The 69583-nt window shown below is 38.1% G+C and overlaps 2 protein-coding genes across 5 annotated transcripts; both read left to right on the forward strand.

Moving 5' to 3' along the window:
* Positions 1-26672: 26672 nt before the first annotated feature.
* LOC144057914 (uncharacterized) lies at positions 26673-35933 on the forward strand. Its single transcript, XM_077575925.1, is given in 10 exon segments — positions 26673-27263; positions 28826-28934; positions 29029-29333; positions 31521-31768; positions 32986-33110; positions 33466-33653; positions 33837-33945; positions 34190-34357; positions 34458-34599; positions 35402-35933. Coding segments are annotated over 10 exon segments (2028 nt in total). The 5' UTR covers positions 26673-26760; the 3' UTR covers positions 35533-35933.
* A 477-nt stretch (positions 35934-36410) lies between these two features.
* Positions 36411-57829, forward strand: hace1 (HECT domain and ankyrin repeat containing E3 ubiquitin protein ligase 1). Of its 4 annotated transcripts, none has more exons than XM_077576037.1 (25): positions 36411-36718; positions 37585-37639; positions 37865-37954; positions 39023-39127; positions 39519-39594; positions 39743-39874; positions 40994-41076; positions 41698-41794; positions 41891-41992; positions 42071-42177; positions 42297-42447; positions 43159-43221; positions 46225-46526; positions 48294-48362; positions 48511-48598; positions 50806-50917; positions 51166-51263; positions 51418-51505; positions 51606-51755; positions 51990-52186; positions 53216-53347; positions 55451-55549; positions 55887-55957; positions 56041-56154; positions 56750-57829. In XM_077576037.1, exons 1-25 carry the CDS (start codon positions 36628-36630, stop codon positions 56850-56852), a joined length of 2775 nt encoding a protein of 924 aa, XP_077432163.1. In that variant the 5' UTR covers positions 36411-36627; the 3' UTR covers positions 56853-57829. The 4 variants fall into 4 exon arrangements, with proteins under 4 accessions (XP_077432163.1, XP_077432165.1, XP_077432164.1 ...); XM_077576038.1 differs by having other exon boundaries at positions 36710-36774; XM_077576040.1 differs by lacking the exon at positions 36411-36718 and adding an exon at positions 37270-37436.
* The last annotated feature ends 11754 nt before the right edge of the window (positions 57830-69583 follow it).

Here is a 69583-nt window from a genome sequence, read left to right on the forward strand (position 1 = left end):
TTTCTTCTCTCTTTTATTCACACAAAGCAACAGAGTGAGGGACTACTCATTACTCCACCGAAAGGTGGAAAGCTATGCCCATTTGCAATAGTTATATCACCAAATTTTTGTGATGAAATCGTTGATATCCATAGTGATAAAAACTTTCACAAAAAGAAGAGTCTTCTTTTTGTGAAAGTTTTTTTTAAATTTTATAAAAATGAAGCAAAACTGACAAATACTCAGATATTGTTCATTTTTGTCAGGGGTGGGGCACCACAAAGCATTTATGCTTAGGGCACCAAAATGGCTAACATTTGTCTGTCATCTTCTGTGAGTTGCTGTAAAAACTAATTGTTGAAAGTTTTGTATCCATAGATCTTTATTTGTTTGTTTTGAACAGTAACACCTTTAAAACAACAACAACCACAAAACTAATTCCTCAACAAAAAACAGAATGGGCCAAAGTCGAACCCATTCTATTGTTGGTATGGATCCAGATAAAGGTGTGTGTTTTTCCACTTAACATTTTTCTTTTACATTGAGTAATGCATGACTGGCATGTCAAACGATGACTCGTACGCTAGCCGGACTTTTGACTTTGACAGACAGCATTCTTTTTTCCAACATCGATTTTTTTTCATCTGGCTTTCCTTTTTGCGGGGTTTCAACTTATTTGACCCCATCTGAATTGATTCTTGCCTGTTCTTTTTTCCTAGACCGAACGCTAGCCGCACAGTTCGCTTACTTGCTAGCTGGCGGCTAGGTAAATAGCTAACAGGCTATTGACATTGATCTTTCCATCTCGCTGAGAACGTTGCTGAGTTGGAAGGACTTATTTTTTAATCTGTACCAATTCAGTGTGGTTAAGCGTCTGATGGACACTGTCATATGTAATATGCCGTAACTCGAAGGTACTGCACATTTGGCTCAAAGGATACAGTGGGAGAAGATATGTGGACAACTTCAACTTTCTTTAATAAACTGGACCTTTTCAAACCAGACCGTCTCCGCCCAAATCTTACAGAATCTCGTCTGTTATCAACATTGAATTAGCTATCAGTACAGCCACCGCATTACAGCAGGTCGGTGCCATCCTTTAATAACCAGCTCCCCCAATTCTGCGCCTTCCTACATCCTGGTCATAACCTCAAACAGGCCTCCACACAATATTATTTCAAGCCCTAGGAAGAGGCGGTCCTGTCTCGTACAAGTTCCCATAACATCTGGTTTTGATAAGCGCAGATTTGGCACGATCATTAATTTGGCAATGCTAAATGTGCCTCCAAAACAAAACTTTTATTATAAATGAGTTAGTTGTTGACAATAAACTAGAATTTTTTTTTATTTTATTTTTTTACCAACAAATACATCAGAGTCTTGTTACTGATGCACCTGTTGTTCTTACTGAGGCCTGTCCACTTAACCTGTAATTTTACATCTTCCACAAGGGGATGATTAAGAGGGAGACTGCATCACTGATGAAGGAAACACTTAATTCAAATGAGGTTTCTTTTAACACACACATCCTTTGAATACCATGCCTTTTTTTTAGTGGCCCGCTGATCCTGTTTCACAGTTTACAGACCACCCGGGCATTCCATCTCTTTTATGAGCGAATTTTGAGTGTTATAAATCAGATCAACCACCTGCAACCAGGTTTTAATAAGTGGGGATTTTAATTTCCGCATAAATAATACATCTGACAAAATGTCCAGATAGTTTTTAAACCTAAGCTGCATGGACTTCGAACAGCACGTGACACAAACTGCCTACCCACAAGTCTGAGCCTCATTATTATCTATGGCCAATCAATGAGTGCGCCCTCTGCTGTTGACCTCTGTCCGCTAATGTGCGTTTCTTAACATCACCACTTTTAACCCTCAGGGGCCTTCTGATATGGCTGCAGATTATTATTTTTATTCTTTCTTTCTTTCTTTCTTTCTTTTCATCTTTTACGGTGCATCCCTGCTGGTGTTTTACCTGTATCTGTGATTTTATTGTTGACAATTTTAACACCAAACTAAAGTAAAAACTTGACCCAATATTCTCCCCATATTTGAAACGCTACAAGTAAGCTACAAGACGTTGTGCAGTCGTGTTGCTCTTTTGCTGAAAAGAAACTTGCTCTGAAAAGTGAAAATATCATTTGCGCAAAGTTAGAGGCACTGTGGTTGTCGGGTCTCGTCACAATAAAAGTGTCTTGACAGCTGAAATGTCTAGTGACTTTTATTTTTGAGGTGCTGCGGGAAGCGTGTCACGACGTGACGGACGTGTCTTCCTTCCCTAAGGTTTAGCATTTTAGCAAAGAATCCATTTCCTTAGCCTCCAAGTCATTGGGTTTGACAACTTTGACAAGAGTGACATTAATCAAAATAACAGTAGAGATTTGCTGAAAAACGGCCGCCAAGAAGAGCGATTTGTTGACAATTTGTTCCATCAAGAACCATTTACATCGCGACTCCACAAGCACCATACCAGCGATAAAGAAAAGATACCGGTGTAAGTCATAGCAACACGCTCGCCTAGTGTAAGTAATAGCGCCAACAATTGTATTTCTCTTATTTTACGAGTGCTAAAGACGTGAAAAGTGTTGAAAGAAATATCCAGTCTCGGCAAATCACACTGATGAGGCGATGGTCTGTCGGGAGCACCGAACTAATTAAAGTGAGAAAAGGTGAGTAGACATATAACATTTGTATGTGAATGATGCAAGCCTACAGTTGGGCAGTTTTCTTGCGTAAATCCATCATTAAACACGTCACATTAAAATTATAAACTGAAGATATATCACCATAGTCTCTTAATTAAAAGTGTACAAAAGTTTTTCAGAGCGATCAAGTAGAAGCTGATGATTATGACAATGATTTTGGCCATGATAGCATTACACTGTAAATTTCATGGCATTGCCGATTTCTTTTATATATTATTGATTATTTAGCCCGCAACAATCATAAAAAAAAAAAAGCCCATGAAATCCTCTAGGGACTGGCTAGGACTGTCTGCAAATTACCTATAGATGGCATATGTGCCACAAATCACCATATATCTAGTATTTATTATTATTATTATTATTATTATTATTATTATTATTATTATTATTATTATTATTATTATTATTATTATTATTATTATTATCTCTTTGACTGCCAGACGTTTTCAGAAAAGGGATGCCGTGGGTGCCAGCCAATTTAAGCATTTTGACTGATCTTTCAAGGTCCACAGAAAATTTTGTGTTTGGACTATGGAAACACACATACTACCAAATGAATGATTGGACTCTCATCTTTCATCAGAAAAAAACACCTTTTTTTTCCCATGAATGATGCCACAAACACCTAAACAGTGCTTTACTTCTGTAAAACACTACCACCAACAATGAAAAAGTGTTTTTTGACAGCAAAATACGTTTATTTACATTCAACAGTGTAACAATTTGACAAAACAATTTGGCAAACTATTTACAAATGTGTGCAACCGTGGTACTATTTACAATTATGTGGATGTTTCAAATACAGTTTTTCTTTTTCTAACACTGCCCTGCGTGCAAGGGGACGCAGCAGGATTTGCACAACAGATTAGTTTCACTGCGATTGCAGACGCTACACTTTTTTGCTGGCTTTTTTTTCCGGGGAATAGCAACTATATACTGCAGTGTGTGTTTGGCTATGTTGCCATCAAGTCTACTCTCAGGATCATAATACGGTGACGTTACGGTGGTGTTACGTCTGGCTTCCTCATGTCCTTCAGTTCCTATACCGGGTGGTCCATCCATCTTATCCACTCCATTCATGGTGGCATCGTAGTCTATAACCAGTGTCTTCTCCGTGATCAGACTGTACCCACTCCTCCAATGAATAGGCATTGGACTCGGGGCACTCTTCGTCGTCCGATTGAACGTCTGTCTATGCAGAAGTGCTCGGTTGTGCTCCGCGCTTTCCGGCGTTATCATCGCTAGCCGGTGAGGCTTTATGATGTGATCATAGCCGTCGCGTCAACGCTTCCAACTTCGGCGTCAACCTCGGAGTCACCATCATCATCATCGTCGTCATCAAAGTGCTCTTTAGCACTGGTTGATGCTTCTCTTCTTTGAAAAAAACGATCAAGCGTGAGCTGCTTGCCACCGGTCGCCATATTCGCTTTCTCAGCCATTGTCCCCTCAACACTCTAGCTCCGCCTCACGTCTTTTACTACTGACGCCTACCCGATCTTGTCCAAAGAGAGTCATCGCTGCCATCTAGGGGCCAAAAATAGTCATTATGCTAACTAGATCTGCTTGATACTTTCAGCACAGCTGGCCAAGGCTTTCCTCCACCCGTTTCCCCAAAAAAAAAAAAAATTTGGTGAACGTCTTTTAACGTCTTTGTCGCTCCTCCGTAGGATTTTACTAAACATTATTTAACGTTTTTGGCAGTCATAGAGTTAATATTATTATTATTATATGTCATTATGGAGCGAGGCATTTGTGTGACATAAATACTCACAAAAATAAATGAAAACAGGCTAGACATAATTTTAATTATTTGTATAAAAATATAATAATAATAATGATATTAAAAAAATAAAAATAATTTGATTTAAAAAAAGTTATTTTTAAGTAGTGAAAATAGTTACTTTACCTGGTAACGAGTTACTTTTATTATGAAGTAATTCAATGACCAACTCAGTTATTTTTTTAAGCAAGAAACTATAACTAATTACTTTTTTAAAGTAACGTTCCCAACACTGGTCTTTGGTCACCCAAAAAGGTGTACAATTTTGTGTTGATACAGTATATTGTTCAACTTTCACATTGCGGCACCCACTGGAATCCAAAAGGTTGCACAAATTGACAACTTTTTTTGTGTGTGAAATGTGCCACTAAGGTGAATGATGAATTATAGCACCTCCCTCACAAAAATGAACAAAGACTGTATGAATTAGAAGACAAATGAACTTTTTTAACCAAAAATGATGAGCGATAAAAGAGAAAGTCATCAACATATTTGATACCCTTCAATTTACATAACAGATTTGTTTCTTTTTTTCCCTCTTTTTTTTATGTGCGTGAGTATGTGCATGTGCGGGTGTGTGTGTGCATATGTGCGTGCGAGTGTGTACTCATTAATTCACCTTAAAACCTATTAAAAATCCCATACCGTTCACCTAAACCGAATACTTCAGAATCCAGCTAGAGTCGTGAAGTTGTCAGGAGACCCGAGGAAGGATCAAAGAAAAGAAAGGAAAGTGAAATCCAGCACCGACCAAACTTCACCTACTACCCACCGGGTTACCAACCAGAATCTTTCACCAACTGATTTCAAACTGTATGAAGAATATTGAAACCCTCAAAATACTGTTGTGTGTGTTTAAAAAAAAAAATAATCCTATAGCATTGTGGAAACAGATCATTGAAGATGGCAGACATTATTTCCACTGACAGGACACTGCTGTAGTCCTGGTATTCATTTGAAGCTCTGTGTTCACTGTGGAAGAATGCAAGGAATCACTTAGCATTGACTTTCTGCAGCGATACCTGTCCTTCATAATTACCAACTATGTACAATTCCCTTACAGCAGACCAAGGCAAAGAGAGCAGCGATAGCATGACAATGCACAATTTCAAGGCCTTCAAATAGAAGCAATGTCACAAAGAGTTATGAGTGTCTCTCACGATTATATTGATAGGCATAAAGTCGTCCCTTAGTAGTCATTTTCAATCTTTTTCAGATACACACGGGATAAATAATGAATGCCATAAAACTGATTGAGGACCTCTTCTACCTTCTCCATGCTATTCTCTATCAAAAGAGTCTGGCAGTGGCAAGAAAGACAAGCTGGTGGTGAAGAAGGGGAAAGGATGGGAAAGAATTCCAGACAAATTGAAAAAAGCTGCTGCATCTGGTCATGATTCTCAGGGAAGGGCTTTTCTTTTATTGATCTGATCTGATATTATATGTCTCCCGAAGGTCAAATAAGCATATTTACCCACTGACTCAAACACAATCAGTTTCCGTGATGCAGGTCAACTTGTTGACTTTAAGGCAATAAGGTTAACATGTTAATACTATTGACGCCCTCTATGATATGTTCAAAAAGGTAAACGCTCTCTTTAAATCCGTAACTTTATTGGTGAATGATCAAAGTTATATACCACATACATTTTGGGCACACAAGCATTTATTTTTAAGTAGACATCAACTATTGTTAAATTCAAACTGATCCGACTGGCTGGACTTTATCATCTTCAGTCTTTTAATCATTACTATGTCTGACACTTCCGGAGTATAGTGTAGTGGTAGAGTATCTGGCCTGCAACTGGAAGGTTGTGGGTTCAATCCCCGTCCAGGTCATACCCTGCTTGACACTCAGCATTAAGGGTTGGAATTTGGGGGTTAGATCACCAAATGATTCCTGAGAAGTTCGCCCTGCTTAGGTTGGTGTGACAATGATTGGTACTTTAACTTTACAGGTCATTCATAATTGGGGTGAATGAAGTAATTTACAGGATGACAATAATCATCATTTATCATATATGTGGACACCAGTCAGAGGTTTTTATCCTCACCAAGCTTTGCATACTGTATATACTGCAACATGTCATTGTGCCAGATGCGCTCTTTCAACAGTGCTAAAAATTTATGAGGAAATTAGAACTGTCAATTTAATGTGAGTGCAAATGATGAAAACTTTATTCAATTAATCTTCAGCAGCTTTTCTCATTGTTTTGCAGGATTTTTCCACTTGCTGTCAATTGAAGATGACATCACCTGTGCTAAGGAAATAGGTAACGACCAATTACGGCTCAACTGTTTTCTGGCTTTGGTCAGCAAAATGTGCCATGATTGGTCATTACCTACTTTCTCAGCACAGGTGATGTCATCTTCAGTCGACAGCAAGTAGGAAAATTAGTTTTTAAAGGTACTATTTGTTCATGAAAAATAATGAAGTTATCACATTAATTATAGACAAAATATTATCTTCTTAATAACTGTGCATTAAACCTTTATAATCCATTCATTTGCAGAAAGACTTTTTTTTGTCAGGTTCTCAGAAACACTATGGGGATGCTGATTCCCAATAAGGAGGAAATTTTTCTAAATCCTCCCATAGGTATATTATTTTCTTTCAACTTGAGCAAAAGGTGGTGACACACTTGTCATGATTTAGCATTCCATAACTTCTGAGGAAGCAGTTTTGCCAATCTGATGACATTTCTTTTGGAAAACATGAATACCACGGAATAAATGAAGGGCCTTCACAAACAGACATTTGACTAAATATGTAGTAGGCAAATCTTGCACCCTATAATAACAAAATAAGGGAGTAACTGGATACTGTAACTTTCCCATCCTGACAACATTTTTGGGAATATCCATAATCACTCTACTAAGTTATTCCTCAAAGTGATGTCACGCGTGATTCAAGAAAGCCATGTGGTGACTGGCTTTTTACCAGTAGGGATTTTATTTTGATAATTTGACGAAAAATGAGATGGTAATTCGTTTCACAAAGCTCTTCTGTTTTCACTTGTTTCTAAATCTTCATCTTTTGATCTGAAATAGACAACTGCTGTTTCAATACTTTTACTTTATTTTAGGGGTGGCAAAATTAATGCGCTAATTTTGAGTTAATTTAAAGTTCATTTAATGCCACAATTTTTTTAAATGCGCGATTAATGTACTGCCTGTACTGGCGGAATTCCATTTGCAACTCAGCAGAAACGTCCACGTCAAAATTTAGCAGTAATAAATTAAATAATATCACATGTATTTGTGGAGACTGGGGTCAAGTTGTAATTTACAATTTAAAAAATGTGCAGAATTTCACAACTTACTTCATGTTAAAGATTAGATAGCTCTTAACATGAAAAGAAAAATGCACTGAGCTGTCACCAATGTCATACAAATGCAATTATGCCATCTAGTGGCAGAAATATGACCTCAACACAAATCAATATCACACTCTTTATTTATTTTTTTTACAGTACAGTACATATTTTAAATTTGAACTCAGTTTTGTAAAACATTAGAAAATTACTGTATCAATGACTAAAAGATGCAACCATATTTCTATTAGTTTAACATCCTCCCGCTGCCCCCTTTTATTTTAACAAGAGTATGGGAATTTAGAAAAATATTTTATTGTACATTTATAACAGATATAAAATGTTTGATTATCGTGAGTTAACTATTGAAGTCATGTGGTTAATTACGATTAAAAAAAAATGTGATCGCCTGACACCCCTACTTTATTTCCATCCATTAATCATTCCTATAATGGTCTCATTACAAATAACGTGTACTTTTGTATTATCACTGTCTATATACACATTTTTCATTTATGTTTCATTAGAAAATGTAGTGAGCTGAGGGTGTATTAAAGCGATACAAGACTTATAACTTATTTTCCAGTATTGGATTAGGCATTGTGTACAAAGTCAAAGTGCAAATATCTCTGGCATCATATTCCCTGAATTTTCTTTTAACCGATTAAGTATCAAAATAAGAGCATACCGCGGTGAACGTCATTATCGTGGTCACGTGATCGTGATGACGTATCCCGTGCGTAGACGAAAGCCGCCTTCGTTCATTTCAATGGGAGTTTGCTGACGAAAAAGGCCGTCTTCTATCCCAATTACTGCGCCAATTCTGATCAGAGTAAAATCCTCAGCACGTCAGGTTTCATGTCATTCCGTGTGGCCTTGGGGCGGAGGGGGGTGGCCTCTCCTAATGTGGTGGGCAAAAGTGTGCTTAGCACACAACATGTAGCTTGGCCTAGCAGAGTAAAAGTCACCTGGATGTTTGTAGTCCAGGTTGGGGACCGTCCACAAATTACATTTCCATAGTGAACAATGTCAATGGTGACTTGACTGGTAATTTGAGCCTTTGTAACATGCAACTTACAGACGGTTCCCAACTTCAACTCGCTATGAGCCGACCGGCTGGATACCATTCTTTGGCGAGTCCTCCGTGGCTATACTTCTTTTGAAGAAGTGCTTATTTGCTATAGAGCGTAATTCCACCTTTGATGTCCAATGGCGCAATAATTCCTCGTGAGTGGCTTTGTTGTCATATATATATATATATATATATATATATATATATATATATATATATATATATATATGTATATATGCGTTTGTGCGTTTTACGCACGCGACATGTCACAATGATCATGTGACTGTCCAAAATGGGCGATACTGTACTTAATGCAAAAATGTACATAAAAAGTGCTATAAAATCATAATCGCTCAACATTTTTTCAGGGAAGAGTTGAAATTAACCATTTCACAGAATAGCTGGTTAGTTTTTCATAAGTCTTGTCTTCCTTTAAGCACTGATGGTAAAACCCATCAGCATGGGGTGATGTCAGCTCACACAGGAAGGGGAGGGGGAGGGATTTCTATCAAAGACTGGAGTTGAGATGCTGCTACTCTGCACGTAGACCACAAGGGAAGGGGATGGGGAGGAGAAAAGGGGATATCAGCCTGGGCTCTGGTTGGCAGAGCTACGGTGGGGTGAAGGCTCGCGTCGTCTGTTGGCTAACAGCTAACGCAGCAGATCATGCCATAGGGGAGCATGAATAGTCATTTCCTAAAGTGCTTATCCTCATTAGGGTTGCGGGTGAGCTTGAGCCCATCCCAGCTGACTTGGGGGGCGGGGACGGGGGGGTACAGTTTGGCCTGCAAGTGCCATCTTATCAAAAGGCACATATAGGCAGACAACCATTCACACCTATGGGAAATTTTGCCTCTTCAATAACATTAATGTGAATATTTTGGGAATTTGGGAGGAAGTTGGGGATCCCAGAGAAAACCTATACACGCAAGGGGGGAGCAGGCAAACCCGGAACTTCAGAACTTTGACACACGCATGCTAACAATTCATCCACTCCACCGTGTTGTCCATTGTGCAATCTATTGAATGTATACAATATTTTTGTCCTCTTCACATGAAGCTGGGTGGAAATTCAGGTTATGATGAGAAAAAGTGAGGGTGGTGTAGGAAAAACATTTTTTTCTAGTAATGGACAAAGCTTCACAGTAAAGTGCAAATATGGATTTGTTGTTGATTCAGAAGTGGAAAGTTCAGCCCCCCCCCCCCCCCCCTCAGTATTTACTGTAACTTAAAGCATACTTGGCAAAATTTTACTTCAGAGCACAATTAGACTTTGTTTTAGCTGCATTGAGACTTAATAAGGACTCAGAGACAAGAATTTACTTTTGTGTTCTGGAAATCTGCTCCATGATATTCAAATTAGCATTTACACATTTTTCACAGTCACTTCAAGTGAAATGGCACCGCTCCTCATGTGACAAGAATTCTTTCATTGTTTTTATAAGCCAACTTCTTCAATTTAAATATCAAAGACCACAACCAGACCAAATTGAATTAAGCCCATGTCTGTTGGCCTTAAATGACTGCTGGTGGAAGGGTGGTCACTGGTTAGAGGAATAATGCAGTAAGCTATGAGAGAGGAGGCAGAAATTCTGTGTTAGGTAAATGACATTACTACAGGAAGGACACAAGAAGACCTGAAACAAAAAGTCCAAAAACACAGACCGTGACAAGTGACTTGGCCATTGAATAATATTTAAGTGGCTTCTCTCTGCATCACATTTCTCCTGTATTTCTCAGTGTTTTTTTTTGTTTTTTTTGGCAGTTACCACTTGGATATAAATTTAAAATGCATTGTTTGACCACTATTTCTATACAGACACCTAGAGAGCTGCACCAGATACATCACGTGATCTGAAAAAAGCGCTGGCTTGTTCCAGGCCTTTATTTTGTCCAAATTTGTGGTCTGCATCCGAGTAGTGATCATCAGAGGACACATGCCGGAGACCTTTTTGAATTGGATGGTCTAGGCCTGATTGCATCACATTCACATCCCCACTCTAAAAGAGTGACCTTAAGGGAGGAGAAATAAAGAAAAGATATTATTGTGCCAACGGTTATCGCCTTCCACCCCTGATGGTGCATCCGTGTGTGATAGGATACCCTTTTATGCTCTTGTGCACCACTGATCATATTGTGTTGATAAAAACATTCTTCAGGGGCATTAAAAATATATTGATACCGGTCTTGACTTAAAGCTCTGTATTTTTTTCTGGTCTGTCCTTTAACAAAGGATACAACTATTATTACTACAACAAACTACCACTTGTCTCACTAATCAAAACAATAATACGACCTTTAACTCATTCACTGCCATTGATTATTAATTAATTTGAACTATTTCAATTAGTTTCACATTTTTTTCCACTTTTGTTAAAAAGAGTATGAAAACCTAGGGAAAAAAATGTATTGTACATTTAGAACAGATATAACATTTGTGATTAATCTTGAGTTTGAATAATTAACTAATTAAACAAAAAAGAAAATATTATTAAAAAATTTGAGGCGTCAGACGATCACATTTTTTAATTTTAATTAATCGCATGACTTCAATAGTTAACTCATGACTAATCACATTTTATATCTGTTCTAAATGTACAATACATTTTTTTCTAGGTTTTCATACACTTGTTAACAAAAGTGGGGGAAAAAAATGTGAAACTAATAGAAATAGTTCAAATGAATTTTTTACGTCTTTAGCCGTCAATGGCAGTGAATGAGTTAATAATGTCAGCAACATTAACACCTGCACATAAAACAATATTTACTGGACCAATGAAAACAAACATACAAAAAAAAAACTCCAAGACAACATGACCCAGAAGTTTTCAACCTTGACATAATTTAGCCCTCAGTGAGAACTAATTGGTGAAGCCTGCCTCAGAGTGTACCTAGTTTTAGTCGTAAAGCAATACATGTGTGCTCTATACTGATTGAATCTTCTGACTTTTGATTAGAGCTTTAAAAACTCAGTTTGCCATTGAATGTAATTAATCCTTCCTATTTCTACTTTGAGAGGTAAATTTATGGATTAAAAAACAAAACGAAAACAACAACAAAAAATCTTGTAAATCTCCCCTCCATTCGTCTCACCTCCCAAGGCTTCACCACCCCTTAAAACAACAGATCTATGTGGTAGGCTTAATCGCAATCAGGTGCAGGTTATTTCTTCAGGCTGTTCTCTTTTCATTTCCTCCTAACAACTGTATTCCTGTCTCCATTTTTAGGAGTCCAACATTCAGTACTTAGTTTTGTTTTTCAATCGGATAGAAGTACTGTATAATTTGAAAATACTCTTTCAATTGAACAGACAGAAGTCCTGAAGTGCTATTGGTGGAAGTAGCTCTGCGGTGCCAGTGTATCCTGTAAAGCAGAGGTCCCCAACCCTGGTCCTCAGGGACCGGTATCCAGCCTGTTTTCCATGCCTCCCACAGCCAACACAGGTGGAGATCGTTATCAGCCTTCTCCAGAGATTGCTGATTAGCTGATGATATGAATCACCTGTGTTGGCTGTGGGAGGCATGGAAAACAGGCTGGATACCGGTCCCTGAGGACCAGGGTTGGGGACCTCTGCTGTGAAGGATTTGACTGCACATGAGAGGACAGTTCAAGAAGATAAAGGAATCAATAAAGGGCCGTGTGTAGCAATAAGAAAGTGACCCAGCACCAAATGACTAAATCCAATAGCTGTGGTCTTGGGGAGACAATTTGTGACTCAACATTGCAGTTTTTTGCATTCAGTATTACGGAAGTGTGGACAGGCTTGTGGAGTAACGGAATACATGTACCGCCGTTATGTAATCAGATTACCGAAAAAAAAATGTAACTGTCAGTTACAGGGGAAAAACATGTAATTACAGATTACAGGTACATTTATTAAAAATGGGGATTACTTTGAGGGATTACAATTTCTACGACGAGAGAGAGTGCGAAAGAGGGCGAGAGAGAGACAGAGCAAGAGAGAGAGAGAAGGACAGAGCGACAGAGAGAGAGAGAGCCCGTGCACGCCCGCGCGAGTGGGATCGTTGTTACATGTTGGGGAGGTGGGAACGAACGAAGTGACTAGTGGTGTCCTCCACACGCGGGCAGTTTGAAAAAGCTTCATGGACGGAGATGAAGAAATAGCGACAGGTATTCACTGGAACTTACTCGGAGCGAAAGTTTGAGCTAAGTGTCCAGCGGCATGCTACACGCTGTAGCTTCTTGTCTTCATGAGCATACTCAATATTAGAGTAATCCAGTTACATTACTTTAATATTATGGTACTTGGATGACGTTACCAACTACATTTTTTTAGCAGGTAACTTGTAACTGTAACAGTTTACATTTTAAAAGTAACCCTCCCAACCCTGAGCGTGGAATTGCCAACTGTTTTGACTTCAAATGTAATGATAAAGTCTTTTGAACACACTGCAAAGTCGTCACACCTATGTTTGAATGAACGTTGGGTTCAGCAACAGTGCAGCCATTTCAAGGCGAGCACATCGACAGGGCACCTGGACCGTCACTGAGGGAACGAGAGGGGCTGTCGAAGAGCCAACAAAAAGGCGGTGATGATAGGATTAAGTATGCGTCGTATGATAATGTATGTACATGCATACGTATGCGTCCTCTTTGTGAAGGATTTGTGCTTAATTAAGAGTTTTAATTCTAAAATGTGCATAAAGGCAGAAAAATGTATGATGTGGAAAAACCTTTAAAAAATATATTATTTTTATTATTTATTTTTATTTATTTATTAATTTAATTATTTAAGTGTTTTTTTTTTAAATGTATTATTTATTTTATTTTGTCTCTGTGGTTAGGTGGCAGTATACTGTACCTCTAAGCAGCAGCTTTAGGAGACAAATGAGATACTGGCAGAAATGATCCAACTTCCAAGTAAAAGGTGACACGGGAGTCGATTTCCCGTCCCAGTCCTGGAAAATAGTAAAAATAAATAAAAAAAACAATCTTGTCCGTTCCACTCCCGGTGAAAACGACTCTGTCCTGCTCCCATTCAGAATTACTCCCACTCCTATACCATTCCCATTACGGAGGTCAACTTAAAAAAATAAAAACAGCGTATGGAAAGAAAAATACAAATGGCTGCGTAAGTATTTATCTGTCCAAGGTTTTTTCCCGAATGGATATTGAATTAATCTCGCTCCCGTCTGCTCCCGTGAAGTTTTTATCCTGTCCCGTCCCAATCCCGTGATTAAAGTTAAAGTTCACTACCATCTGTCGGGAATTCCTGGACCCACGGGATTCCCGAAAAAAAAGTCAGCCTACTTGGTCATATCAAAGAGGGGCTTCAACTGTATGTCAACGTGTAACTTGATCAAAAATACATTTTGGGTTGGAATAGCATTTGTTTTGTTTTTAACATCTCTATAAAGACACGCATATGAATGAAGATTTCTTTCTGAGTTATTTTTAATATATTTGTGTATATTAAAGGTCTAGCTACAGGGGTGGCCAAATTCGGTCCTCGAGAGCCACTATCCAGCCTGTTTTCCATGTCTCCCTCCTTCAGCGCAGCTGAATCTAATGATCAGCTCATTAGCAAGCTTTGCAGAAGCCTGATAACGATCCTGATCTTGATTCGGTGTGTTAATGGAGCGAAACATGGAATACAGGCTGGATGGTGGCTCTCGACGACCGAACTTTGCCACCCCTGGTCTAGCATATCCTGTGCCGTGAAAGCCTGAGCAATGTACAGTGTAATTTTTGCACGGGTTCTGTCATAATACAGCCTTGTTATGGTCAGGTGTCTGATAAGCCTTCAAAGCCACAAACATGATGATAAGCAGGAATTGATGGCATGCATATCTCATCTGCTCTTCTTTACCTGCAACAACATGTCCTGAGCCAACAGACGCTTAAATGTGTTATTTTGGGAGTGACTGCTATTTGTATGTTATTGAAGATTGCTACAAAAGCCTGTATAAAAGTGGTATTCAAATATTTCCAGCACTTGTAGGAACCCTGTCATTTTGAAAACAGAATGATCCGCAATCTTTTTAAAATTTGGCAGAATATTAAAATGCGTTCAATTATATGCATGCTATGTTGTTGCTATGTTAGAAGTTGAAAGGGACCCCTTTTGTGCCACTTCCTCTTTATCAGCCGTCATCAGTACATACACTCAAGTCTGTACAACGCTGCCTTCAAAACAACTTCTCTTGTGCCTTGCAGCAGATTGTGTTGCCTGCCTTGTAGAAGTCAGCTCAATGTGATCATTAAGAGCACAACAAGTTGATAGAGGCTAAAGATGTCTATCTGTAGCGATGAGCCCTCTGATAAAGCTGTCACTGACTCTTACGTAGCGTCTTTGACGCTGTTTTTGAATTTGAAACTCATCTCCTGTTGCACAACCGTCACCCACTTAAGCTACAAAGCCTCAGTACTGTATTGTAGATTCCAGCTTCTCTGGTGTCACGCATATTAGATGAATGGAAGCCTCGCTCGTCTCGATCTTAGCCTGACCACCATTAAATGAAAGCATACGTATTGTACTGCTCTGCATTAAATACAATTATTTCTATTTGAGCTCTTTAAGTCACCACAAAACAAAGAATTGCATTTTGTGCAATTTAATTTGGAGTCTTGAGGAACTCAAGAGTCTAGCATATGTAAAAGGTTTATTGTAGACAACAATGGGAAGGGAACTGAATAATTATCAGAATGGCATGGTGATGGAAAAGGGCTTTAAATATTCACGGAGCCTTTTGTCACTAATTGATGTGGAAGGCGGTCTCCAAGTAGCCACTTTACTAGAGATCTTCTTGCATTTCCTTATAAACGTACTTTGTACGGGTTGATCTCCTGCACGGACTCCAGCGAATCCATTTATGCAGTCTGTGCACCTCAAAGAAATAGAACATCAGATTAAAAATAATAAAATTACACAGAGACGGGAAAGTCAGGTCAAGAAAGTAAAAACCCTGCCAGAGTTTGGCTTTAGCCACAGGTGCTTTTCGTAATGACCTCGTTTACCTGCTGGTTGAGTACAAGTACCTGTAGCTATGGCACAGTTTTTACTTTCTGGACCTGGATTTCCCACACAACTATTTCATTCAATTTGGAAGAATAATAGATGACTACAATTCAGCAAACATTCTTTACTACATTATATAGTTATGTTGAATTTGGTCAGTGCTATTATGTTAAATCTACTCAACTTTACTGTTGAATTTATTGATTTTTATGTTGGATTTACAAAACGTCATAGCATTGAATTTACCTGACATCCAAGTGACTTGTTGTAGACTCGCTAATAGCGGAAGCGGACACTTTCCCGCATACCTCCATATGCAATAAGATGGTCATGTTTACTTACTGGCTCTCAATAAAGGAATGAATGTCTATACTATATTGTGGTTTGTTCTCTAATCTCTGAGGGAAAACCCCTTTTCAAAAAAATATTTAAAAAACAGAAGAAAAAAAATCTGAAAAACAGAAACATAATTATTTTATAAAACAGGGGGAAATTACTCAGAAAAAAATAATAATTCAGAAAAACAAAGGAAAAATATATTTTTTTCAAACAGATTTTTATTTATTTTTTTAAACCAGGGGAAAAAATCTATAAAACAGAAAAAAAAATACACAAAAAAAAACAGGGGAAAAAATCAATAAAACAGGAAAAAAAAATACTCTAAAAAACAAAGCTTCCCCCAAAAATTAGTCAGAAAAACAGGACTAGTGAATGCAATACGCTTCCGTAGGTTCCATATAAAGGAAGTATGTAACAACTGTGCTCTATTCCATTGGATTCTTAATTTTTATTTTTATAAATGCCAGTTCTGTTGTAAATCACTAACAGACAGGCGGAACTGCAGCTACGGTTAACTTATGACGCTACCAGAAGCGACCTTTTGGTCGGAGACCAGACAGTTAAATGACAAACACCGGCGATGCAGTTCATCCAGAACTGAAAACACAAAAAAGAACAACAGCTAAGCTGTTAGATAAGGCTGTGAAGGAAGAAAAATCTCTTTCTCTCTTCGGCTTAGTAGCTTGGCACGACAACAGACACAATGTCTTGGAAACTGTTTGTAATTTCCTTTTTGCTGAACAATTGCTGATCAAAACACAAGGCTGAGAGCAGACACAGATCAGTGCAAAGTTGTGGTGATTATGAAAATATAAATGATTAGCATTGTTATGTTTCGTTGTTAAACTGTCTGTTTTACATACATACAGAAATAAAAGAAACACAACGTTACAGACATCTATTTACAACGTGTATTGCTTTCAGCACTAGTGGTACTCTCACAGGTGGTTATGTTGCCCATGATAGGCATTAACACAAACATTACCTTAAAACATCACTTAATGACAACATCCTCCTTTTCATCCTCAGCGTGGTCAACTCAGATCTGTGCTCTGTGAGGAATGTAGGGCCGTACATCCTGGACTGTTTGCCGGCCAGTCACAGGTTTTGTTTTCTTAATGTTAGTTACATGCTTCAATTTCTCCTACAGTCTTCTCCCATTGGCATTCTTGTGTCACAAAATGTCAAAGAAAAATGCAAAAACACACACACACACACACGTAATCCTTTGATGCTGGCTGAAATTAGACCTACTTACGGCTCACGTGATACAGTATGCTGGCGGTAAGTACCCTGTTGTCATCAGTGCAGCTTTTCTCGTCCCAGTTATCCTTTTGGGAAAAGTGAAAGAAAGAAAAATAATAAACTTTCTTCTTTTGGCTTCTTGCTGAGCTCAATTACTGAGCGATCCAACTGATGAGTAAGATTTGAAACTCCAAAAAGCGTTTCAACAGTTTTCTTTTCCAATATTGTTTGAGCTACAAATTGTAGAACACACGAGGCATTCGCACTTCAGGGTACCGTTGTACTTGGCAGATCTTTTGAGGTCAAGGTTAGTGGTGCTTGGGATGCCTTTGACAGATTTGTAACAAACTGTTTGTATTTGTGAACATAGCCTCCCCTTGTTTCCCATGATCACATCTGCGCCTTGATTTCATTACTTCTGGCACGGGAAAAAGACAATGTAGGCCAGATGGCGTGTATGTGTGCCTGTAAAAATAAAAATAAAAGTGCTTGAATTTATTAGAAGCAGTACGTATGCCTGTTGGCAGACTACAGAAAATATTGAGAAATGTAGTACATAAATTGTGCCGCATCACAATCATGTACACAAACAATTCTTCCATATTCAGTTAAACACAAATCGTAATCATTCTTTATTTTGGCCCCAAAAAAATATGGAACTATTTGAATCACTTGCTATTTTTTGTTGTCTGACATGCTTCCTGTCTGTCTTCGCCACCTGTGTAAAACGTGTGTTATAGAGAGGTCCTAATTGAGGGACCAGACAAAGCATGCGCTAGGTGGACATGTTGGATTACTGATGAAGTATCAAAAAGGCTTTTTTTCCCTCCAACTCGGCGACGCTGTGTTAGAAGACTATCTTTGTCTTCCGTGTGTTCGTTGTTGTTCGGGTAGAGAGAATGTTGATTTTCTGAATACAGACTGGAGATCGGTGAACAGGTCCTTCGAAGGATTTATTTTACAGAATATTCTGGACACAAGCAAGTTTACAGACAAATGGCTGCAGTTCCTCTCGCAAGTGTGTCTTTTCAGCGGACTCCTATCATTGTTATACTATCTTGAAAAGTATTACGACCCCCAAGCCCCTTTCTCCCCCCCAACCACCAGCCAAGCCAGACTTTTACAGCATTCAATACACATTGACAGATGGCCTTTTGATGTGGAAATATAGTAGGTCTCAGACCCGACGTCACCGAGCATAAGATAAGACTTACAAAGAAATCATATTAACACATTTGCTTCAACCCCAGACAAATGGTCTATTGTTGTGGAAATAGAGGAAGCTCCCCCAAACATCATTTCAACACTTAACCAGCTCTACTGAGGAAATTAAAACAGTTATGACTAAATCTAAACAGTTACTGTATAACTAAATCTAAACAGTTATGACTAAACTAAAACAGTTATAACTAAATCTGGGCAGAAGACTCTCAACAGCTGCTACGTGGAATTACCTCCTCACTTGCCGGTGAGTGCTTTCACATCTGATCATACAACGGCTTTACAAGTTTGTACAATCCGGATTTATTTCCCCTTTATATGTGGTCAAAATGCTACAGAAGTCTTGCAGTGTTTTTAGTTACGTTTAGCAACTTAGCTGCTGCCGCGGCCGCCGTCATTTGTACTGTAAAGGGTCTTCTTTGTTGTGTTGGTCAGTTATTAAATTCAGCTGTGTAATATCTATTAAACCGTAGCAGCACAAATGAACGGAACAGATTATTTCCCCCACATTTTGCGTGTGATAACAGTTAGCATCTGCTGATTCAGCCATGTACAAAGTGCACCATTGGCTGCATTGGTTCCTCTTTTGGCAGCCTGGAGCAGGCTCAATCTTTTTTTTTTTGGCCTCTTTTCGTTGTGGCGGCTAGTCCACAACAGCATTCATTGTTTAAGTGTGGCGTTTGCCGTTTACTCAAAATGGCATTGGTGTTTTCTATGCTGCCAAAATGGCTTCGCTAACGCCCATTTTGGGACATGTGACGTCAACGCCAGGATCTCTATTGATGATAGTGCAGGAATATTAAATTACTCCTCCCTGTTTAATGTAAAGGAGTGGGTTGTCTTGTTCCCGCCTGCATGTTAGCCTATCACCACTTGAGATCCGTCTGGCCTCCTTCTCACTTGCGCTTTATTGTCAATGTCCGCCATCTTTCTGGTCACTGCGCCTCCCTTCGCTCAATGCCATCAGTAAAGGGACCGTAACTCAGTGTTTTTATCGCTGTAATCTTATCACGTGCATCATTGTTTTCATACTTTCAGGGGGGATCTTGCACAGGGCGCCATTCAAGATCAGGCGGCACCCAGTCCACAACGGCGAGAGCTCACCGGATGCCGTCAGAGCCATAACATTTTCCAGGGCTTTCCAATTCCAATTCACTTTCTTGGGAGCCATACTGTGGGGGAATTTAAAGTAAAAACAAAGATACCTGAAAGATTTTGTGTGCATAGCGAATAACGTTTACACTGTGTAAGAGAATACACAACTGAGAGTTCCACATGGAACAGAATAGTTTGTGAATCGGGGCAATATTTGTCCAAAGATTTTGTCCATAAGATATTAGTGAATTGAAGATCCACCAAGAGGTCCTACTAAAATACTCTGTTTCCCCACTTAATTCACTCGAGCAGTGGAGCATCTGAAGCTGGCTTGTACAACAACCAGCTGACTTCAGTTGAGTGGTGCAGTATAGACAAATAAACATTCCCACTCATCTATGGATCATTTGCGGTCTTCATTAACCTTAACTGTTTTGGAATCTAGAAGAAGGCCAGAGTACCCATGTTAACTCCACACAAGGATCATGTTAAATCTGCCTGCGATTCTGGTACGATACACTGTTCAGAGAATGGCTGGATAATGTTAATTCTTTCAATCAGCTTTTTTGCTTTCTTCTTTTCTTTTTTACATTTATATGTTAAATTTTAACTTACGTTTTAAATTGATCTATAAATGGAGAGGACCTTTTGAAGTTGATAGTGATTCTGTTTCAGTCAAGTTTCCATCAGAACTTCACCAGCTGCACAAATGGAAACAGTCATGGACAACACTGACACCCCGTGGAAAGAAAGACAAGCAGGGAAAGATTCTCTCACAAATTTCAGAAGCTATGTTATTTGTTTTTGTTTTTTGTTTCTTTCTTACTTTCTTTCTTTCTTTCTTTTTAGCTTTTGCAGTGCATCCCTGTTGGTATTTTACCTGTATCTGTGATTTTACAAGCGTGTAGCTTCAGCAGCCCTGAGATTTTTGGCAAGCTACAGTGGTATGACAAGTATTTGCCCTCTTTTCAATTTCTTTCTCTCTTTTTTTTTTGCTTAGTTTCCCCACTTAAAATATTTAAGATCATCAACCAAATATAAATACAAGACATAAGTAACCCGAGTAAACATAAAATGTACATATATACTGTATATATATATATATATATATATATATATATATATATATATATATATATATATATATATATATATATACACATATATATATATATACGTACGTACGTACGCACGCACGCACGCACACACACGCGCACACACGCTCACTGGATGGGGAGATTGGCTATCCCGAGTGTTTTCCACTTGAGAATAACCTTATACACGGTAAAATGGTGGAAAGTAAACTGTTTGAAAATGGCCGTTTAAACCATTTCCAGACTGATGTTTTGCAACAATTTATGTCGGATGCTCAGTCAAAAGTGCTGCACTAGCGAAGTGCAAAAATATACTTTAGAGAGGTAATGGCACTTATTTATCATTTAATCAAGTCATTTTTATTAGAAGTATCTTAGTTACTATTTACTTTATGAACAATAAGATTTTATGTACAAACTGTCTGCATTTGGGCATAATTGTTACGGGTATGCTGTGTTTTTTTATATGCAGTTGTGTACACTTATGCTAAGGAGCAGGTTTTTTTCTCACAATTTGTATATATTTTTAAGAATTTAAATTGTAAATGTAATTGTATATTATTAATATTCTGTTACAGCAGAACGTCGTGTTGATGAGACCTGTACTGAGAATGGAGAAATAAACCATTTGAGTGGACTTTTCAGCTTTTGTCCACTAGGTGGTGGTAAAAGCTTTGCTGTAATGGGTAGAAATATGATCAGTGGGTTTTTTTTCAAGGAATTAAGATATGCAGAGAAAAAGGAATGGAATTTTGTATATTTAATGAACATCCTGTCACCACCAAAATGGGACACAAGCACAGTATCTCACCATCTTCAGCACCATAAAAACAACCTTGAGACGGATTTGTCTTGTGTCAGACCAGTGGTAGGATGATAAGTTTTATTGCTTGTTAGAAAGTGCTACATATCTCACAGTACCTCAGCAAATCTTATATTTTAGCTCAGCGAGTATCTAAGGAATGACACCACAAGTGGGTTTTGATTTTTCTATGGCCTCCTAATGTGCTTTTACAATGCTACCAAAAAAGTGTACCACTCATGGCAAAGAGAAAAATGGGATTTTGTCCATAGAACTGGAAATAAAATTGATTGTGTCTCTTTCCTGGCCTCGCTGTTTTTTTTGCTGCGTATTTTCTGTATTTATCTACAGTTGAGTATTGCGTAGAAATTGCCACAAAATATCACTTGATGGCACTTAAAGCAACTAATGATTGGGGTGAGGGCTGTGTTGATGCTAACATGTTGGTTGTCCTGGTTACATTCGATCTTGTAGCTGTGGAAGAACACCAAGTGGTCTTTAACCTCTCAGCAAAGTCATCGAAGGATGCTGTGATTCAACACTCAATGCAATCAACATGAACTCCTACTCAGCATGACTGCTGCTCCCTTGGTTTAAAGATAGGCTGCCAAAAATTACTGTATTTTTATTAAATGACAAGGAGGAAAGAAGGAAGGAACACAGGTGAAGTATGGACAGCAATTATCTTGAGCATATTTAGGGCCAGCGCAGCTGATATGTTGCAAGAATTTTGTCTCTTTTTGACGAATGATTACTGAAGGGCCTACAAATGCGAGAAAACTCATGAAACTTTGCACATTGGGGCCTGATGAAAAATGATATTTTGAAATTGTCGTATTAAAAAAAAACGGCTCTGTAGCACCCCCATAGAGGTTCAACGAAGCCCTTTGTCATAAAGTCGGAAGGCACTTGCAACTCCCCAAAACGTCAAAGAAATTACCAGGAGCCATATGATAACTTCAACAGGAAGTGGACTATGATTTTTATTTGAATGCAAAATTGTGACACATTTTTGTACATTTAGAGGGATTGTGCTTTTGCCCCCTTGTCCAAGTGGATTCATCCGATTGACTTCAAACATGGTCAGTGTCATCTCTCGACATGGGACATTAAAAGTCTTGAAGAAAAAAACCTTTCATTTCAGCATTTCCTTGACCACAAAAGAGGAAATGCTTAATAACTCTCCTGTACATATACCCGCCTCCAAAAATCCCAAACTTCACATATACTTCACGTATAATAAGAGTCACAACTTGAAGACAATGATATTTGTTTGCACATATAGCAGGTTAGCAACACTTAGTGGTGACAAAAAATACCATCTTTTATTACATTTGTACTGTGACGGGTGCATTGACCAGAGCAATGTGAATTTTTGTCAGAAAAGTCTCAAGACACGTTCTCTCGTAAACATTGTGACTTTTAAGCAGAGGACGTGGCCATTGCTGCGGAACAAATTCTGAGGACAAACCTGACAGCAAAAACTGAAATTTGGCACACGGGATTGTTAGATCAAACTCATATTTTCTCCAAAAAGTGTTAAGAACTTCTTGATGCTAAAACACGAAGTTTGTGAGTTTTCGCCAGAAGCTGTTGCTGTGGCAACACGCTGTTGGCCAAGAAGAGCAATGATGTTTTTGTTGACCTTGATGTTATTTTGAAGAAAAAAAATACTGTTTATTTGTTTGACATGTAGTAAAAACAAAAAGTATTGCTGTCGAAGATGAATTTTTACTTGAATTGCATCTTTTCACAAAACCCTCGATTTCTCCGTTTATTTTTATTTATTTTTTCCAAAAAAGGATTTTCGGTTCAACTTGCCTCTCTTCTACTGCTGATTACTCAAGAATGACAAATGCTAGAGACAAACTACAGCAAAGATGAGGGTTTAAGGCAGCTTTCTTTCGGTAGGTCCCATGTTTATATACCCGTTGAACACAATATTCTGTAGGCCGTCAAAAATTGACTTTGTTGAATTTGTTAAAATCCTGTAAAATGTCTGACACTGAGGGGATGGCAGTGCTGCAAATGACTGGCATTCAATCAGTTAAATGTTATTAGAGATTGTAGGTTGTTTAAATGCATTGCTGTTGTGTACAGAAGCACAATATTGTGTTTTTTTTTTTTTACAATATTGTGACCTTTTTTTTATATCACCAACCTCCCCCAAACATCACCTCATATCGTGATGTTTGGATTTCGTTACATCCCTATTCATAATTGCACTGAACATCCGTTGACAAATTGTCTCTCTCATCGCAGTAAAGCCATGCCATCCAATTTTGTAGGGAAGAGAATCACCGGATCGGTGTTGTAAGTCCCGCTTCTGGGCTCTGGCATGGCCGCATGTGGTGGCTTCGAATTGCTTCGGTAATGTAGCAAACAATTTCTCGCCATCTCTGCGAGATAGCATCGGGGGCTCGACTGTCACGACATAATTTGAATTCCATGCATCCTCATCTATTTCAAAATCCATACCGTCGCGTGTCAGGCCTCTCAACATCCCGCTCCAAAGCAGGAGTACAGTGAACAGGCTAGGAGAGCCGATGAGAAAGGTCAGTAATTAGAACAAATTTCACCCCACTTAGGTGGGTGTGACGATCAGTGGTACCTTAACCTTAATTGTCCAAAGAATAAACAGCTCTAAATTCCAGGGCACACCAATGTAACATCCAAGGTTTAGGGCTGCCATTTTCAAATGGCAGACCGAGTATAGGTCACAAATGGATCCAGAGTAAAAAAATAAATAAATAAACTACTATATGCTCGCCATCACGTGGCATTTCCTCACACATCACAAGCACATCCTCACGAGTATCATGGGTGTGGAAGCATTATCCCAGTGGACTTTCACCAAGTGGCAGGGTTCAACCTGGACTGGTCCCCATTCACAGCAATCTATAGAGCAACTTATTTCTTTTTCAATTATTGGTATTATTGATTCACTAAAGGAAAGGTAGATGCCGGGTCCTTTGGCTCCACTCTCTGCCCACCCCTGGTTTAGCAAACAACTGGGCCAGTACTTCACTAGCGCCAGACAGCGTTGAATAGATTTTATTTTCTTAATAAATGCAGTAAAACAAAATCACCATATACGAACTGCATCTTATGTTTACTTGGGCTTTCTTTGTCTGATATAAAAATTTTCGTGGGAAAATTATACAAAAAATAATGAATTTGAGAGTTACAGTATAAATATATACATTCTCAACTTTTTAAGTAAGAATGAACTGTAGACGAGGCACTTCATTCGGTTCATTTACCTCCAATTTACAATGTGATGTGAGCCAATTGGTGAGTCGTTTCAAAAGTTTTGCTTCAACAAGCTATAGTATTTGCATATATATGTATATATATATATATATATATATATATATATATATGTGTGTATATATATATATATATATATATATATATATATATATATATATATATGTGTGTGTGTGTGTGTATATATATATATATATATATATATATATATATATATATATATATATACTGTATATATATGTATATATAGCTATAAATATATATATATATATATATATATAAAAAGCTTTTTTATTTGAACTTCATTACAACCCATTAACCCATTATTGTAACCTATGCGAGTGTACTTCCACTTTACATTTGCAGCTATTTATACTGTACGTACAGCACTGTGACCAGGGTGGGAACATCCTCTAAATAGTTGGTGTTGGGTGTCTGGTGATATATGAGGACTGTGAGGAGATAATTCCAAAGCTCTCTTCATGTTGTCAAACATATTGTATCTGTGCATAAACATACTAATTCCAGAATTCTAACATGTTCCTTTAACCTCAATATAAATAGCTCAAAATCTGCAATACCTCCACCCCCTCCTTTTTTTTCCTCCATGGTATTAACCCCTGCCTGAAAAAAGAGGTCAGACCCAGCAAGAATATCCCTGCAACAGTGTCCTGCCATATGCTGATATGCTGAGAGAATGTGGAATGCGTTCTCTGTCCTCCTTTTTTTTTTTTTTTTGCTCCAGATCTATTACCTCCTGTCATTTTCTCCATGCAGAAAAAAAAATCTGTCACCTTCACCAGGTACACTACAAAGACATCTATTATTCATTCGACATGTTTCTACACCCCTAAAAATATAGAACAAGGGGGGAAAGCCTTTACATTGCACATTCAGGGGGAAACGCTGCTATTTTGTATTATGCTATTTAGTTGTTTTATCCTTAATCTACCACAAATTTGACTGACATTAACAGGCTACAGGAAAACTGCAGAACTAAGAACTGCTGCATTACCCACAGCAAATGCAATGAGACAGCTTTTTGTTGTGTGTGCATGAGATTAACTCAAAAGTAGGGTTGCAAAATTGTGAGAAAAGTAAAAACTAACAAAGTTCCATTTTGCTATGTCCACGGATATTTTTTGAATGTACATTTCAATTAAGCTATAGTGTTGCATACATGCTGAAAGATGTACTGTAAAGAGCTAAGAAGAAGAAAATACATCTACACTGTAACAAAATCACTGTAAAAATGAGGATTGATATTTACGTGAAAAAAGTAACGTTTTTTTTCACTCGGAAATTTTAATTTTAAGTAAATCTTACAACTGAGTTTTGAGTACATCTTATTAGTTAAAAAAAAAGAAGAAAAAAAAGCTATTCACACACACACATATATAAGTGGACTTTTGGTTTGCTGAGTCACATTGTATTGAAGGTTGAAACTCAGTTGAATAAAATATGGTAAATGCTCAGTTTATTTCAAGATATGTATGCAGTATGTATTCCCATTTTGTTTCCAATTTGAAAAGAAAAGTAATTGTCATTTAGTTATGTCATTTAAGACGAATGTGTGGACGAATATAGGTCCAGATATAATATTTGCCGTTTTTTCTTTTGTTAAGTAAGCTTATCATATCTAAACGTGTGTATATCATAACTTTCTTTTATTGTTTTAGCATTGAACCAATTTCCGGTTTTGCCGCGACCAAACTCCGCTGTTTTGACACCGGCAGGTGTCGACTGTGAGTTTATCTGCCTTATGGAGAGAGACTTTTACTCTCGCTTGTCTGGCTCTGCGGGAACCTTGACGTTGACGGTGCAATGTGTTGATAGTTTTTAATCACTTTTGAAAAGATGGAGCTTGCGGACTTTGAAGCCATGAACTTGACGGATCCCGCAGAGAGCGCGTACCCCATATGTGACAAATGGAGAGATGGCCCGGAGAGTTCGGTGTTCCACCTCGCCAACATCTTCCTTTTCCTCGGCTTCATGGGTGGCAGCAGCATTTACGGACTCTTCTATGTGTTCACCTTCCTGACTCTGGGCTTCTTCTGTGCCACTCTCTGGGCTTGGACAGACTCGTGCACCACTGACGCGTTCCTGTGGTGCCTCGCGCTCTTCGCTGTGTGTTTGGCTCAAGTTCTCCATCTTGCCTACAGAATCAGGAGCGTCTCATTCGAAAGGGACTTCCAGGAGCTTTACACCTGCGTGTTTAAGAAGATCGGAGTATCTCTCGCACAATTTGGAAAAATCGTTAGTTGCTCTGACGGGGTTATCCACACCATAGAGAAGGACCACTTTTTCGCCATTGAAGGGAAGACCGCCATCGATAAACTATCGCTGCTCATGTCCGGCAGGTGATAACATTCACTTTTGATATAACAATTCCACATGTTTGAAAACTACTTGTTTACAAGCAATTCTTGTTGCTTTTGAGAGCAAACCAACCATGAACACTTTGTTTTTTTTGGCATTCGATAAAATAACTTATTTATATAAATAAGTTTATAATATATATATTCATATAATTGATTTAATACAATTTTACTTATGGCTATATTAATGTATTGCATTTTTTTCACCCAGATAAGGCAATAGAGAATAGATTTTCATTTGCAATGTTGATCTGGCAGTAGACAGCAGAGTAAAACAAATTAAAGTAAAAGCAAATGCAAATACATATACAACACACTTTACAGTGTGATAGAACTTTTTACATTGCTTAAAAAATAATAATGTCAGAACATGGTTAAATAATGTATTTTCATGTCCTTATTGACCTTTAATATGAAAATATCATTTTGTTAACAATTTGATTATTTCACATTTCGTTACTCAATCATGTCACCATTTCATTTTCATATACTATTTAGATTGCAACTACTGTACCAGACTAATAACATTACAAACGTACTGCAACTGACCTGGTTACTCAAGAGTCAAATTAACACAGGTGATGCACAGTGTATAAGCTGTTGCTCTGCCTGTGCATATCAATGTCACGCTACTCTTTTTTCTTTTTGACTTGAAATTAAGAGTCAGTAATTAATTAGTTTGAATATAATGATATTGAAGGTGAATTTTCACCCAAGTTATGGGACCCACTAGAGTCTAGGGCGCCCTTTGCATCCGCCAATCTTGCCTAAATGGCAAGCCAATCCTGATCATAGCACACTGTCCACGTTTTCAAACTGTTGTGTTTTTTTCTTTTTCCCCTCTATGCGCCCCCACTAGTCTAAACACGACATCCTTATTAATATTTTGCTTTTGTGGAATATGAATGAAGGGGTTGGCCACTTTGCCACATGCTGTCAACCGAAAATGGCATCCCAGTTGCTCAGGTAACGTCCAATCACGGCTCACCTGTTTTCTGTTTTGGTCATGTGACGTTCGCTAACTGAGTCGTGAATTTTATACATGCCAATTGGACAAATTGGAGCAAATTCAACAAACTCTTACATATCCTGTATGTACTTTGCTTGTAATAACTGTTATTGTAAAAAATGCAATAAAAAATGCATGTGTTTTTACCATGCAAACTTCTCGAGTCAAGTCTTAGTAGCCTACAATATTTGTTATATTTGGCTATCTCTATGGTTAACTTGACATTAAAGAATAAGCCGTACAAGAAGTGCGCCAAATAACGGCCATTGCAATTGTAGTGGTTCACATAGTAGATTTCCATGCAGATGATGTGGTCAATTCTCTTTCAGAATTGTTTCACGATCAACTTCTGCTCAGTCGAGGGCTATAGGCTGGGTTTGAGGCTCACCCTACAGGTGCTGTGATTAACTTTTGCATCCCCTGAGATGCTGAAAGAATAGACATCAAATACATCACAAAAAGGGCTGTAATTACATTTGTTTAATATGTTGTCTAAAAATATGTATTTATCTGAAGTCAATGTTTTGCCCTACAGAATTCGAGTGACTGTTAACGGCGAGTTCCTGCACTACATCTACCCATTCCAATTTCTGGATTCACCCGAATGGGACTCTCTCAGGCCATCAGAAGAAGGAGTTTTCCAGGTCACCTCCCATTCATATGCACAGGCAAAATCAGATAAGTTGTAATGAGCTTATAATGTCATCGCTGTCGCTCACTGTATTTTTCTGTCTTCAGGTCTCCTTATCAGCTGATAACCCATGTACATATGTGGCATGGAGGAGGAAGAAACTCTATCTTCTTTTTGCTAAACACCGCTACATAGCCAGGATCTTTGCCCTGGTTGTGAGGAATGACATTGCAGAGAAGCTGTACTCCCTTAACGACAGCGCGTTCAACTGCTCTGGGCATCGCTATGATCTCCGCTTACCAAGTTACTGTCACATGCCGGGGACTGAATTAGAAAAAACAGATGTCCCAGTGCAGATTGAAATGTCTGCTTGACCACACAAACACAGCTTCTTCCATCATCGATATTTTCTGTGATGTTTCACATAATGGCATCAAAATGGGATTTCTCACTTTCGTTTTGATGCTGACATTCTTACAGATCCAGGGTCACTCTTTTTGACAAGCAACTTGAGAAACAGCTGACATTGACCCATATCAATAACAAAACACGAGTTTATCATTTCAACAAAATCTTGCCATCTACAATCATCTGGATGAAACGCACAACTTATTACTGAAGGTGATGCATTGCAAACAACAAGTGGATGGATGTAAATGTATTATGTATCTCCTTGGTTTTTCTTGTATAGGTTAAATGTTACATTAAACAAAATGTATGCTATGTAAAAAGTGCTACTGCAAATGGCTGTTCATTATATATTCCATACATGTTGAGTAATTTTGGCACAAGTCTTTATTTGCTTTAGCTAAACATCTTAAACTTAATATTGCAGCCAAGGGTTATGGTGTATTGGTTTTGTTATTGTTATTTATGTGTTGATTATTTAATAAATAAAAAAAATGCTTATCCATTCTCTAGGTTTATGCTTTTGGGGGATTGCCTACATGTCGCCTCTTGTACAGACATTCAGAGTATCTCGCACCTTTCTTTTTTTATGCATTTTATTATCAATCTTTTAAATGATTGTAAATACAGTAACTAAAAAATATATTTGTGAATTAATTTGGTATAATGGAGCCAGCCGTACAGTGTATGCATCTTAAAATACACAGCAGGCCTACATATGAAAATTTTGTTTTCAACGTGCTTGTCTTTTCATTCCAAATAATTAAATTGCCTGACAAATATATTACATCATCAATCATCATAGAGTCATCTAATACAAACCCTTTCATTTTCAGTGAGTTCTCAGCGTTTTACAATTTGGAATAGAAGTAATGCATTTCAAATTCAATTTACAGTTGTATACCCAAAGTTGAGAGCTAATTAGGCTTCTCTGAGAAATAAGAACTGTATCTGAAATAATTGATATTTAACAATATTAACATATCGTAATATAGTATACTACACTGTATAATACAGTATATTATGTCATAATGAGAGACGTTGTTTATTAATAGAGAACAATCTAACGGTGTATCAAGTTTTTCATCGATACTAAATTAATGGATGGCTGTTCAAATGCATTGTGGCTCCCCCTGTCGAAATTCGCAGGCACTGCAATTGCGCTCCTTGTCCATTTTTAGTCTCTGCCTGTCAACCCCGTGGAATGTGCGACGTACATCATCCAGCCCCCCATCCCCAACACACACACACACACACACACACACACACACGCCCCCACCCACCTCCCCCTACCACTCTCCCACCAGAGTGTTCTGCAAATGCTCTCTGCAGCTCACTCTTCTTTTGACGTAGTCTTTCAAAGAAGTCTTCCCTCCATCTTCGCTCCTCACAAATAACCCGTTGGCTGTCGCTGAATCGGTAAGTAACAAACACATCATTTATATTCTCAGCACAAATTCAGAAAGTTTAGGTGTGACAAATTCCACGATGGAAACTGAGCATGTGCGTGTCTATTTTTAAAAGCACCCCGTCCAGTGCTGGCCAAGATCATGCACAGCATCTGATAGAGATAACGCCAGAAATGTTTTGTTGTCCATCTTCGGGAAATATATAAAATGTATATGGGATCATGTGTTCAATAAATATTTTTCATCATAGACTGACAAAAATAATCCAACTCTAATATTCCATATGATAATTGAGTTTAACTAAATGAAATAACATCCGGGTACATTTTAAACCATACGTCGGTAATTTTAAATGTGAATGATGTGTATGCAGTATACAGTGTAAAACTTAGTTTTTGTGCTGGGTTGATATTTTCATAAACATTTTTATTAACGTTTCACAGTGTGAAAATACTTTTTCAAGTCCCCCTTGCAATTGAATTTTACAGTTTTGCTTTTCGGATTCATGCTGGTGTCATTTCAGAAACATGATCAGTTCACTGGACTTTGCACTGAAGAAAACACACAAATTGACACCAGTTCATCTAGAACAAAACAACTGCAATTAAAATGCATACATTGTCAACTTTAATTTCTCTGCATACTTGACATCCCAGAACACACACACCTTATAAAAGTTTTTTTTTTTTTTTATAAAGAAATCCATTGTGGCAATCCTCAATGCTTCAACCCTGAGTAATTTTTCACTCCCACTGGGATCTGTTTTTAACCTCTACTCCAAGGTGACCCTGCAGCAGGATGTCCTCTACCCCTGGGCCGTCCTCACCCCTCCTCTTCACAAGTCTTCCCCCATTCCACTCAGCCACCCCCGTATTCTCATCTGTGGAGCCCAATGCCACCACGTGCCAGGAATGGGAGAACGCCCACCATCTTCTCTTCCACCTGGGGAATATGTCTCTGCTGCTGGGCCTGCTCATCCCCACCACGCTTGGTCTGCACATGATCCTACTTCGCCTTCTCCTAGCGACAGGTCTGTAGTGCGCCGTGGCATTCTCAAAGCTGGAAGCTGCCATTGTTTTATTTTTTGCAAGAGCTCAATAAAAATGATGTCCCTTATGTAAGGTTCCAACAAATGAGAGATAAAGGAAGAATATAATGGTGGCTGGAACATGTATTTACAACATGTTTATCTTCCACTTGGAATCAGACAAGAGACAGGAAGCAGCAAGATTCATGGGAAAGGCGGCTGTAAATGGTCATTTATTTAGAGTCTATTCAAAGAGCCATGTCTGAGAGGGACTGAAAAGGGGAAAGGGCTCAAGTAAGAGAAATAGAACAGAAGAAATATGGGATAGCTGGATTTTAGAGCCACAGTGTATAGATGTAAATATATTATGTCCTCAGAATCCAAACTTTTTCCTTTGAGGACCACATACAGTATACATATACATATATATATATATATATATATATATATATATGTTTTTTTGTTTTTTTTAACAAGACTAACAGTTTGGGATTTTTCATGATTTTGGGGAGGCCCACACCCCTGTATCCCGCCAGAATAAATCCGCCCCAGCCCTGAGCCAATCTCCACATTCAGAATCAAAGGAAGAGTAATCGGTAATAAAATAACTATTTTTAAAGCGGTGTTTACTTGAGGATTTTTAGTTAATCACTAATACAGTATGATATGTTCACAAATCAGACCTTTACAGACACAGTGTAACATGGAAGACAATATTTATGGGTCTGAAACTGAAATATCAGACTTCATTAATTAAATCACAAAGAGAAATATTTCTATTTTAGTTTTAAATAGTTTCTTTGCATATCAAGAAAAGCAGGCTTTGTTAAAGTTATTTTTTGTATATGCTGAGAGCCGCTAGAAAATAGACGGTAGGCCGCAAATGGCCCCCGGGCCGTGGTTTGGACACCACTGCCTTAGAGAGCTAGTGTATATTATTTAGCGCCATCTAGTGGTGAACTAATAATGCAGCCACTCTTACTCCCCGCTCCCACTGCTCCTCGCCCGGTTACTTGCTCACTTCAAATAATATTTGGTAGTAATTGGAGGTAGGCTTGCCAAGTGAAGTCTGTCTGAGACACTGTAGAAGTGCTTTAAAAAAACTGGTGCATTCCATTAGTCCACCACTAGACAGCCCTACATATTACCGTACCTTTAAATTTGAAATACACTGTACCTTTAAGCTGCTTGTGTTTCTCATTTTTATTTCATCCTGACAGGATGTGGTTTCTTCATTGCTTGGGCAACTTTGTACAGGTGTAACATGGACGTGATGGTTTGGAACGTGGTTTTCCTGGTGGTCAACATCATGCACTTGTTGTTTCTCTTATACAAACGCAGGCCGGTGAGTTACGCATTGCTGGTGACTAACAAAGTGCAGTTGGGGTGGGAAGTACAGTATGTATATTTATGTTGAGAGTTAGAGTCCAGGTTTACATTGTCTGAGAAGGAGGTCACATATCCTCCTGGGTTTTCTTCTACCATGTGATGCCATTTTGATAAAATAGAAAGGTACCTCTGGTGGGGTTTGGCAAAGTAATATGCCAAAAGTAAAGTGACAGAATCAGAGCAGGACTTAATACAATACAAGACTTCTCTTCCTCAGCCAATGTGCCTTTTTCTATTCTTGGAGGTCTTCAGTACTAGCTTGTTATACAAAGAATATATTTTGACAATCCCCCCCCCCCCTGCTCTTTCAGATTAAGATCGATAGGGAGCTGAGGTCGGTGTATAAGCGGATGTTTGAACCCCTACATGTGAGAGAGGCTCTATTTCGGAGACTTACGGGTCAGTTCTGCAAAATAGAGGGTTTAAATAAAGGACAGGCCTATGCTGCAGAGGACAAGACATCTGTGGACGAACGACTCAGCATTCTTCTCAAAGGGAGGTATGTACGGTTCCATGACTCTGTTTCAGAGTTTCTTAGCTTTAATTATTATTATATGTGCAAACATTACTTTAGAAAAAAGGGTCTGTATGAACATGATTAAGGTTACATTTAGAAGGAAATGTGTTCCGTCTTTTTTTGTGTTTAAGTATTCATTCTGACTTGTAAGTTTCTGTGCAACAGGATGAAAGTGTCCTACCGAGGCCATTTTCTTCACAACATCTACTACAACGCATTTATTGATTCACCAGAGTTTCGGTCCACTTTAATGCACAGAGGAGAGAAGTTCCAGGTATTTATTTTTTTCAAATTGAGATGTGATTGTTATAAAATAAGTCAAAACACTTGGTGCGTTCGTGTACTTTCATGTTTGTATGTATTGTATATGTATATGTATTCACAATGATTATTGGTGAATGAGGCTCGATGTTTGATTTGTTTTTCTATTTCCAGCTAATATGTGTCAAACATTTACAGTGTGTGTTGTGCCTTTTTCTTCTTCTTCTTTTTTTTTTTTTTAATAATGTGACTGATAGGTAACCATTGTGGCGGAGGAGGATTGTAGATATTTGTGTTGGTCACGAGAGAGACTCACCTACTTCCTGGAGTCAGATTCATTCCTTAATGAGGTGTTTAGGTACCTCATTGGTAAAGACATTACCAATAAGCTCTACTCTCTCAATGACCCCACACTCAGTGACAAGGTCGGTACAATAATAGTTAGAAGATAATGACAAGATCACAACAAGTCTTTTGATTTGTGATTGCATAGCAGATGATAAAATGACTTTTGTTGCTTCTCAGGCAGTGAAGAAGATGGACCGGCAGCCCAGTCTCTGCTCCCAGCTGTCTATGATGCAAATGCGGAACAGCATGGCCAGCACCAGTGATAGTGATGATGTGCTTAATCAGATCCTAAGAGGAGGATCTGCGGGATCCTCTCTCCGTAAGTCACTTTGCGGTTTTGGTCCCCATTGAAGATAACCCTCTTGTAAAAATATATTTTTTTACTGATACTCTTTAAGTTAAATTATAAAATTACATTGTTGAAAGGGAATAAGAGGGGTTGTTGGATAGAAGTTGTCTGTGTTCACGCTCACAATGCTGAAAACTCCACCCATGCGCACAATTAGACTGCACTTTATGCCAGACTTGAGCTGTGCAAAATAGAGCCGTTCATGTTTCAAAATCTTCCCAAAGTAGGTACAGTATTTTAGCAAGCCAGTGTGGAGTGTAGTAGAAACAAATGTGTGTGTGTTTTTTTTTTATAAACCTAACCCAGGTCCTCAATCAGCTCTTTGCAGCTTTTATATAAAAACACTAAATTACTCTCTTTCCTTCACAGCTCATTATTATTGAACCAACACAGCAGAGGTCATTTATGCACTTACCCACATTAAACCAAATATTAAACCAAATATTTGTATCAGGTGAATCCAATTTGTCAAAAAGCATAGAGATTGTTGCCCTTCAAAATGCTTTTTACTGCTGAAGAGAGGCTCTTTTTGTTTAGCACAAAGCCTCTTAACGTTTTAATATGGACACAGCGTTAATGGAGTACCATCCTGAGAGCTTTTTATATCTACTTTTACAAAATCCACCAGCATGTTGCAGGATCTGGAATATTAACCTACTATGTGCATTATTAACTATACGTTGACAATGGGTTATCATGTTTTGAGTTGTCCTCAGGTCAAACTAATTTGTTACATCAAATAGCTATTTTTTATGTTGTGGTCTGTTTCTAGAAAAATCACCAGGTGCCAAGGTGTCTTCAAAAATGAAGCCAATTGAGGAAGGTATGGAGGATGATGTTTTTGATGAATCTCATCCCTCCAAGTCCTGTCGTCTGTCCAGCACATCCACTGAGGAAGCGTAACCTGGGGGAAACACACGCACACACACACACACACACACACACCCGCACACACACACACACACCCAAGCCGAATTACATCATGAATGCCAAGAAATATAAAAGATTAAATAATTTAGATTAGTTATGTTTTTTGTAAGATAATATGCTGAAATGTGTTTGTTTTACATATCCATTGTCATTGTTCTTTATATTGTGGAAATGTTTTAATTGCTAGTAATATTATTTTTTTTTGTGTGTGTGTGTGTGCCTGGCCAACCACCACGTGTTAATTTAAACAACTAAGGAAAGTTTATTATTATACTGTTATATTAGCTTTCCTACTTTTTATGAAAATGTGTCTGTTGACCAAGTCGTTTTGAAGTTTGTGGGATTGTGAGATTACAGCATGGCTAATAATAAACCCTGCCACCACCTCCCTAATGAAGTGTATTTTTTACATTCAGCGTGATTCTCAATCAGTTACAGAGGTTTTTACAGTTCTTGTTCTATTTAAAAATTCTATTGGTTTTACAACATTTTTCCACAAATGCGAAACCCATATCCATGTCAGTGTTTCAAAGTAATTATTGATTTGATTGATGCTAGTGATTGGCATTGCTCTTTTAAGTTAAAAAATAATAATATTCAAAAATTCGCAATGATAATAATGGCGTCTGTATGGTAAATAAAAATTATAAATATTCAATTTAGTTGTAAACGTGGAAAAATATTATTATTATTATTTTATTTTTTTCCAATTATTATTAATATTTATTTATTTTTACTACTACTGTATTGTTTGTAATCGTTATTTTGAGGGAGTTGGAAGTTAAGGAAACCTTAAAAGACTACATTACCCAGGGAACCATACTAGCGTAAACGTCATCATAACAGGAAGTATGAACGGGAAGGGGCAGTAAACGTTGTCGTGAAGGAGGGCAGCACAGGAGGGAAATACTGAGTTTGCTGTAAAGCAGTGTACTGTATCAGGAAAAAGTCCTACGCCCGCAGCGCCCATGGGCGACGCCCAGGAGCAACGTTTTCGAATTTGGAACACATAAATGTATCGGGCAACACGGTTGTTCCCCGCAATTTCTCTCGGTTGATTGTCCACCTATGATGGAACGGGCGATGGAGCAGCTTAACGTACAGCTCAACCGACTGACACGCTCCCTCCGCCGGGCCAGGACTGTGGAACTCCCCGAAGGTAACACAATATGACGCATGCGGAGGAAGCAACGCATTCCGTCAGTTTCCCTACAGGTACAGCAGCTGCGGCTGTACTGTCAATATGAGCACATTTATTAGCTCTAATCCAGTTGTACTGTATCAAGAATTGTGCCTTTACGCATTATCATTAGCAGCAAATAGAGAAAGAAAACTTGCTCTTCCATAAGCAGCTGGTTTGGGATACAATTGTGTTGTACCTAATGTGTTTCTTATTTTTCCCCATTTCTGGAATATTTTTTGTAAACTCCTAACTAAACTAATTGATCATTATTAATCTTGAGCTCTGTGAATGTCCTGAGCTCCTGTTATGATGCCAAAATTGAAATAATACAGTCTAGACTACAAGACTTGCCTTAGTGGACGTGACGTCATTTTGGATGTTGCTCAACTTCCCGTGTCAGAAAATGCTCTTCTTCTTTTTTTTTTACCACAAATTTGTTGAGACGTAATCACCATTGCCAGTACTGGTTGCAGACCATTAGGCTCACTTGTTTAAGATGTGATTAGTCAAATTTTGTCCCACGCAACATGAATTGATTACATTCCTCCCGCCACCTGTTGTCATGATAGCTTTCATTATACAATACACAAAGGTACTATGTGAGACAATTCTCAATGCATTCATCATATTGATCAAATACACATCCGTTACATCAGCAGTCTCCAACCATTTTTGCACCATGGACCAGTTTTAGGTAAAGACATATTTTGATAGACCGGCATTAAAACAAATGAAAACAAATTATAATAAATACAAGATGTATAAGAATAGTTCCAGGACTGGTGTCACAAAAGATATTCCAAATCTCCTTTCTCCTTCTTTCTTCATTCTTGCATCCACAGATAATGAAACTGCAGTGTATACACTAATGCCAATGGTTATGGCTGACCAACACAGGTAAGCATTCAACCAAATATTATAAGATCCTCTTACAATTTTTTTGCTGTTCCCACATTTAATATTACCCATTTGATGCTAAAAACATTTGCCCACTTGAGCTCCATTGTCATGAATCTCGCCCTTTTTTGTGTCTTTCATTCTCCACATGCTGCAAACAGTCGAGAACATGTGTGTTGTTACTTGTTTACCTCAGCAAAACACTTGTCCCTCTGCCTTGTACAGGTCAGTGTCAGAATTGCTACTCAACTCCAAGTTTGATGTGAACTACGCCTTTGGACGTGTGAAGAGAAGTCTGCTTCACATTGCTGCCAAGTAAGACCTTGCTAATGTCAAACTGCGCTTTTTCCACTGTGCACAACTTACTTAGGCTTAATGCTGGTGATTTGTAGTGATGAAAGGTTATGAAAATTTCACGTCACAATTATAGGGACCAAAATTATCATCATGGCATTATCACATTGCTAAGAGGAAATCTCAACAAAAACACACGTGCACTTGAAGCATTGCAACATGGTTGATTTTAAATAAAAACAAATATATAGATCTTCCGTTTTTAAGTCGTTTTCATCCGTCTGAATTGTGACCCCATATATGTTTGCTGTTGTGGTGACAGTACATTGGGTAGTTATATCTTTTTTTTTTAGTTATATAGTTATATCATAAAGATAATTACTACTGTCTCTCAGAGACGCTAAGAATGCTAATAGCGGTAATTCAAATTTGAAGGTGTAATACTAATCGTTTTCGGAATTCTGCCACCGTTGATTGGCATGAGGAAATCATGTCTTTCAGAATATCGCGGGAAACTAATCAAAACTTAAATTAAAAATAATGAAAGCTCATCCGTTATTAGCCTTTTTCTTTCCTTTTTTTTTTGCTTGTTAGGATCCTTGTTCCAAATGCCATGTTCAACATGGTTTGGTTTTCACACATGGCGTGGTAGTGTGGTATAATTATTAAGTATTAAACTGCTCTAAATTCACAGTAAGTAGAGCTGAACCAAACCGGTACCGTGCAATTGAAAAGCTGCAAAAAGTGCCTGCAATTTTATAAATGTAGGAGTAGGATACAGTATCTGCACAATAGCTTCTAAATACTCATTGTACTGTATCTAAATGGAATATTATTGTGTCTACTTACACTATTTTTATTTTTACGAAAGAGTGGCACGTTCATGATGTGTCTTGACATAAGGTAATTTGAGGTTGAACTAAAAATGGAATGTGAAAATGTGAGAAAGAGAACTGGAAAGCTATATAGAAGATAGCATTTTTTAAATACAGTGTATTTGTTGTTGTTTTTTAAACTTAGTTGAGGGCTTTTTGTATCTTTATTCGATTGATGATATTTATTTTGGATATGTATTTTGTCTTGGCATAGCTGTGGGTCAGTGGAGTGTCTTGTTCTGCTGTTGAAGCGAGGTGCCAATCCAAACTACCAGGACATCTCAGGCTGTACCCCACTGCATCTTGCTGCAAGGAATGGGTAAGAGTTTGTCTTTTTGTGTTTAAATGATTAAAGCTGCTCAATGCATACAATTGAATTTCCAATCGCTACTGCCACGTGTGGCCGAACAATGAAATTGCACACTCCCTTCTTCATGTACATACACGATGCACGCATGATGTCACAGCGGGAAATTCGAACCCGAATCCTGTCTGACAACAATTGGCCACAGGCTTGCAGGAGTACCCATTGTGAACAGCTAAGGCGTTATTCTGCTAATAAGAAGATGTTTGAGGCATAAGTAGTCAAATTAAAAGCATATTGTAAATATATTTTTGGGCAACTTTCTACACTGAACAGCTTTAAAGTCCTGTGAATTCACTCAAAGACATCCCCTGATAAACAATAGCTAAGGTTCTGTTTCTTTCAGCCAGAAGAAATGTATGGGCAAACTACTGGAATACAACGCAGATGTCAACATCTGCAACAATGAGGGACTAACTGCAGTGAGTTGTCAATAATCAACTGGTTTATCTACAAATGCTAGTAATCATCGCCGTTACTCCAATAACCAAAATAGTGTTTTATTTCAACTCCTCACCAGTCGTCAGATGTCTCTCACTGACTGACTGTTCATCCACCCCTTTGATTTAGATCCACTGGTTGGCAGTGAATGGTCGGACTGAGCTTCTTTACGATCTTGTCCAGCATGTGACCAACGTCGATGTCGAGGATGCCATGGGGCAAACTGCATTGCATGTAGCCTGTCAGAATGGACACAAAACTGTAAGCCACTTTAAAGTTTCTAGCCGCATTATTTTACATGCCTTACTTGGAAAATTGCCGTGGTTGCCAATGAATATGAATATGTGTCTGTGAGCAATTCATTCAGAATTTTGTCGTATCATGATGGTGATTGATGATGTTTCGTTACATGCACCACACAGATCTGCACACAAATTGACAAGTGTAATTCGGCAGACTGCTAATTAGGGCTCAACAATTTTGAGAAATAATCGAATTGCATTTTTTTTTCTTCCCTCAATATACGATTGCTATTTAACATTATTATATATTTTTTCCAGGTCCTCTTCCATGTCTTTTTTAACAAACAAGCAATAAAATAACCTGTATTACAATAAACAATATCAGATTTATCCTTCATCCTTTTTTTGGTCTTATCAGTTAGGTTTACGCTAAAATAAAGGAAACTAAATCATGAACTAATAGAAAGTCAGTCTAGTTATCTACTTTTATTAGCATTCATGTACTTAAACACTTCAAATTGCAGTGATTGAAGTGTTCACTTTGACAACTTCAGCAACAAAATTCCACCAAACAAGTGTGGCGTAAATATTGTAAATAATATACAACAATGTGAACAAATTTGTGGCTTTATTACTTACATTTCTATGTTCCATTTCATATGATGATATTTAAGTTTGTGGACTGCACTCCATAAGCATTGAACTTATCTAGACAATGACATCTATCATATCTAAATAAATGTATTCAATTAAAGACTACATATAATTTGGAAACCGGCTGACTAGAATGAAGCACCCCCCCCCCCCCAAATTGCAGCCTTAGCAATTTGAAAATTGCGCTCGACTACATTACATACTGCTTCATTAATTGTTTAGCCCTACTGCTTATTAAGTGCTGCCTCGATGATTGAAAATACTGAATCTTGAAGCTTTTGTTGTCTTTAAGGTGCCTTGCATACACTTCACAATACGCAGGCACTTTCTTAGACTTGAGGCTTACCAAGTAGCACCCTCTATACACAGTATTTTTCCCAGCTCACATGGTTTGTGTGTAGCTATTAAGTTTAGTTATTGTTAATAAGACTAGCCCTTCTCCAGAATTTCCTATGTATGATTGATGTGTGCCATGTCTGGCCAGACGGTGTTGTGCCTCCTGGACAGTGGAGCTGACATCAACCGGCCAAACGTCTCAGGGGCCACACCTCTGTACTTTGCCTGCAGGTAATATCAACAATAAATTCATTTTAATCTTATATCGTGTCAATGTGCTGTTGGAAATACTAGTCTCATTAAAAATCCTCCTGTGAAAAATTTCCATTTTCACTGAAGCAACCCCCTTCGCTCCCGGCTGTTTTACTGGATTTTTGACAGATTTTGCAAGAATATTGTGTTCTATTGCTATAAAAAAAAAAGAAGCTACCAAAATAAAGATCATCAGGAAAAAATAAAGTATATTTCTATCTGTTTCCGTTTTACAGCAATTAGCATTAGAATATAGCTAAGTTTCCTAATTATTTACAAATCTGTTTAAAACACTGGGGGAAAGAGCTTTTTGCAACATGGACGTGGTTGATCTCTTATACTCTTCTGCCACCTGCTGTCCGTCTTTTAATAACTGCCATTGCCATTACCATTCTCTTCAGTTCAGAGGGTGCATCTAAGCCTTCTGTATCCTTTAGCATAAAAAACATAAAAACAAAGAAACGTATAAATCCATCTTTGGGAGCGTTGTAATATTTAAAACAGAACGTATTTATACGTTTTAGGGAGCAAATGTGATAAAGGATTTTAGTTTTCTTAAGTAACAAGTATACTAAATTTAATATTCAAACAACTCTGCAGCCATGGCCAAAGAGATACAGCACAGATCCTGCTTTCTCGAGGAGCCAAATATCTTGCTGACAAGAATGGGATCACTCCTCTCGATCTTTGTGTGCAGGTTAGCATTGCAACATACCTCATGCCCCATTTCCACCGCTGTTCTGATGTTTAGCGCTAATGTTAATGCATTTCTTTTTCTTTTCTTTTTCTAAAGGGAGGATATGGAGAAACCTGTGAAATCCTCATTCAGCACCACAGCAAACTCTTCCAGATACTCATTCAGATGACACAGAATGAGGACATCAAAGAAAATATGGTTCGAGCAATTTGTGGGTGGGGGATTCTTTGATTCATTCCTGAGTACATGTTAAAGGGAATGTGTGCATGTGTCTAGCTCAGGCAGGTATTGGAGCATGTTTCTCAGCAGAGTGACAGTAATTACCAGAGAATCTTGACAAGTCTGGCTGAAGTTGCCACCACTAATGGACATAAGCTGCTCAGGTAGGATTTTAAACACTGAAATCAATAACCGTGTCACTACTGAATGTAATTAAATATATTTTGAGGGAGGAATTACAGTATACAGCATATTTGCATTTCATGCCTCCTTCCCTCCACAGCCTGTCCAGCAGCTATGATGCTCAGATGAAGAGCCTTTTGAGGATTGTTCGCATTTTCTGCCATGTATTCCGCTTGGGACCTTCATCACCCAGTAATGGCAACGATATGGGTTACAACGGCAACAAGACTCCCCGTAGTCAGGTCTTTAAGGTTGGTACATTGTACTGGTAGTGCAGTGTACTGTAATCTGTAAGGTGATGTATTTTCTGAGTTGATGCCAGCTATCATGGACATGCTGCTTTAAGGCAGTGTGTGTCATTATAATAATGACCTATAGATGGCAGTAAAGCGCTTTCATTTAGGGGAACTGCATTGCCAGGTTGCAAAGCAGATAAAGATGACAAGTGAAATCGCATACCTCCAGGAACACTTGAGAAATATGATTTTGGTGCAACGTGACCTAATGGTAGCGGTTGAGAGTCCAAGAGAACCTGCATGTTTGATTTTGCCATTAAGAGTATACTGTTCCTTATTTATATTGCAAGATTGAAAATAACTGCATATTATAATTATGACCAATACAGAAATTATTGTATACTACTTGATTAGATTCAAGCAGATTAAATTGGCTGGGGTATATCACTAATTTTAAGTGTTTTTCAGAGATCACATTTTTTTTATTATAAGTATTTCGGTTTCAAAATTAGATTGACTTTATAAATAGTTAATACTACCACTATCATCATAAGGTTGATTCATTTGTATGCCAGAGACCATTGTCAAATGTAAACTGCACTAATCCATTTATTACTACTACTAATATATTTATTCACTAATAATACTTGTAATTTTACCTGTTTACACTATGTAACAATTTCCCCCAATGACTGTCGTCTGGTTCCATTTCACTGCTGGTTGCAGATGCGTATGAGACAAGGAGATGCTGTTCCAAAAGACACTTGGACAGCTTCTGCTGTATTAGATGTGAGCCATGGACATCTTTTATTTCACTTTATTCAATTAATCTGTGAATATCAATATATTGACGTTGTTTTTTTCCCCATACAATCAGTGATCTGGGCTTTTTTATTTTAACCCCTTTCTCTTGAATCTATTATTATTTACAAATGTATTTGAAAATACAATTTGGATTAGGCAATAGTCGACAACAAGATCAATAATATTTTATTTGTTTACAGTACTAGCTCAAGTAAAATTGTTCAGCATAATTCAGAAAAAAAATGTCTGTCAAAAATCTGAAAAACAAAATGTTTTATCAATAATCTCTTTTATTTGAAATTTCACTATGTTGTCCTATTGCCTAACCCAAGGCTTTGTCTTCCTTGATTTGTTTGATTGCTTGATTCTGTTAACTACTCCATCTGATTAAGGAAAATATAATATTCTTAGAAGAAATCTAAGTAAGTAAGTAAGCTTTGTGGCTACGAACATGTACAGTATATACTGTAATCCAGGGGTGTCAAAATTTATTGTAGTTCAGGGCCCATGTACCCCATAGTTCGAGGTCAATTGGGGCAAACCAGTAAAATCATAGCCTAATACAACCATACTGTATATAACAGTATGTTGGTGTTTCCCCTTTGCTTTATCCAATACACGTACAATTGCAAATTAACTATATTATATTCAAGTTTAGGTATGTAGTTTGCATATTCCTCTTTTTTTAAATTTTGGGGCTAACAAAATTCAAGCGTTAACTCTGGAGGGAGATTTAAAAAAACTAAACAACAACCCTCAGTTAAAATCAGTTTTATTTACTTCCTGACTGTTATGGCCTTTGTAACCTGCAGCCTAACTTAACCACTAGTAAGAAGATGGACAAACATTGACTTTTACTTTCAGTTTTATTTGAAGATTGTTGGAGAAATCTCAAGTAATTTGTGCGCTTTACAAAGTTGAATTTAAATAGCATATTAGTTGTACGTCGTTGGCATATCATCTCTGAGTAAAATGGCATGCTCAAGTTCCCACCATGGGGCCTCGCAAATCAACCCTTCTGAAGTGTCCTGCTGGTGAGCACAGTCGTTTTGATCGTTTTGTTTAACAGTTGTATTTTACAGGAGAAATTCGAGGAGCAAAGAAAGCTATTAGAAGAGTCTTTGATTCTAAATTTACTTTAGTTATTTTTACAATACTTCAGGATTTCCTCTGAACAAATTTAAATTGTAGTCAATTCTGATGGTTTAATTTAAAAAGTGACCTTTCTTAACGGATAAATATGGCCTAGGAGAGAGATAATCGCTGTTGTATGAATCATTAAAAACTTATGGGTTGCTCTGTAGATCAAATGTGATGATGATGATAACAATAATACATCAATAACGATGATGATGATGATGATGATAATAATAATAATAATACTATGATTGGCTGGCAACCAGTTCAGGGTGTAGCCCGCCTACTGCCCGAAGGCAGCTGGGATAAGCTCCAGCACCCCCGCGACCCTTGTGAGGAATAAGCGGTCACAAAAATGGATGGATGGATAATAATAATAATAACTATTATTATTATAATCACTATTATGCATCACTTTTCATTAAAGAAAAAAACAAAACACCCTGTAGGACAAAAGTACACACATACTTATGCACTCACTTTTGCAATGTCCCAGTATTAGCAGCATTGTTCCTATATTTAGCAACTGTTTGTTCATCTAGGATATCTATTTTTTCCACATTAGCTTCTAGCGACAAATCACAGGTCCTTGGGCCAAATATACTGCTGTGCTCTATAAACAAAAACACATTTGTTTGTTATATTGGTGACCTAATGACAGAGCTTTGGTTTGGTTCTCTTTGGTGCCAGCAATGGTGTCATGTCAGTGTGAAGGTAAATGTGCTGATGTATACCCTACTCCCACTGTTATGCTCAGGAACACAAACCCTGCAGAATACAGTATGTATAGGCACACGTACATACACGGTTTAAAAAGTTGAATCAAAAAACAAATAAATATTTATTTTAGAGGTGTACTGTATGTGATAGTATTGTACTTTGTTACACTCAAATAATATACTTACTAATTTTTGTCACTATAGAAATATAATGAATATAAACATTTTCAAATTTAAAGCGAGTGAATTTGTTTTTAAGACAAATGGTCTTGTGGCAATTTAAATATATGTACTGGTTATTTTAAATGTTTACATATATATGAATGCATAGTGTGATGGTGATAAGGTGTAACTCAGAATATTTTTTTTTTAATTTATATATGGATAGAGGTAAATCTAGCATTATCATAATAGTCCTAAAATGTTGCATAACATTTTAACAGTTTCTAAGTGTGGCTGCCGCAGTCTTGTTTCCTTACTGACGCTCCAAAATACTTGTATTTGATGGGGTCAAAAGTCATATCCATGATGCATGTTCTATGTCAGTGGTATGTAGTTGACATTTTGAGCCGTTCTTTTCTTAGTTCTAATGGTAATTATACTTTCCCATTATATTAATAATATTCCTTACAGGCTCATTGCGGAAACACTCTTCACGCATTGTTAAACACAGTTGTTTTGTCCTTTTTTAAGAATTAACAATGCATTAAAAAAAATAGTTAAGTACTAGTCATAGCCAAAGCCATTGCATTCATTTGGAGTATGATTACAAAAATTCACACCATTAGAAATATATTAGAACCTTTTTGTCCCCCTGTTTATTTGCTGAAATCTTGATTTTAAAATGTGTGGGGTGGTGCTGCATGGCAGGAAATCTTCAGGTCTTTGTAAATATAGCAAATGTTTCAACAGTGGTCTAAAATAAAGAACGAAACTTCCTTTGAAATGCTCTTAATTCGTTTGCAGATAACATGAAAAATTAATTAAAGGCTAGAATCCAGCAGTGATACCTGAAGATACCCTGAAGGCAAAATCAATTCCTCTTTTATAATATAAAAATTAAACATTCCCTGGGTGTGTGTGTGTGTGTTTTAAATCTAATTCACCTCTCACATTCTGCTTATGTTAACAGCCATTGGAGCTGCTTTGGCACTCCCTGGACGAGTGGCTCGTACTGATCTCCACTGAACTGGACAGAAACAGGAACCCCTCATCCACCTCTTCCAACAGTGAGATAGCTTCCCTGCTTCTCAAGCAGCGGGAAGTCGATCACTCTAGCACCACACCAAAGCTCCCCACCTCCCTGGATCCTCAGATTGTCATGGAAACAGAAGCGTATGCTGATGGGGAAGACGTTATCTCCATGACAGCCAATCGGCTCAGTGCTGTGATCCAGGCCTTCTACATGTGCTGCTCTTGCCAGATGCCACAAGGGTTTGTCTACTGCAATGACTATCAGTCTATAGAGAAGGCAAGAAGCATGGCTTTTACTAGTGATGACCGAATATTCGGCCACCGAAAATTTTGGGCCGAAAATGAGAAAAAATATACATTTTCGGCATTCGGCCCAAATAAAATTGGAGGTTGAAAAAATAATGCCGAAATAGGATGTTGTGGTAACGCAAGCAAAAAAAAAAACTGTTGCAAGCACACGTATGTATGAATTAAACGCCGGGGTGAACGTTCAGCCTCAATGTTAATTCATGAGCAGTAGCCGAAAGCTAGCGTCTTGAGGCTAACCCGGTCGATGCTATCTCAAATCAGCGGCGAGGAATAATGGCAACGGCACAAAGTGTTCGCGGAAAGCGGTATCGTGATCTCCGTATGGTGTGTGCGCAAGCGAGAGAAGAGGACGCGAAAGACAATACAAGGCAAGTGTGTGCGTGTAGCAGCTACGCGCTAGCTTACAGCGATCGTACTTACTGTACATGCATAGAGAATACAGATATAAGGCTCTATAATTTGACCTTAAACAAATAGCTTTACCAAACTCGACACACGGAGTTGTTCAGGATAATTTAGATTTACTTTTGTTGGAAATGATCCTGTTGAACAACAGTACGTAGAGTGTTAATAACGAATTCATGCAGAACACAAAAAGTCCCTTTTCTAATTACTAATGAAGAGTAGCTTTTCTGTTATTTTTTTCCTTTAATAATAATGCATCTAATTTTTATAGATCTTTTCTAGACACTCGAAGCCGCTTTACAATGGAATGGATACATTATTCATGCACTCACACATTCACACTGTGGTGGCGGTAAGCTACTTAAGTAGCCACAGCTGCCCTGGGGCAGGCTGACGGAAGCGTGGCCACCAGTGTGTGCCTACGGCCCCTCTGACCACCACCAAACATTCGCACCTTCCATACACCAGTGTGAGTAGCACTGGAGGCTGTGTGTGAAGTGCCTTGCCCAACGACACATGATTTGGGGAGAGCGTGGATCGAACAGCCTACTTTCTGGTTATTGAACGACCGTCTCTACACCCTGAGCCACGGCCGCCACAGGGTGCTTAACTTCCAACAGATACAGTGTATATTCACTGTTGTGCCACAGGGGATGGCTAAGTCGTTATTTAAAGACTGGACAATTTTCATGTTAGTTAGTGGAGTGTTGTTGTGGCCATTAAAATGTGGATGTTAAACAGTAGCCTTGTTATGGGTCTCTTAGGAGAGTGTAAAAATTGTATGATATACAATTTCAAGTTTGTATTGAGTAAACCAATGATATTCTTTCTACTACAACTACTGCTATTATTATTGCATTATGGGAGGGGCACAATTACAATTACTTAATACTTTTTTCAATATATATTTTTTCCTCTTGCCCTCTCTGTGAGTTGCCTCGTCTACCTATTTATCTCCACACATTATTAAGTTAAACTCTCAGCCAGTCTGTAATTATACTAAATTAGATCATTAAGTATACCTAATTAACAGCCAATGGAATTCCACTATTGACCCGCCTGCTGGAATAAGATGCCTGTCTTCCTGTTTTTGTTGTTCTTCACCCTGCTCTTGATTAGGAGTCTGCTCTAGTTTGGTCTGCTACGGCAATTCATCATTTTCAGTGCAGACATTTGGCTGTTTCAGATGAGTAATCTATATCTAATTGGAAAGCAGAGGCTGCCACAGAATTGTTGCTGCTGTCCATTTTGCTCCCCTTTCTCACTCATCACTTCTTCTCTTTCCTCACCCAGAATGACATCCCCTCACTTCATTGAGTTTGTCTGCAAGCATGACGAGGTGCTGAAGTGCTTTGTAAACAGGTGAGTCGGTGTAGGACATCAGACTCCTCACAGTGCCAAGAGACTGGCTATTGATTGGAAAGACATCAATCGGTTTACTTAGACTTTTGTCCTTTTGCCCACCATTCACATCGCAGAATCTTCTTTTGTCTGTGCTTCCACTTCATAGGAATCCAAAGATAATCTTTAACCACTTCCATTTTCTACTGGAATGTCCGGAGCTGATGTCACGGTTCATGCATATCATTAAGGGCCAGGTAAGAAAAACGCAGTCGGAGAAGTATTGGTAGTTTAGACCTTAAATATCGTTTCTTGATTTTAATGGAGGCTTACTATCTAAAATGGTAGAAACAAAAGTATTTGGTCACTATACCACTACCTAGAAGAAGTGAAAATAAATTTGGTATCCCATTTATAGCTGAAACAGCTTCCACTCTGGTAAGACATATACAATTTTCCTCAGGACTCATTTCCTGCGGAAATGTTTATCATTGGAATTGGAAGGACATATTATGTAGGCTGATGGCTTGCAGAACTTAAAGTAGCTGTCTGTTAAACTGTGTGCTCTCCTGTGCAAACAGTCTCCCTCTTCCTTTTCTTGCCCCCATCCAATCATATTTCACCGCCTCACAGACAGAAAAATTATCAAGTGAACCTTTAACGCAACGTATAACTTCAGCCTTGCTACTTTATTTTTTTTACTTTTAAATTCTTCCCACAGGCCAGTATTTGCCTGCAGGGTCTAAGTTTTGATACCCCTGTAAAATAGACTTGGATAAAAAATTGGGGAATTGTGTGCAGTGGATTTTGGTGACTGCCTGATGCAGTTGTGATCTGTGTTTAATATATTATTTGAGCTGTTGTGGAAAAAATCATTACACAGATGCATTGTTACCAGAAAAACTAAAATATTATGTTGAATATAGAATTGATACCCCTTTTACAGCTAAAATAGCTTCCACTCTGGTGAGACATTCTAAAAGAGTATTTACAGTGAGTGTTTCTGTTGAAATTGATGTCCATTCCATTCCAATGTGTGAAAAAGAGTCTGATGTTTCAGTATCTCTGCCTTAGGGAAAATATTTAATATTTTTGTGTTACATATTTAGTTACTGTTAGACAACCACAGGCAAATGCACGAGGCCTCAAGATTTCCAAGTGTCCCCAAAGATCTATTACTGAATAATGAAGTTTTATTTTTATTTAAAGCAATTATTTTACTCTTAATTTAAACGTTTAAAAACCATCGAAATTATTAATCTATCATGATTGTTTCAACAGCTCACTCCTTTATCATGCAATGAACGAGTCCATTTTCTTTCACAGCAAGTTCAGATTTGATTCAGGAAGAGGAAATAAACATGCTGGCCTGATTGTGAGGAAGATGAAGTCCAATGCGTTCTAAAAAATCTGCTCCAAACGAAATCCAAACATGCAACATATTACTGTATATCTAATCTTTAAAAAATCCTGGATTTATCAGTCAAAACAGGATCCAATAAATTAAGGCAGGCTGACACCAGAGATTAAAGATCTGCTTTTTTAATGTCAGGCTGCTAATTTATTGGATATAGACACACAAACACACTTGGACAAAAAAAAAGAAGAAGTTTGATTACCTCAAAAGGTTGTGCAACAAAATATTAAGGATACCATAATTTTTGTCCAGGCCTGTTTAATAAGTTTGTTTTCAAACATAATTCTGTTGAACTACAATTCAAAAGCAATATTGGATTTTCATGGTGTGATTAAAAGCCAAATTCAGACAATATTTGAGTCTAAATATACTTTCTATTTGATGATTTTACAGTAATTCCAGTATTTTCGCTCAAGTAAATATCTGTTATAAACTTCATAGAAAATAGTAGATGTAGAAAAATTTGATTAATTGCGGGAAATTGTGCAATTAATTAGTTTTAAAAATGGAACCATTTGAGTTGATTGTTTAATTTTTTTGAGAGTTCCCTTACAGGATCTGGATGATTGCCTAAATAGCCACGGCAATAACACTCTCCTCAAGTTCGATTCATGTGGCTCCTTAAATTAAAAAGTTTTTGCAATATTCACTTACTTGTCAGCATTCATATCTGAGCTTCAGCATTGAATCCTTGTTATGTATGGATTATGGCTCACCTGGGAGCCGGCCCTTGTTTTAATTACAGACTTTAACCTGGTGAATTTGATTTCATCTGACTTTCGGTACGCCTCACAGCCCTCGCAGAGGAAAAGCCATTCTCTCCTCCATGCTCACCCTCGCTCTACCTCTAGCACTTAGAGAACAAAGGCATACATTATGCAAATAGCGCTTAGCTTCAACTCTGTATTACAGAGGAGTATTTCAACAATGAAGCCCTTCTAGGCTACTGGTTGAAACTGAAAATCCAGAGTCTAAAGCAATTTAAAGTGTTAATTAATTTAAAAGGGGAAATGCTTTTTGTGATATTTGTTGTGTTTTCCACTGCAGCCTTTCAAGGATCGCTGTGAGTGGTTCTACGAGCATCTTCTGGCTGGACAGCCAGACTCCGATATGGTTCATCGTCCGGTCAATGAGAGTGACATCCTGCTGATCCATCGAGGTGCACAAAGCCCAACAAAATAAAAAATATGTTGCGACCGCAGCATTGACTAAACAGACGAACAAATTTAATATACAAGAGTTGTGATTATTCTGCCTTCATAAAATGTTATTGATCTCATACTTTTATTAGAAACACTTTTCATGAAGGATTTTTTTTTTTTTTGTTAATGCTCTTCATGAATTATCTGATGTATTTATTTCCTGTATTTTTCCATGTAATGTAAAATCCTTTTCCCTTGCAATCAGACTCAATATTCTGGAGCAGCTGTGAGATGGTTTCAAAGTCTACCAATGAGAAACTGAAGCAAGGGATTGCTGTCCGCTTTCATGGCGAGGAGGGGATGGTGGGTTTTTGGATGGTGGCATACTGGCATTCATGTTTTTGTTTTGTTTGTTTGAGCAAGAAAACTTTTATTGACCCTCTCAGTTGTCAGATGATTAATTATCACTGATGCCACTTGGCGAGAGATCTGTCTGACTGTCTTGTCTATCTTGCAGGGTCAGGGTGTTGTTCGGGAATGGTTTGACATCCTGTCCAATGAGATAATCAATCCAGACTATGCTCTCTTCACTCAATCAGCTGATGGTACAGAGTGTTTAGATTTGATTGAGACCAGTATGACAAGCAATTTTTTTCTGAATTAAGGTTTGTATCTGTGTCTCTTGCTTGCTTTTTTCCTTCCCAGGTACCACTTTCCAGCCCAACAGTAACTCCTCAGTAAATCCAGACCACCTGAACTACTTCCGATTTGCAGGCCAGATCTTGGGTTTGGCTCTGTATCACAGGCAGCTGGTTAATATCTATTTCACCCGCTCCTTCTACAAGCACATCCTGGGTAAAAGGAATTCTACAGTTTGAATATGAAAAATATTTGTAGTCCATCATACTTTTTGGATTGCACTAGCTCCCTGTATTAGCTTGGTTCTTAGTACTCAACCACAGAGTTAAGGTTAAACTTAATGCTACACTATTTATGTAGTTGTTCCCGTCATAATCAAGTGTCTAGATTCACTTAAGTGACTGCATGTAAGACTTATTTTTGTGGCATGCGTGCATTTGACCGTTTCAGGAATCCCAGTGAACTACCAGGATGTGTCATCCATTGATCCGGAGTATGCCAAGAACTTGCAGTGGATCTTGGACAATGACATCAGTGATCTGGGTCTGGAGCTCACCTTTTCTGTGGAAACAGATGTGTTCGGCGCCATGGAGGAAGTTCCGCTCAAACCAGGAGGCACAAGCATCCTTGTGACTCAAGACAATAAGGTACAATAGGTACAAATATGCAATTTTTCTATTTTCTAATGAATGAAAGTTTATTTTTTCTAATAAATAAAATATTTAAAAATATATATATATTAATCAAATGCACAAACTAGTCAACCAGTCTGCATACAGAAAGCAAAACTGTTTTTCAAAAGGCTCCTGGTAAGTCATTTGCCTTTTGTCAGTTACCGGTTCTGTGTATTTAGCACTCAGTGCGAGGCTGGACTCTTTGGGCGGGTTGCAGGGTTACCCATCAAATGCAGGGAAGTCGTTAATTAATATAACCTTGAACCAACCACAAAACAAATCACATTAAAATGCTGAATGAGAGAGGCACACAGTGTTTATCATTACTGACCTTAAGCAAAGGATTACTGATGCCATTGCCACAATTGATGAGGCTATGCTACAGCGAACATGGCAAGAAATCGAGTACCGTCTTGATGTGCTTCGTGCAACTAATGGTGCCCATGTAGAAGTGTATTAAAAGAGGTAAAAAAAAAAATGTAATAAACGCTGAATACAATAGAACAAATTTAAATAAAATATCTAATCAATTGCATTTTTAATATTTTTTTTAAATGGTAAAGAGACTTTATGGACACCCTGTATATTTGAGCTAGAGAGATAAAAAAAAAAAGTACAAATTCTGTACAGCTTAGTTTTCTAAAACATACATTTATGTGAATGTTTAGAGTTTTTTTTTTTCTCGTTGTTGTTTGCTCCTTTTATTTCATGAATATTTGAATGCATTCTTACAATCAAATTGAAGGTAATCAGAGGTTTATCAAAGAAGCAAAAGATTTGGAATAATTTGTGTGTGTTTTTATAGTTCCGATAACAGTTGGGTGTCCTTTACATGGGCAGTAGTACCACTTTCTTTCTGTTGATGGCACTGTACTATTAACTATGTGCTGTGTTAAAGTATATGGTAACAATGAGCCTTGTGTCTTTCACTTGTCTATCTATATTTCCCAAAGACTTTAATCTTTGTGGGTGCATGTGTGTCTGTATGTTTGTGCATGCCAGGCTGAGTATGTCCAGCTGGTGACTGAGCTAAGAATGACAAGGGCCATCCAGCCTCAGATAAACGCCTTCTTGCAAGGATTCCACACTTTCATCCCGCCCTCGCTCATTCAGCTTTTTGATGAATACGAATTGGTAAGTGCTTGTCCTTGCCTCTTTTTTTCTATTGTGTTCTTTTACAGTTGGTATTCTCCTTGTTCCCCTATGCTGGCTTGTCCCACTTGCACCTGATGTAGGGATTGATTAGCCATGCCTTGCTTGGGGGTGGAAACAGGAGGCTGGGGTCACCTTGAAGCCCCTCCTCCTTATTTAGCTCCATCAGATGTTTGTGTGCCGGCAGATTTAATGTTCTCACTCGCAGATGGATCAATTGTATTATTCCACCCTGCGTTTGTTAGACACGCCTCGGTCATACTGTCATTTCTCCCTTTGAAAGTATTGACTGTGAAACTTGTTTTCTCTCCTCGCACCACAAAATCATTCAATATTGCGAACATGTCAGTTTGAAGCAAAATGAAAGGTCACTTTCTGCGTTTGTTGAATTAGAATTGCAAACCAAAAAAACGTAATGTATTGATGTCTATCCATACAGTAATTTATAGTATTGTGTCATACAGTACACTCAATGTTGCTCTCCTGCTCCATCCTCCCTCACTTGTAAACAAGATCCCAAGCTACCTATACTTTCTCCATTTTGAGGTGTGCGCTGTGGGAGATGTTCCAATACAATATGTCTGTCAACACTTGGAGCGCTGTCCCTCAAAGCCCGCCCTTGGATGCTGTCGGAGCCGGCAGCTTTATGTGGCTTAATTCTGTTCCGAGACCTCCACACATCAGTCTGAGTAATTCTTAAGGGCATCTCATCCAGTATCCCTGGCTTTCAGTAGCGATTTTACCTCTGCATTCAGACAGAGTTTCTGATTGGGGTGAGTGATGTCAGTCTTGGCGTTGGTAACATCCTCTATGCACTTGGAGATAAAGCCCAGGACAGATGATGCATATTCATCCACCAGTCCTTGTCTCGTAGCAGCCTCTGAACATGTTCCAGTTTTCATGTGAAGCATTGCTAGCATGAGCACGGCCCTGCCATGGCATGCTGTCCTTGTGTTGGAGATGTGATTTGAGAGATCGAGGTGCGGGCAGTGGACGACGGCTCTACAGCGTATGCTCCGCACCACTTCACAAGTATTCACAACCTTTGCCATGAAGCTCCAAATTGAGTTTGAGTTATCAGTTCCGGGGGCAATTACTTTTTCACGTTGGCCCAGATAGGTTTGGATATTTGATCTGTGAAGACACTCAATAGTTGTCCTTGAGAAGTCTTGAATTACTTTTTAAGTAACTTGCGGTAACACGGCTCAAGTGGATGATTGCGTAATCGTTTCCTTAGGCAAGAAAAATACAACATTAGTCAAAGATACTCTGGAGAAGGTAATCATATCAATATCAACAATCAAGACTGTCACAAATATAGACAATTTAGAACAAAGTGACCTCACCCTTTCAATGTTGATTTTACTGCAAATCCGTTTTGGTGGTGTCAAGACAAAATCATGAACTTCCACTGTCTAAATACTTGACTCTACAAGCCAAATTTGACACTTTTTAAGACTTTTTTTAACGACCATTATGAATACAATTTAAGACCCATTTTACATCGGTAATGGCAAAAAAGTAAGACTTGAAGGAAAATTGGAGGTCCAGAATTTATTCACAGCTCTTTCAACATTAGAATGCTACATAACTAAAAAAAACATCACAAACCTCTCTGTTGTAAACCAAGATTTGTTTGGAAATCAGACTAAATAAAATAAATAAAAACAATAGTTAAACTCTACAGCTTCTGAAAATTTTAGATATGTTTAGGCCTTAAATTCAAATGATTGGATTTTAGACTTTAAAAAAAAAACGTTTTAAGACCCTGCGAACCTGCTTGCTTAGATAATCAGTTCAATATCACATATTATTGTCATCTTTCAGCTGCCTGCTGCTAATTCACTGTTGTGTATTGAAAAAACTGAAAGCTGACACTTATTGCCTGTGTGAACACCACAGCAGGATCAGCTGCACACCTTATTCAAAATGATTCACACACGCTACCTCTGATAGTGAATGCTGAATTGCTCCCATAAATACACAGACGGCTTTGACATATCACTGGCAATGATGTGTTCCGTATAACAAGCCAATCACTGTGTAAAATAAATTTCCCCGAATGCATGTTGTGCTTGTGTGCAGGAGCTCCTCCTGTCAGGGATGCCAGAGATTGATGTGCAGGATTGGTGCAGGAACACGGAGTACACCAGCGGCTACGACCCTCAGGAGCCCGTCATCCAGGTGGGCTCTTTATCTACTGCTGTGACTTGGACCGATTCCTCAAAGAGTTTTTCTAGATGTGCAAACAGAGTTGTCAGAAAAGTATTGGAAGGACGACCTGCTGACCAACAGTGCAGACGCTATAAGAGTTTAATTTCCTGATCATCTTTAACGTGATGTTGATTCGATTTCCCATTCATAATACAGTGATAGAAATTGAATTGATTTAAAAAAAGAAAAAATAATTGAATTCAGTATAAAGAAATATTGAATGTGTGAATGGGGAAAACACATTTTACCGTAGTTTACTGTTTGCCATTAGCGTTGAGCTAACTTTACTGTCTGCTGTGTTATCCAGTGGTTTTGGAAAGTGGTGCAACAACTAACCCAGGAGGAACGAGTTCTGATGCTTCAGTTTGTCACTGGAAGGTTTGTCTGCGCCGTTGACCCTTCTTTCTTAAGGAAATTGTTTTAGAGTCTGTCTTTGACCCACTTTCACTCTCCACTATCAGTTCCAGGGTTCCTCATGGCGGCTTTGCCTTTTTGATGGGAGGCAGCGGTTTACAGAAGTTCACTATTGCTGCAGTGCCATACACCTCCAACCTTCTGCCTACCTCCAGTACTTGGTAAACACACCACACTTCTTTTTTCAGCTGATTTGTACGTTTGTTTAACTGTGTGTGAATAGTTTGGATGGTTACATTCCAGCAATAACTGCAGCCAATTTACCAATTATTCAGGTTTTGCATAAATACCCTTTAACTCATTCACTCCCAGCCATTTTCACTGAAGCAAACCCCCTGTTATACCGGATTTTGACAGATTTTTTGGGGTGTTCTATTGCTATAAAAACATAGACCTACCAAAAGGAAGTTTAGTCTCTTCTTTCATCAGGAAAAAAAAGTATTTTTCTATCCGTTTCAGTTTTGCAGCAATTAGCATTAGAATATAAGTTTCATCAATATTCACATTCCTAGTGAAAACACAGACAAAAAGAGCTTGTTACAACATGGCCCTGGCTGATCTCTTATACTCTGCTGCCACCTGCTGGCCGTTTTTTGTAATAATTACCATTGCTTTAAGCCACCTCTTCATGTCAGAAGCTGCATTAAAACCTTCTGTATGCTCTTGCATAAAAAAAAACATAAAACATAAAAAACTTAAATCTGGAGCTAATTTATTATTCTGACCATGTTTCTTTGTTATTTCTCCCATTTCCAGTATCAACATGCTGAAACTGCCTGAATACCCCAGCCAGGAGATCTTGAAAGACCGCCTCCTGGTAGCGTTGCATTGTGGGAGCTACGGGTATACAATGGCATGAACATCCTATCGGTTGTGCTGCTGGGACGGGTCTGCAGTCATGAAACTCAAGCCCTTCCAGACATCATCTTTGTATTCACCTGCTGTTTTTGCTAGACCAAAAAAGGGAAATTCATTCTTGTTAAGAAACACAAATTGGAGTAGCACATCAGATTGAAGAGAGGAGAGATGAGCTGCCTACAAAAAAAACTCTTCATCCTCATTCCTACCTGCCTGTCAACCCTTTGGGGTCACGCCTGTCTGTTTTTGTTGTGTGTGTGTGTTTTTCATCTATGATGGAGTTATAATCTAAAGCAGTGGTCCCCAACCACTTTTTTTTTAGGTCATATATTGGCCCCATAAATAACCCCCCCCCCCCCTCCAAACCTGTTGCTTACCTTCCAGAGGACAAAATTAGTAGGGATGGGTGATTACATGACCAAGAATTGTGATATTATGGGGACAGACATCAGACACGGCAGAAATGTCCATAGCAGCAGCCAGTCAGAATCAAGCTTTTCCTTCCCAACTTTGGTTTGCAAGTTTAAAACAGAAACAGAAAGGAAAAGAAACAAGAAGTAAAAAATGGCCGAATGTGCAGGTGATGGACAGCCGCTACTTGCTGTTATCTTCCCAAGATTCAACTATTTTGACAAGATCGTTCCTCACCATCGCTTGTTTGGTTGGCAGTATCTCAAAAGCGACGTGGAGTAAATTAAGCCTCAAAAACAAACAACAAAACAATCCTAATGAATCATTTGATCAAGTGGAACAACATGTGGAAAATATGATAAGTTTAGCCGCTACTAAGTAGCTGAGCAGCCATCGGACCAAAGCAGCAATCAGTCATCGGGTTCGCAAAAAGCATGTACTTTGTTTGAACTGGTCCGTGGTGCAAAAAAGTTTGGGGACCACTGATATAGCATTTACTGATGTGTCAGGGTGGTATTGCATATGTATATATTGAGAATATATAGTAAAAATTGAGTTTTAATTGTTCAGCCTTTTCTGGTTCTTTGTTCTTAGTCTTTTTTTTTCCTTCTCTTGACCTAGATGGAATGTTTTACTACTCTATGAATTTTAAGGTTTAGATAATGGATAGATGGATGGATAAAGACTAAGCTGCTCTAATAGTGGAGTTCAAGAGTGTAAAATTAAAGGGACTAGTTTGCTAGGATGGGATGGTCCACTCCCCCCATGTCTTGGTGGTAGTGAAGAAGCCGGTCACAATTTGTTCATTCAAAATCATTGTACGTACATCGCCTGTAATGCCATAAAACGGTGATCAATTGGCACCAAAATGTATGTGGACATCTCTACTTATACTCACTTCAACCTCTAAAAATATCACAACAATAAGCCTATCTATGCGCTCACTTGTAAACAGAAAGAGGAAATGAGCACGTTATCATCACTTTCTCTTATGCCAGATCCGTTTGTCTTTAGGAATAATAATACACGAGATTTATATAAAGCGCGTCAAGTCATCCAAGGACACTTAAGCGTCAAAAAAGGCTGTACAGCATTGAATGTGGGTGCGCAGGAGCTATTGTCTGTGGCGCCGCTGCCCTCGGGCTTGCCGATGAACGCCATGCTTGCTAACAGGGCTGCCTGTCTAGCACCAATATACCTTCCCCTGCTCAAACTCTGGTCCGGGGCCTTTTGGCCCTGCACATTTGAATTAAGAAGTTGTTGTCTTAACGGTTAGACACTGTTCATATGTAAAAGTCTACACAGCCATTATGCTGGAATGTGACCCAGCCAGTGTTGCACACACCAGTGTTGAACTGATGCTCATAAAAGTTTACTTTTCTGAAAATATACAGTAGTTCATGTTGAACTGACACAAACTAGACTTTTATTAGCATCAGTTCAACAACATTCCAGCATAATGACTGTGTAGACATTTACATATGAACAGTGTCTGACCGTTAAGCAACAACTTCTTAATTCAAATGTGCAGGGCCAAAAGGCCCCGGACCAGAGTTTGAGCAAGGAGGAAAAAATCTTGGCAGTAAAAGTGCTAGGGAGCCTAAAAAAGCTTGATCGTCCAAAATGCCCGAAAACTACAACCAGTCGTCACAAAAATTTGTACGCACATTCCTTCTCATGTCCACTTTAACTTGTGTAACTGTAAACATAATTGGCACAATTTTGGAATTGTGGAGGTGATACGTTTTCCTCATAGGAACTCTCAATTAATGTCCATACACTTTCAAATATTGGACATCAACGTGTCTCTCTAAATGGCTGTTTTGGTACAGAATATATATATTTTTTGGTCAAGCCGTTCGCTAATGGAATGCAAAGGAAGTACTGACAAACTGTTTCAAGCATTTTTATTTACAATAGTTTAGTACTCTAATGGACATTTTTTAGGCCACAAAAAAGTATCAAACAACAATTTTGTTCCGTATCGAGTTGGACAAAATGTTTTCATTATGACCTTACAACACCAAATCCAAAATTGTATGGACACCACACAAGCGGTTTGGGAGATACGGCTCTTCGGATTTTTCAGATTTTGGCAAAAAAGGGCGTGTAAGCCATCCTATACAGCGCAATATCTCGAAAATTACTGGGCCAATTTTCAAAATAAAGGTATTGTTGGAAAGGGAATTCCACAGTGATTCTAAATATACAGTTCCTTTTGGGATTAAAACAAATATTATGGTATATATTGTATATACCATATACATATTCTTTTGAAAATTGGCCCAGTAATTCCCGAGATATTGGGTTGTAAATGTTGGCTTCCATGTCTGTTTTTTATAGAAGTCTAAAGAATTAGGCAAACCGTATTTCCCAAAGCACTGGCGCAGAGTCCGTAAAATTTTGGATTTGGTGTTGTAAGACCATAATGAAAAAATAGACCAAGTTTCATCCAATTTTGAGATGGTTGGGTTAAAATTGCATTTTATTTTTTTATAGGGGGCGATTTCAGCCAGCATGACCCTCTAAACGAATGACCTCTCCTCCCTATGAATTCATTAAATCAAGGTTCCAATGCATTATCATTTTTGTCTGACGATGTAAAGAAAACAATATTTTGGGTTCAAAAATGTTATTAGCCTGTAGTCATTACTCTGCTTACACGAAGTCCGGCAACTTGTTTTCCAGTTTGGTCATGTGATGTTCCGCAAGATTCACCGCCTGACTTGCCAAGATAATCACACATTCACAGTAGAAACCTAAGAGTGCCAACAATTCCAGAGACCTCAAACATAGTCATCAACATGTTTTACTTTTTCAATCAAAGCAAATTCTAAAAAGATAAGGCGCAGAAAGAAACTAAGTCCTTTCAAATGAAATAAAATCAGCACTTAGTGTCTTACTCATTTGCTTGAGTCCACCTTGAAACCAAATACAGACTCTTTATTAGTTTCATTAGCACTACTGCTATTAATTGTGTTTTTATCTTGGCAAAAGCTGCTGAAGAAAGCAAGAATGATTAGAGCAAGGAAGGAAATACGGGAGGTTGTTGCATTTTGCCTAAAGCTGCTCTTACTATCCATTCAACACGGTAGCGTGAGGATTAGTTGTTTTTATCGCATGTCTTCACCACAGCCACAGAGAGAGACCAGCCGGAAGATTAATCAGCGGCCTCAGAAACAATCTGGAGGGGTTACACCAGATATTACGTACCACTTCACACAGTACAATAATCCAGAGTTCTCATGGACTAAGCATATTCTCGCCTGTTCACAGCATGTTAGCATAACTCCCATCACGAAATTCAAGTTTGATATTTCCTCAAACTTTCATCACAAGAGTTAAAAGTGGCTGTAAAGCAACATCATTTATCTTTGTTTTCTCAAACAAGTGTTAATGAGGATGTTGTTCCCCGCCGCCATTCTTCTTTCGTTCCAATTTCAAAACAAGAAGTTGTATTGGAAGTTTTACGAAGAATGTTTAGGAAATGATTGCTGAAGACAGAATGATTTATGTAGAACAAAAGCAATAATAACATAGCCCGGCCTCTGGAAGGAAATTTGGCTTTACGGGGCCAAACAGTATGAAAACGCCTGACATGAAGTTGGAAGAAGGTTGCTGTGAGATCAATAGGGCATGTCAGCAGCCTACAGGCCTGTAAATGCACCCTCAGGAACAGCTCCAAAGATTGAAGGGTGAGAAGAGTGTGGCAGCCCCCCGCTTGCTCCACGAGGGGCAACATCACAGCCAATGTCAAACAGAGCTGGAAAGACTTCAAACCCAGAAACACGATTATCGCTTTGAACTGCCGACCCCTCCAACAAGCTCCAATACTGATGCGTATTCATGACTTTGAGGCAAGGCCAGCGTGGGATGGAGTACACACAAATACACACAATACACTATAGAGAAGTTAATCTACACTTTAATGGGTTTACTCTTTCATAATGCTCTAGGCAAGCAAAATAAAGGAATGCAAGGAGAAATGACCCTGACCATGACCCGGACCTCCCTTTAGAGATCGAGGAGCCTAGAAAGAAGAGGAGGTGGAGGTGGATCCATGCATGAAGAACAACCCTGAGGCATTTGTTCTGCAAATCCGTGCTCCCCTCTGAGTCAAGGCTGCCACCAGGACACACAATGGATTGACCCACAGACCTTTTTTTCATGATGGAGTTTGAATCTCATTTGAATATCTGCACTAGAAAAGTCACATTAACAAAGTTTTATTGGTGTTAACTTCTTCATGCAAAAAGGTGTGACACACTACTGCTAGGAGCAGAGCCCTCCAATGTGACGGAACCTTAACTGTGTGCTGAGGCTTTCAATGTTAGAGGGCACGCGGTACATTCATCTGTTAATTATGTAGAAATAGGTCCTTCCCGCTGACTATTTTCACCTGATAATCTTATCACTTAAATGATCACTTATCATTCAGACCTGATGTCTGCCGAGCATCTCTTTGTTAGCAGCTAGCAAGCTAAGCTAGCTTGAAAACCTTCGACCATGGACTCGTACAGCAATAGCAATTTAACGAAGCATTGAACAAATATTACAGTGCTGTTTTTATTTTTCATGGTTGATTATTAAAACTAAAGCATGTACATTGGGGATACTTAGTTATCCATTTATCAATATAGAAGGAGAAAGCCTTTTGTAGCATGTTGGAATCAAATTTTCATGCTACATAATTCATTTTTTTTAGATTGCAGTAAAGTTCGTCTGAGAATTCAAATCAAGCTAACAGCGTGGCGAGCTCTTCATTTGCTCTGAGTTTGGTGTATGGAGTGAAACTCAGATGAGCTTCATGTCGTGTTTGAGGCCTTCCGCGTCGTTTTGAATACATTTAGTTTTGTTTTTCAATATCTCATTCATTGATTGTCTGCTCGTTAGGTTTTCGTCTCCATTTGTTCTTGTCAGCCCTGTTCCTCGTGTTCCAATCAGGTCCCTCTAGTTGACTTACAAATTGTTTGTATTCATGCTGCATTCGAGGATAGTCGGAAGTCGGACTTTTCCGAGTTCAAACCAGGAAGTGTGTTCGGGAACTCACAAATTCCACTTGCGAAGTCGGAAAAAAAAAGGACCCCGACTTCACCCCCGTACAACAATGTGATGTCACTCTACAATGGCGACTTCTTTGGAAACACAGACCGTGAATGTTAAAACACAATTTACTCAAGTATAAATTGTAAAACACAATTTACTCGAGTATAAAACTAGATAGCTTTCTTCATTCATAGACATTCAACATAACTCCACGTAACACAACGTACATGACAGTATGCCGTTATCTCCCTGCATGAAATTATACAGTGAATTACTGAACTGTATGAAATGCTTATAAAATAAGAGAAAAACGATGAAAAAAGCAAATTTGCAAGAAATGAATATGGCTAAGCAACATTTCACAGATATTCTACTGTGTATTAGCACCCTCTATTGGTAAAGGTCCGACACTACATCGGGTTGGAAACTAATCAGTTACGAGCAGTACCAACTGGAGGAGATTAAACAAGTAAGCCGCTGTGAGAACATCGTTGTCCGTCTCATCATTGATATTTCATACAAGCAAGAAATATCACAATTACTATCCGCCATTTTGATTGTTTACTTTTGCCTCGAACGCTTTCAGGTCAGAACTGGAAAAAAACAACTCTGTCTGTAGCAAAAACCTTTGTAGCATGGAATCAAATTTTAAAGCTGACTAATAAAAATAAAAAATCTGGATTGTAATAAAGTCTGTCTGAGAATTAAAATAGCGGCGAGCTCTTCATTGCTCAGAATTTACTTACATATTTAGTGCTGTACGTCTCCAAAAATGTTCCCTTCTCTGGTTGCAAAGGTCATTGCCTCATAAAAATGTTTGTCTTGTTTTTTTCCCCTCAGCCAGACAACTTGAGTTGACAGGAACTGATTACACAGAAACTTCAGGATTTGAGGCGAGATTTGCGCCAGTGGCACACGGAACTGTGAGCACAAACAACTGCCTCCTAAATTGATGAAAAAAAATAATATATTTTTTAACAAAACCCTGCTGTGTGGCTCGAGGATAACGATGGCCTCGTCAAGTATTATGCCTCACAACCAATGGTGGGTCACACACTACCACAGAAACAGTCATTTACAATGTCTAGCCACACTTTTAGGTGCACCTGCAAAATAAGTCCCCATTTCTCTTAACCTTTATGCTTTGCTTTCATTTAATAATTGCTCTCCCAATTCATGTCTTCATACTAGACTGCCTCTTTCACTGTTGAGTGTTTTTTATCATAATAGCCTCAGCAACCATGAGACGACCCGGAGGCCCATGACAATGATCTATTCATGCAAATTTAAATCAGATGACAGGTTATTGCTGATATTTGAAGTGCATTTTAGCCTCCAAATGCTTACTAAGCCCGATGAGTGCCCACATCTCCTATAATCCAATCAGAGGGTTCAAAAGGGACAAGGTGAGTCTTAATGTCCGATCATTCATCCAACAGCGAGACCTGAGCTGCCACGGGCTTTATGATGGTCAGCAATGTGCATGTATTTTAGTAGTTATTCAGTTCGTCATAAAGACGAAACGTTTTTCTTGACACATGGTTCCATATGTATAAACATTTTAAAACATGGAAAGAAAAGCGCAATGATGGGGAGTGAGTCTTTTGTAGAATGAAACAAGGTATTGAGCAGGGGGAGCTACAATGTGTGAAAGCCCAACAGATGTAATCAGCTCGTGTGGACGCTGAGGTAATAACTCTGCAGGCAGAAGCCATAGAAGTGAATCTGTATCTGTCGCGAATATGTGGTGCAAACAAGGGTGAGAAGAAAAAAAGAAGCCGATAAAGCAGCATTAGTTTTAAAATGAGGTGATACAAAACACATCTTAGAAATATAAATAAATAACCATGATGACTTGCAAATGTTCCTCACAAGTCACGTTTAATATGTTGGGCACAGCACGAAGAAACAAGTAAAGATCCAAATATGGTTAAAAAATACAAATTTAGCTTTTTGAGGAATCACATTTCTTATTGAAACTGACCTTCCTGACTTTCGTTGTGTTTCTTTTCTGTTCTGCAAGCAGGAAAGCGGTGAGTCTTGACAAACTGTGACCATGGCAATACCAGACTCGTTTGATGAGAAGTAGTTGCCATGGCAAACATCCTGTGTTGAAAGTAGTCTGGAGTCAATTATTTGCGTGGAGGTGTTGCCATAGAGACCAGGTACATTTTGGTAAAAAAAAAGTAAGACGGATGAATTAGCATTTTAGCATTTGAAATGTGTCTACTGGGAACGGGCAAAACACTTCTTATATATTGAGTTAACCCTAAAACGCCAAACATATCATATTAAATACAATACATTTTGAGCACTCCATTTCATGAGTATAATATTTGCTTCCCCATTAAAACGCTGACGTATATGATCTGACACATGCATTGCACAGATAATCTATTAGAGGGCAGTATCACCCAGCTGATGGCTTTTCCAACAACCTTGCAAGAACGCCCCAATCAAGAAAGGAGAGACACATATTAATAGTGGGAAATGTTCTTTGTGATTTTTGGAAATACTAGTAATATGTTTCATGTGCCTGTCTACTATCATATTTTTGACAGTTCTAAATGTGCAAATTTTAAATATTGTGAGCCGGATGTATCAAATATGACACATATCAAAAGTTATGTGTGGGAGTTGATAAAACAAAAACAAAAAACGTTTGTTCAAAAGGACCAATAAATACTCTATTTACAAAGAATCTAAATTTTATCTCATATATTTCATGGTTCAGGCTATATAGGGTTAAATTAATATTTTATTATCTGATTATGTTCCCTACAAATATGCACTTATTGTTTCATAAAACAGCTTCAAGTGTGTAGGGAATATAACTTCAGCTTCAGTTTTAGCTTGTTACCGGTAATTATATCGTAATGCTACCTTTAAATCATTTTGAGATATACATTTTTTAAATTTACAATAAGAACTTTCAACGTTTTTAAGATCATGTTTCTGTTTAAGTTAAAACAAGAACAATTTAAAAAAAAAAAGTTTTGTTTTTAATGTTATTAGACTTTATTAACTCATTCACTGCCATTGACGGCTATAGACGTCAATAATTCATTTGAACTATATTAGTTTCACATATTTTTTCACTTTTGTTAACAAGAGTATGAAAACCTAGACATTTTTTTACTGAGCATTTATAACAGATATAACATTTGTGATTAATTACAATTTAAAAAATGTAATCGTCTAACGCCCTTATTTTTTTTTATAATCTTTTCTTCTTCTTTTTTTCAATTAGGGGCATTAACTCAAGATTAATTACAAATTGTATATCTGTTATAAATGTACAATAAATTTTTTCTAGGTTTTCATACTCTTGTTAACAAAAGTGGAAAGAAAATTGAAACTAATAGTTCAAATTCATTTTTGACGTCTATAGCCGTCAGTGGCAAAGAAAGAGTTAATTTGTTTACAGAGCATGAACATAACAGAAAAAGGAAATTAAACTTGTCTTTCGTGGTTACTTGACAGCAAAACAATTTGTTTAAATGCAGTTTCCTCATTATATACTGTATTTAAATGATGGTGCAATCTGCAGTAATGCTCACTTTTTAATTATTATTAATTATTGTGATTAAGTGCTTGTTTGAGGTGCTTTTTCCTTCTTGAAACGGATTGGCTAGTGATTACTGTGTTACAAGATGTGGCTAACGACAGATTAGGAGCAGCGAGACACGGGTTTCAAGCTTCAACCAACATAACGCGTTATGACAGAGCTGCAGCAGCTGTTGGACTCAGAATACCTGTTAGAGGCCATTTAACAGCAGTTGACCTGCCGCTCCAAACGGGTGACCTGACATCGCTCATGCTGAGATACACACGCACACACCAGAGTACTCGACACAAGATAGGTAAATCCTCGCCGGATTGAGTGATTCATCTGCAGTGTCGCTGTCAACGTTCAGAAAACAATTTGAATGCAGAACTTCATGGAATGTGTGCAAGAGGAATGGGATTGGTTCATGAATGATGGCCAGTGTCCCCTTCTGTGTTAAACAAGACAAATAAAGGCATATTGTGAATTAACGTAAAAAAAAAAAAAAAAGTTGCCAGAATCTGTTGACTTACCGTTGCGTTTGCCTTTCATAACTCACAGAAGAGTTAGCTGATAACTTGCAGCAACATCTAATGACTTCTATCTTTCCTCAGCTGAAGCTTAAGTCTGCCGATAAGAAACCTTGTAGCTTAATTAATGTGAATAGTTTAACCTTTCGTTTTGGCCCCTGAGAGAAATGATTGTGGCTTCATAACCTGGGTCATCAATAAAGACTCAACACACAAGCCATTTCAGAAAGGTTAATAAGTGTAACCCTTTTTCACAGACTCCCTTGCCCACCTTATCCCTCTCTTCATTGATGCTTTAATGCATGCCCTTTTGCATTGATGCATATATGTTTTCATTACAAATGTGCCTTTTATGAGTTTGCTATATTGCATACAAAGTAGGAAGCGAATGTCTGACTAAAATCCCCTTCTCTTTAATGAGGCTACAGGGATGTTCCTCTTAGGTTTTACATTGATTGACCTTCCACACCTGTGCTTTTCTGCCTGTGATCCCATGAAGCTTTTTGAACAGCCTCAGGATCTAAAATAATTTTGTAGTTTTTCACCGCTTCTGTAAACCGCACCAAAGTACTTGAAGTGAATATCAAAATGTCTTCCATTCCTTGTGACAAAGGATTGCAAGAATTGGGAGGCTGGTATCTGAAGCCAGTGCAAGAAACTAGGGCAACTCACCTCACGGATAGTCCAGTAGAAAACAATCATAGGACACAGTTATTGTAATTTGTAATAGCCTGAAGTTTACAGTAAAACGGTGGATGTCTGATCAATGACTAATTGAGACAATGCAAGCAATTTTGGTGCAGAAGACCCTCATCTCGTGTTTTGATGTTGGTTTCAGCTGCAGATGATCCAAATAGCTCTTACAGGGAGCAAAAGTTGCAGAGTAAGATGAATGGAAGTGACATTTTTTAAGGGGTTAGCTACTAGCCCGCTGAGCACAAGAGAGTTCAAAATTTTGCTGTGGGCTTTTTTTCATTTCTGTTATTTTGAAAATGTAAATGAGGAAAATGAAGTATGATTGTGTTTAAAATGTAAAGGGACTGTAGCCTATCATCTGTAATTTCGTTTTGAAAGTCATTTCATCTTCACTTGCCTAATGATTTACATTAAGAGAAGTTTTGACAAGGGGTGCCCAAACTTTTGCATGTCGTATGTGACTTTTCACCAAGCCTTACTCATAATCCTTTAAAATCTAAATACTGCACAAACTAAGTGCTCTTTATTCTTTGTTTGTTCGTTTTTTTAAATTTATTATTATTATTGGATTACCCTTAGTGGCGGTCTATAATGGTTTTAGCAGTTTACTAATTATTTAAGATCATGATAATATTGCTCAAACAACAAATCTTTTGGTTGCCCAAGACTTTTGTGCAGTGCTAGATTTACATAAAATGTTCAGTAGTGTTTAAATTTTTTAAATGTGTACTGTTCAATTATTTTTTTAAATTGTAGTTAATTGCATGACTTCAATGATTAAATTTCATACTGTTGTTAACATAAAAGTGGGAAGAAATGTTAAACTAATTGTCATTGATACAGTAATTTCATAACAATTCATAAAATTGTTTTAAAATGAAAAATATGTAATGTACTGTAAAAACAAAACAAAACAACCGGTAAAAGTGCTACACAGTCCAAATGGCTCTTCCACTCCAACATTCTGCCCCATTAAACATTGTGTATTTTAGTTCCAGTGCAGTACAGTACATTTCTATTAAGTAATTTTGACGTGGACGTTTCTGCTGTGCCATTACTGGAATCCCTTCAGTAGAGGCTTTCCAAATAAGGGGCAGTCCTTAATCGAGCGTTAAAAAAATACACACACACCCAGCACTCTCACCCATCTGTTATGACCATAAATAATAGCATTTGTCAGTAAAATTGTCGTAATTACACCTCTACAGAGGAGCTGAGTATTAGCTCTTCCGTACTGCATTACTGCCACTTACTGTAGTGGATGTGCAATTACACCTTATTAACCCCCCCCTCCCACCGGCATTGCACAACCCCTAAACTCATCTGCATAGTGTGAAGATGCAAACAGCTTGATGTTTTTTTTGCTGATCATTGAACTTAAGCAGAGCGAAGCAAAAAAATGATTAATTCTGTGGAGGGAAAACATTCTTCTTAAATGAATTAAATGACAAGACACAATTTTCCACCCCACTGCTTCGGTACTGTGACAGGAGGGAGGCAGATGGCAAGGAGTGAAGAACTGGAGGGAGCTTTCAATCATCCAAAAATGTGCTATGGCATCTTGGGCGTGGTAAGGAAACTAAGGTGACAAAGCAACATCACATTTTTATTTTGAGACTTCAATTCTTGATCATCAAATAGCCTACATTTTGGTTTAAAAGGGTTTGGACAGTGTCAGAGTGTTAAATTACCAAGCCTGTTGTCACTGCAGCTGCTTTTTCTTGTGGCTTCATATTTAGTAAAGAAAATGAACGCTCTACGGGATATAATTATATTTAATTGAATTCAATATATTTATCTTTGAAAAGTCTTAATTATGTTGAAAGTATGGGATCATTATCCATCTGCACTGTGAGGTGCCGTCCTTTCAGTTGTGCAGTATGTGGCTGATTATGAAAAGAGTTTTGAAATGGAATTCTTAATTTGAAGATTACGGCACTCTTGAAACATTATGCGTCACAAGCGCATTTACTTTATTGAGCTATTTGACCCCTGGTAAGCAAACTGTGAATAAATCCAAGGTTAAATGCAACGTGCTACTTGAACTATAATAAAATGTTGGCGGGCGGCTCAGGGTGTAGTGACGGTCGTTCAGTAAAGAGAAGGTCGGCTGTTTGATCCTCGCTCTCCCCAAGTCATGCGTCGTTGAGTCGTTGGGCAAGGCACTTCACACACATTGCCTCCAGTGCTACTCACACGAGGTGCGAATGTTTGGTGGTGGTCGGAGGGGCCGTAGGCGCACACTGGCGGCCGCCACTATAGACGTCAAAAATTCATTTTAACTATTTCTATTTAACATATTTTTTCCACTTTTGCTAACAAGAGTGTGAAAACCAATTTTAAACCTTTTTTAGAACAGATATAACATTTGTGATTAATCATGAGTTAACTAGTGAAGTCATGTGATTAAGTACGATTTAAAAAATTCATCGCCTGACGCCCCTAATTTTTAAATAATCTTTTTTTTTTTTTTCGCGTCAGGCAATTCATTTTTTAAATTGT

Source organism: Vanacampus margaritifer, chromosome 9, assembly GCF_051991255.1.
Source record: "Vanacampus margaritifer isolate UIUO_Vmar chromosome 9, RoL_Vmar_1.0, whole genome shotgun sequence".
NCBI classification, from domain to species: Eukaryota; Metazoa; Chordata; class Actinopteri; order Syngnathiformes; family Syngnathidae; genus Vanacampus; species Vanacampus margaritifer.

What these genes read in the sequence shown, in the direction of transcription:
- hace1 (XM_077576037.1), top strand. Translation starts at nt 36,628, where the DNA reads ATGATGGAACGGGCGATGGAGCAGCTTAACGTACAGCTCAACCGACTG. An exon ending in GACTGTGGAACTCCCCGAAG is followed by an intron (nt 36,719 to 37,584) that starts GTAACACAATAT and finishes TTGCATCCACAG; the next exon opens with ATAATGAAACTGCAGTGTAT. An exon ending in TCTTGCCAGATGCCACAAGG is followed by an intron (nt 46,527 to 48,293) that starts GTTTGTCTACTG and finishes TTCCTCACCCAG; the next exon opens with AATGACATCCCCTCACTTCA.